Source organism: Lolium perenne, chromosome 5 (genome assembly GCF_019359855.2).
Source record: "Lolium perenne isolate Kyuss_39 chromosome 5, Kyuss_2.0, whole genome shotgun sequence".
In the NCBI taxonomy this organism is placed as follows: Eukaryota; Viridiplantae; Streptophyta; class Magnoliopsida; order Poales; family Poaceae; genus Lolium; species Lolium perenne.
Genome location: NC_067248.2, coordinates 17,499,461 through 17,571,549, shown reverse-complemented (window position 1 = coordinate 17,571,549; position 72,089 = coordinate 17,499,461). Strand labels below are relative to the sequence as shown.

The 72,089-nt window shown below is 43.2% G+C and overlaps 3 protein-coding genes across 3 annotated transcripts; all 3 read right to left on the bottom strand.

Annotated features, from left to right (window-relative positions):
• Positions 1-9,957: 9,957 nt before the first annotated feature.
• On the bottom strand, positions 9,958-10,530 carry LOC127304548 (pollen allergen Lol p 2-A-like). The gene has a single exon (XM_051335199.1). It carries the CDS (start codon positions 10,464-10,466, stop codon positions 10,098-10,100), a length of 369 nt encoding a protein of 122 aa, XP_051191159.1. The 5' UTR covers positions 10,467-10,530; the 3' UTR covers positions 9,958-10,097.
• Positions 10,531-32,380: 21,850 nt separating this feature from the next.
• Positions 32,381-37,885, bottom strand: LOC127298868 (uncharacterized). Its single transcript, XM_051328727.2, has 9 exons — positions 37,579-37,885; positions 34,678-37,242; positions 34,487-34,570; positions 34,197-34,349; positions 33,812-33,975; positions 33,584-33,731; positions 33,317-33,439; positions 33,148-33,235; positions 32,381-32,983 (listed from the first exon to the last, which is right to left on the bottom strand). The coding sequence occupies exons 2-9, from the start codon at positions 37,081-37,083 to the stop codon at positions 32,796-32,798; spliced, it is 3,354 nt and encodes a 1,117-aa protein (XP_051184687.1). The 5' UTR covers positions 37,084-37,242; positions 37,579-37,885; the 3' UTR covers positions 32,381-32,795.
• A 5,280-nt stretch (positions 37,886-43,165) lies between these two features.
• LOC127298869 (uncharacterized) lies at positions 43,166-61,484 on the bottom strand. The gene is made up of 36 exons (XM_051328728.2): positions 61,117-61,484; positions 60,798-60,885; positions 57,185-59,409; positions 56,699-56,813; positions 55,637-56,407; positions 55,140-55,440; positions 54,570-55,045; positions 54,347-54,473; positions 54,141-54,265; positions 53,355-54,025; positions 53,120-53,237; positions 52,917-53,033; positions 52,679-52,773; positions 52,078-52,229; positions 51,194-51,249; positions 50,899-51,112; positions 49,985-50,401; positions 49,615-49,892; positions 49,408-49,493; positions 49,241-49,327; positions 48,287-48,548; positions 47,778-48,200; positions 47,581-47,677; positions 46,547-46,863; positions 46,332-46,442; positions 46,052-46,219; positions 45,812-45,940; positions 45,621-45,710; positions 45,394-45,500; positions 45,127-45,275; positions 44,672-44,745; positions 44,505-44,600; positions 44,254-44,376; positions 44,045-44,128; positions 43,752-43,892; positions 43,166-43,648 (listed from the first exon to the last, which is right to left on the bottom strand). Exons 1-36 carry the CDS (start codon positions 61,398-61,400, stop codon positions 43,313-43,315), a joined length of 9,510 nt encoding a protein of 3,169 aa, XP_051184688.1. The 5' UTR covers positions 61,401-61,484; the 3' UTR covers positions 43,166-43,312.
• Positions 61,485-72,089: the final 10,605 nt, after the last annotated feature.

Genomic DNA, 72,089 nt, shown 5'->3' with positions numbered 1-72,089 from the left:
TGCAAGCTGGAGAGCATGTGATTTCATCAAGCGCAAGCACGTCTGCTCAGCTAGTCCCTCTGTCCCACCTCTAGTATCTTCACGAGTTCATTGTTTATCTATGGGGAAGAAAAGGAAGGCATACTATGTTATTTGTTGAGTTAATATTATTTTCATTGCTTATTGGAGAATACTAGTATACTACACACTGTGAAAAACGTACAGCTAAATCACAGACGTAGTCTGCTAGATGTTATTCTTAATTAAATGATTATTGTAACTGATTACATATCACTTGAATGATATGCACGAAATCTTTGTCGAGCTCAGTGCCACATCGAATGATCCAACCACGTAAGCTTAAGTCTGACCTCCACATACAAAAATACAGACGACCAAACAAGTTTTGTGGTACAATAAAATAGGACTCGTGAACAAAAGGGAAACAAATCTTCAAAAAAAATCCAAACGATCCAAGTGGGATCGGATTTCATTACTCAGGGATAATGAAACAACGAGTATCATGCCAGACGCTGGCAAGTTAAAGGCACAACAACAGGAAGGAAAAACTAAACTATTACCATTGTCGCCTAATGCTAGCGATCAAACCACCACAGGAGTTTTAACGGCTGAAACAACCAACAGAAACTACAGCAAAAGCTCAACAGTTTTTCTTGGCAAGATCTACCCCAACAACCACCATACTCAGGCGTTGTCATCTTGCTCTTCCACCTCCATATCATCTTCATCAGCAATGGAATTACTTGCATCTCTGATCTTCAGAGGCCTTTGCATTTTCCCAGGTCCATCTCGAGAACTCCTAGAAGTATTTGATGCAGTGGCTAGTTTCATCAAACCATTAGCGTCCGTCTGCAAGTCGTCAGCATCTTTATCATTATGTAACTCTGCCCAATATTTCATAAAGACAGTAGAGTAACTTATTAGTTCCACAAGATTTTTTATCAGTTTATGCTCAAAGCAAGAACGATTTTTGAGCTTCCAAATCGCCCAACATATAGCAGCCAACCCTTCAATTTGCGTGTTTCTGCTGGCAGGGATAAACTGAGGGAACCACCAAAATAACTGTGTGAAAGAACCTGGCCTCGAGTGTGCCCCAATCAATTTACCAACAGCACTCCATACATACTTTGCAGCTGGACAGGAAAAGAAGAGATAAGAAATGGATTCTGGGTTCTCACAGAACTGACAAGTAGCACTCCCCTGCCAGTTTCTTCTCAGCAAATTGTCTTTTGTAGCAATAGCATTGTGCCAAATCATCCACAGCCAGATCTTTATTTTCAGTGGAATTTTGCTCTTTCAGAGATGTTTAAAGGATCTATCTATGCCATTGCTACACAGGTGGTTGTACACTGATTTAACAGAAAATTTGTTACCCTTTGTCCACTTCCAGTAGGGTTTGTCCTGCACCTCAGTCAAGACAATTTGTGACATAATTCGACTTAAACCATGGATCTGCCAGGCAATATCAGGTGTCATCCACCTTCTAAAGGAGAAGTTCCAATTCATGTTTGTAGCCTCAGCCACTATCACAGCTTGTTCAATGCAGATATCAAAGATATCAGGGAATATATCCTTCAAAGGTATCTGATCACACCAGAAACTTGTGTTTGTGCCATTCCCCACCTGCATCCTCCTCCCACTCAAGTAAATATGTTTCACTTGTTGCATATCTGACCACAGAGGAGAGTCACCAGGTTTTTTCCTTGTGTAGAAGACACCACCATATCCCATATATTTCTGTTTCATCAGATTCTTCCAGGGACCTGACTCATTTTCTAGTTTCCACCACCACTTGCACATTAAACTGATATTGAACATGTGAAGATTTTTAATACACAAACCACCTTTTTTCTTGGGATTACAAATTCACTTCCATTTGACAAAGTGGTATTTCCTTTTATCAGCACTACCAACCCAAAAAAGGACCTGATAGGTTTATCCATCTGTTCAATGTTTGACTTATGCAACAACCTCATAGACATCTGATAGACGGCCACACTTGACAGACAGGCATCAATTTTCACCACTCTCCCACCAATGGACATAGCATTCCCCATCCAGCCACCCATTTTCTTCTTTGTTTTCTCCCCAAGGAAACTCATCTCAGCCACTGTAGGTCTCCTTGCACATACAGGGGTACCCAGATACTTTATAGGCCAACTCCCTTGCTGACAGTTAAAAAGGGAGGCAAAATTCTGTGCTTTCACATCATCATCCAGAATCATCATGACCTCACTCTTTTCAAAATTGATTTTCAAACCAGACATAGTTTCAAAAATATACAAGATGAGTTTCAAATTCACAACCTGTTCATCACTGTCTTGAATGAGGAGAATAGTGTCATCAGCATATTGGAGCACATCAACTCCTTTTTCTACAAAATTACTGACTAGACCTGTGATGAGTCCATTCTGTTGTGCTAGGGATATCATTTTGGACAAACTATTAGCAGCCATATTGAAGAGAAAGGGGCAAAGGGGTCTCCTTACCTGACTCCTTTGCAACTAGCAAAATATGGACCAATACTATCATTTACTTTCACACTCAGAGTGCCATTTGTCACCACATTTTTGATTCAGACAAGCCAGCTATCACTCAACAGTCAAACAAGAATTTCCAATTCACCTTGTCATAAGCTTTCTCAAAGTCAATCTTCGGTACAACACCCTGCTGTTTCCTAAATTTGCTTTCTCTCAAAACTTCATGGAGCAACATAACCCCATCTGTAATATATCTCCCTTTGACGAAAGCAGTTTGACATTGAGACAATAATTTCTCCATGACTGGTGTAGCTTAAGAGTTTTGGTGAAAATTTTAAGCATCACTTGCAGCAAACATATAGGTCTGTATGTTTTATTTCCGTCAGCATCATCTCCTTTTGGAATTAAGGTAATAATACCATAATTAATACTAGCAAGATCAATCTTGTGATCATACAGGTCATCAAACACAGCCATAATATCCTTCTTGATTATCTCCCAGCACACTTGATAGAATTTAATGGGAAACCCATCAGGGTCTGCTGCTTTGTTTTTCTCCATCTGATCCACAACATTCTTGACCTCATCTTCAGTGAATCTTCTGCCCAAGATATCCCTATCAGTGTCATTAAGTTTCTCTTCGTTGCTCCATACATCAGCACTCAATCTAACTCCTCTGTCCTCAGCAGGGCCAGAAAGATTTTTATAGAACTGTGTAGCATGACACAACAAAGCTTCATCTCCCTGAATCACAGAATCTCCATTTTTTAAAGAGAAAATATTAGATTTCCTCTTGCAGCCATTTGCCATTCTGTGAAAATAAGCTGTATTGCTATGTCCTTTCAACAACCAGTTGTCTCTTGCTCTTTGGCGCCAAAAACATTCCTCCCTATCAAGTATGTCAAGAATTTTTTGTTGAATCTTTGTTCTTTTTTGAATATCAGTAACAGACAAAGGAGAACATTCCTCTTTCATCTCCAGATCAGCAAGCATTTGTGAAATTTCACTTTTCCTTTTTTTATTACTTCCCCTTAAGTTATATCCCCAACCCTTCAAACTATGTTTGACAGCCTTGAGTTTCTTCTGCAATCTGTCCAAACTACTTTTTGCCCTGATATTTTGCTGCCAAGCTCTATCAACTTTGTCAATAAAATCTTCCCCCCTTATCCAGCTTTTCTCAAATCTGAATTCATATTTCTTCTTGGGTTTATTCTCCATGGTGTCAAGGATCAGGGATATGATCAGATATATCCATGTTTAGTTTATGAACTGTTGTCAAAGGAAGCAAATCCTCCCAATCACTGTTCATCAAAAGTCTATCCAACTTCTCAAGAGTGGGATCAGCTTGATTATTTGTCCAAGTGTATTGACCACCAGACAAATGGATTTCCCTCAAAGCATAAGTGTTAATGCTAGAGTTAAACATATATGTCCATCTATTGCATCTCATTTTCTTATTCTTCTCAGAAGAAAATCTGAGAATATTGAAATCAACTCCAATGAGCAAGGGAAGTCTCTGATCACTACACACCATACCAAGTTCTATCAGGAAATCCTCTTTGTCACACAGCTGTGCAGCACCATATACAATCACCAAGCACCATTTCAATCTGAGCTTTAGATCCATCAAAGTAACTTTGATGAAACATCTACCAACCATAGTATCAGTGATAGAAAATCTGGATAGCCTAAAACCACCCAGAATTCCACCACTTCTACCAATAGAACCAATCCATTTCCAAGCAAAAAGCCCCTGTGGGTCAATAGTCCTGAAAAAAGCAGGAGAGAAATCTTTCTTGATTGTTTCCTGTAACCCTAGGAAGTCAACATCTTGTTCTTTGATGAAATCGGACAAAAAACTACTCATGCCTTTCTTCCCCACACCCCTGCAATTAAGAGTTGCTCCTATCATAAATATATTGGGTTTTTTTCCTACATCTGGGTCCAGTAACAATGCCACACAAAGGGTGATCATTGTTTACTTTCCCCAAGGCAGCACTTGATTTTGATTGTGCCCCTTTAAGAGAATCACCTGATTTTGATGGTGACTCTCTCTTTCTCTCCCAGATTTGGCCAAACTTATTATCTTTTTCCTGTTCCTTCTAGACCACACAGGTGTGAAATCATCCTCATCTCCCAAATCTTGATCTCTCCCAAAGCCCAGGAGCAAAAAAAAAAATCTGAATCTGACTCAGTATCTGGATCTTGGGTAGTTTGAGCCATAGCAATAGCATGTCTGGCTTGTTCCATGTCTTATAAAAAATTGTTATTTTTCATAGTAAAAGTTTAAGGATTGCCCCCCATTTCAAGGGCCCTGTCATGAATAATATCATCATCAAGTAAAGCAAAAGAATTATGGGAAGTTCGATTTGTACCTTACACATCTCTTGCAGCAGCATTCCTACTTGCTCTGTCAGAGATTCTGGTGGAGTGCAAGTCTTGGGAGATGATCCTGGAACTCATTCTGATTGTTTGTTGGCCACCACCTGCTTGAGGTAAACAATCATTAATTCTAGTCTCAGTGGACTCCATATCAACAGGGTTATCAACTTGGGATAAGGGTTGTTCTTGAGTACAGTCAGCTTCAGGTTGTGTTCCATCAACAGGAATAACAATAGTAGTTCTCTCATGTTGAAGAGAGGGAACAGCCAAAGCCAACACCCCCTGATCAGGGTTGATGTACTGTTAAGATGTTGCATCACTCTCAGAGTCTGTGCTCTCATAGTCAACCTTCTCTTCAGATAGTTCCCCTTCATCAGTTGCCTCCAAGATAGGACCCAACTCTTTCTTGTATTTCTTCTGAATCATAAAAGTCTTGCCACTGCCAGATTTTGTCAAGGTGTGTAGGAATTGAGCAAAGGATGGAGAGGCAGATGCACTAGATGAAGCTTGCCCAGGAGACAAAGCACTTGGGGCAAAAGCATCTACCACAGACTTGTGAACATCATATAGAGAATCAACATCAGTATGTTTATCTGTTGGGAGGCTGGAACTAGATGCACCCGCAGTTGTATCTCTGCCATCACAATCCATCATATCAACTTCAAACAGTTTCCTCTTACATGTGTCCTTACCAGCAGCTACATATATGGCTGCAGCTGTTTGTCTGGTGGAACAGGTGTTCTTGTCAGCAGTACCAGCAATCTTTGGGGGAGCAGACTGGGATCCTGCATCTGAATCATTCCTACCAGTTCTCTATCTTTTTGGAGTTCCATTAACACCTTCATCTCCTTCGTTAGTATCAGCCATAGTAATTCTTGTACCAGGGGTAGGAGTTGGATCACACAACTCCCTAGTGTATTGGAACTCATAGAAGCCACTCTTGATCTCACCAATCCAGGTATTTGGAACCAACGACAGGTCCTGGCTTCCAATTTTCACTCTCACATAAGAGAAATTTCTGAGGAAATTCTTATCCATTGCTAGTGGTTTTCCCACCAGGCTGGTAGCACAGAACACAGTAGATCTATTTCTGAAATTCATAGGTATTCCCTTCACCCTGAACCAAGATTTTTCCATCATGGATATGGGTTGAATATCCCTAGCCCACTTCTCCAAGGAGATAATTGCTCCAGGAACAGTTCTCATGAACAATTTACTAAAATGTGCCACTTCTTCAATTGTTTTTTGCTGAAGGAAACCTTGTTCTAAACTCTGTGGGAGAAATTTCTTTTGCAAAGAACCTCCAATTTATTTTCATTGACTCTGCCCAGACATTGAATTCATGCTCAATATTCATGCAATTTACTTCACCTTTCTCTACTGTAATATGAGCATAGTTTAACTGTTCCACAGTTTGTGCTTCCACTTCTGGAATAGGGATTGAGTAAAACCCAGGCCCAAATTCCTCACTACCATAGAAAGGAGCCTTGTAATCCCAAGGTTCCCTAGTCTGATAGACATCAAGATGATGTTCCCCACAACAGTTCATACATGAGCCTTTGAATTTAGTGAATCTATTATCAGTAGTTTTAGCAGCAGGCATGTTTAAGCCGAGACCAGGTGGAGGCACTGGATCTGGCACAGCAGCAACAATCGGAGAAATGTTCAGGCTAGATACTGACTGCGGTTAATTCAAACTGACATCTACCCTATCAGATCTTGTAGCTGCCATAGGAGGTGGAATAGAGGAGGAGTTGTTCAAACTTACGTCAATGGATCTGTTCATATCCTCCAGATGAGAAGATGCACCAGGAAGCATCTCAGATCGATGCGCCCAGCGATCGCGTGAGCACGCTTCTTCCTCCTTGCGCCGCTTATCCGCCAGAGCCCTTTCACGGGCCACCCTCTCGGAGATGCGGGATGCCTCCCGATGGCGGTCTTCGTCCAGACAGCATCGCTCCTCGACACGGCGACACCTCCTCCTGACAAAGCCGCTCTTGATCTGCAGCTCCCCTATCCTCTTCTCTGCGACGTTCTTCATCAAACCTCCAATCGGCATCACGGCGCCTTTCTTCTTCCTAGCGACGTTGCTCTTCACGACGGTTGGCCTCAGATCCAGGCCAAGGTCAATTGCCGAAGTAGTTCCTCGGAGGCGATCTTCTCGGTAGAGAACGCCTCGGTCCTCCATAGCGTCGATCCATCGGTGAAGGAGATTGAAGCACTCGCGCGAATGATCTCCTGTCGCCGGTGATGTTTCCAGCCCAGATCGGCGGCGGATTTGAGGTGGGAGAGTGGGGGCGTGGCTTGGGTGGTTGGGGAATGAACACAACCGCTCCAGTAAGATGCGATCTAGGGTTGATCCGAGGCGGAGTGGAGAGGGATAAGGGCAACGCCAGGACAGTGTTGGGCTGCGGCCCATACCCAATTTGGACGCAGGCCGCCATGGATCGAGCCGCACCGAGTTTTTGACCCAGTCGAACCACCTCGCAAGCGCGCGCACAGGGCTGCTCGCGACGCAAATCGCGACGAAATCGAGCAGCATCCTTCGTCTCTGGGCCGATTTTCACCCAGACACCTGTTGGTGCAGCCCGAGGCTGCACCTATTCTTCCCTCTCACTCGCAGCTCACGGACAGAGGTAGAGGAAGAAAGACACACAGATTTTGCCGGCCGGCGCACGGAGCGCCGCCGCGGGCGCACCAACGCCCAACTCTCTTTTATTCAGCTGGCTCGTACCACTCTGTTTACATCAACGATTACAGGGTGACTTATAACAGCGCCCACGCACACCGACTGCCGAGGTCTACACGCGCACGTACGCACGCAGCTTGATCCGTGTGCTCCGGCCGGACGCACCACGCGCACGAACGCGTACGACGCGGCTGCCTCCAACAGCTAGCAACGACCCCTAGTGCATGCAACTCTCCACGCATGTAGCTAGCTAACAAACTAAACAAATCAAGATTAATGCTATCAATTTCCCTCCTAATCTTGACTTGAGGTTGCCGGTGTTGCTGCAGCTGCCGCCGCCTTCATCGTCACTGGCCGCCCCTACGGCCTCCGTCCTACGCGGCCACCTTTGCCGCTGCTCTCGACCAAGAACAACACTCAGTAATCGCCTCGCGCACGAACGCGTCCATCTTCTCCGGTGGTCCGCACACCCTCGACTCGCACCCATGCCACGCACGCACGCTGGCAACACGGCCGCCCGAGCTGCCTTCACCCGCCGCACGAACGGCTTCCCTCCGCCTTGATCAGCCTGCCCTCAGCTCACGCCCATGCCGCGCACTGACGCAGGCAACGCGGCCGCTCGAGCAGCTCGATCTTCTTCCTCCTTGGCGACTGTCGCCGCGCTCCACACGCCTCCAGCTCACGCCCATGCCGCGCACTGACGCAGGCAACGCGGCCAGCCCGGCGCGCCCAGGACGCGGTCCTCTTCCTCGGCGACACACGCCGAGTTTCTTCCATGGCCGTCGCATGGCCCCGCTACGGCCTCCGTGGCCGCGCAGCTCCTCCACGCCGCCGCCATGCCGCGCCACCGCGGCCTCTGCGCCACCACGCAGGTCCGCCGCGGTCACCGCGCTCGCCGCACATACGGCGTCCCCTCGCCGCCTCCGCGTCCGCCGTGCTCGTCGCGGACTGACCACGCGCCACGGCCGCGCCTCGGATCGACAAAGCTCTGATACCAAATGTTGGTGCAGCCCGAGGCTGCACCTATTCTTCCCTCTCACTCGCAGCTCACGGACAGAGGTAGAAGAAGAAAGACACACGGATTTTGCCGGCCGGCGCACGGAGCGCCGCCGCGGGCGCACCAACGCCCAACTCTCTTTTATTCAGCTGGCTCGTACCACTCTGTTTACATCAACGATTACAGGGTGACTTATAACAGCGCCCACGCACACCGACTGCCGAGGTCTACACGCGCACGTACGCACGCAGCTTGATCCGTGCGCTCCGGCCGGACGCACCACGCGCACGAACGCGTACGACGCGGCTGCCTCCAACAGCTAGCAACGACCCCTAGTGCATGCAACTCTCCACGCATGTAGCTAGCTAACAAACTAAACAAATCAAGATTAATGCTATCAACACCATTGATCCATATGCAAGCTCCACAGCTAATGGATTCTAGCACCACTTCAGGCCCAATCTGCTGTGAATCAGATTTGTTCACCGAAACCCTCGAATCTGCAATCCAAAGGAAACCTGGAACTCACAAAAGGATCCCATCGGTAATTGATATGAGCGTAGCCTGTTGCAACCTGGCTTCGATCGTAGATGGATGGGGTAGATGATCAGAGGTGGGGGCGGAGATGGTGGTGACGGCGGAGGAATCGCCGGGATCGGTATCGGAGGCTCTGTGTGTCGCCATCATCCCCTCCACCACTGCCCTCCTGTGTAGCTTGGAGTAATATTAATCGAATACTCAACAAATCTTCAAAATAGTTATTGGTACCAGACTATGTTCTGGACTAGGCGGCCATAAACTTTTCATGTTGGCCTGAGTTCAAGCCTAGTTAGGTAGCTTGGGGATGAAGATGAACCGTAAGGAAATTTAGTTAACGACCCGTCAGATGAAGAGTGAATAAGTATGAGGACTATGGAGTGGCGCGTCGTTTTGGGTCCAGGGCTCCATGGAGCAAAGAATATTCACAAAAATATAAAAATGATATTCCGAGATTTAAAAAATCCAATTTCTTGTACACGGATATACATACTGATATGATCTTTATTGGCAAAAAAAATTTAGGAAATACATTGCATTTTGAGCTCCACAAAAACCACTGAATTGTTTACTTGTGTACTTACTTTTCAGAACTGTTTGAGATTTGAAAGTGTGTTTTTCAGTGAAGTGTTCGAGATCAGGACTTAATTGCACTATTCAGAAGATTATTGTCTTAACTTCGAATGTGTAGTGGGGTTTTAATTCGTGTGGCATCAATAGCACAAAAGTGAAATTCTTTGATCATATATATGTATGCATGTAATGCAACTTCTGATGTTTCGTGCAATATAAATCAGGAGCTCACAGTGTCAGTGCTAGCAAACAACACATCCGCCGTTGCTTGTCTCAATCATACATGCCTATGCCTCTCAAAAAAGAAATCATACATGCGTATATATAATCACCTCAAAAATAAAGCATCAACAAATATTTATGATACGATCTGAAAGAGGAAGAAAAAAGCTCACGACGACGACCGATGATCCATGACGGATTGACCACTCTAACAAGTCTACTCCTTGGGGGCGTAGGTGGTGCCGACCTTGAAGTTGGCCGGAACCACGTCGTTGAAGACGTTCTTCATGCCCTTCTCTGTGACGAAGCGGAAGTTGAAGGGGCCCTTTAGCGGCTTGTCGCTCTTGACCTGCCACACGCCGCCGGCGCCCTTGTTGAGGAAGAGCCACTTGTTGTAGGTGTGCTCCTTGAGCTCCACCGCTTTCATGGCGTCCCCCTCCTTGCTGCACTTGATCTGCAGCGCCATGTTCTTCTCGTTGGACCCCTTGTCCACCGTGAACGTCACCGACGGTGGGGCGCACCACGCGCCGGCTAGCACCGCCGCCAGCACCGTCGCGACCAGCAGGCAGCCTGGTGAGAAAGCCATCGAGGTTGGTCCGTTGATTGGTCGTTGTTGTGTATGCTGCAAGATGCTGTGGCTTTTCAAATGGGGATGGATGATGGCTGGGGTACGTATTTAGGGACGGCGCTCCGGCCATGTCGCACTGTCGCAGATTGTGTGGCCCTGTCGGAAGGGAACAGCCACGGACAAAGCTCGGTCTCATGGCCACAGACAGAGACGTCGCGGGGCCGTCATCCGTTGGTCGCTTCTGCATGCCTTGTTTATGTAGTATATCCAGAATTAGCAGCGGACAAGGGAACTCACAGTGGCTGTCAGCCTTCTCATCAGATAGCCGCTGATGCATCATTCACGCAGCCAAAGTGAACGTTTCAGAGGGTATCCAAAACCCAGAAGTATTTCCTTCATTTCGAAATAATCTTAGAAACAAATGATTCAGCTTTTGTTAGATATAGATGTATTTACACTTTTTTTTGCGGGTAAAAAGGGATTTCATTAATCAGATAGGGTTACAAGACGCTCCAATTCCAGTTCCCGAAACATAATATCAGGACCCGAACCGAGCCATAAATCAGTTTGGCGTTCTACTCTTGCAAAGTTTGCAAGGCAGTGGCTAACCCTAACCTGTGAACGATTCACTCTTACAAATTTGCACATACGATCTAAACTAGAAAGCCTTTTAATTTCTGAAACTAAGTGCAGTAGGGGCATTCAAAAACATCTAGATACGTAACTAAACGAAGGATGAAGGATGTATCTAAACAAAGTGGAGTCACTTATTTTCAATCGAAGGCAGTAGAATATATAAGTACCCTAAAGTTCAGTTAATTGCTTTAGACGTGTAAATGGACTATCAAATTTTCAAGGAAGTATTTTCAGTTGAGCAACATGGATGGATTAAATTAAGAGTAGCCGTTTGTCGTGGGTGTGACAAATATGAGTTCCTTCTCAGTATCTACGGGCAAATGGAGCAGGGATGATATTGATATGTACCCATGTTGTTCTTCCTAACCTAACAGGCTTCAGCAAGATCAAACCATTAGAAATTAATAGATTTGATTCGATGAACTGCCAAACACATGACCTGGTCTTTCCTTCGATATATTTGGTCCTCGTGTGGTACTCACTACTAGTGGTATCTTTTTCTGTTTTGGAGAAAGTCTTATATTCATTGCATAAGTCAAGTGCATGCTTAATGGGTTAAGAAGGGAAACTTGTGCAGGTTATTATTCGTGCGGCGCATTGGATCCAACTTTGGACGTATCTTCTTCCGGAGGACCAGCGGGTTACTATGGCTATTGGATGCAACCGAATCTTGACGGTCGCACGGGATTGCTATTTCCAGGCTACTGGATGGCGGCACACTAGAAGGATTCAAGATTGAAGATGGATAGATTTTGTTTGCTATTCATCTTTGTGTGGTTGTTTATTGTTACAGCCTTAGCTTCCATATGATTGTAATAAGTACACTATTTTGAATTTCGTTCTTTTAATAAAAGACATGGCTGTGTGCATCTATTGATGCAGAGGCCGGAGCGATGCTCCCATATCGAAAAAAAAGAAGGGAAACTTGCCTATCTCTAATTAATCTATACTTATTTCCATATCATCTACAGAAAAAATAGGCATTGGTTTTACAATGCACTATCTCTTGAGGTCGTCATTACCGATTAATAAAAGGGATTTCTATTTCTGTATCCTCGGGTCCTTAGTTGTGCTCAGTTTTTCCCAGCTCCTTAGTTTTTCCTCAGTTTTTTCCAAGTCTTCGTTTGAAACCCGCAGAAGCAGCTCAGACGGCAGGATTCCCGTTTAGTTGACCGTTCCGTGCTGATGTGTGGGGCCACGTCGTGTGGGCCCGCGTCGCGTGGGGCTGGTAGAAAGGGACCGCGTGGGACAGGACGAGATAGCGTTTGGTTGCACGTGAGCAGGAGCTAGGTTTTGTCTCTCTCGGCCCAAATTGGCATTTTTCCTTTTAAGAGTACCTTTTCCGCCTCCTTCTCTATGTCTTTTTTCACCTAATTAGTATCAAATCTAGAGAAGCTTGCATTTCTGTCTTTCTTCAATTATTATTTGTGCCTTTTGGCCCTCGTTGTTTGCCCAATATGGCAGCAAATCTAGTAGGGAGCCCAATCTAGTACTCCATCTGGTCCATATGTATGTAGTTAAATCTAGAAGCAAATCTACAGGAAATGTACGATAAATTCACACAGTCATATAGTAGAATAGGGATAGATAATAGGGATCCCTCCCTAGGTAATAAGCTGCATACAGCAGCCAAACATAGTAACAGGTTCGAGGTTCTTTACAGCACCATCATACTAACAACATAACAACAAGGGATCCCTACCTAACAACAAAATAGGAGGCAGCAGCAGCACACGTCCAGGACTCCGCCTACCCCATCTGCCTCTGCCTCCACTTGTTGCTCCCCTTGGGACCTTGGGCTTGAGCGGAGGCATGCGCCCGCCGGAGATCTCCACCCGCGGGAAGCTGCGGAGGTGCATGTCGAGCGCCTTGTGCTTGGCGCGGAAGGAGTGGGGGTTCACCGACACGCCGACCTTGGGGAAGTTGTTGCCGTTGTTCTCGGCATGCGTGAGGAGGCAGTTGAAGTCAGTGCCGCCGAGCCTCCTAGTGCAGAAGGGGCACCTGTAGACACCCTTGGCGAAGTAGGAGACGTACTGGCCGACCTGCAGCCTCCGCAACACCTGGCGAGTCTTGATGTTATGGTGCTCGTCGTCGCTGCCGACGTCGCTGCCAGACAGCTGATCCATATCAAACGGGAACTATTAGTGAATGAGTTGCAACGATGACTAACGTGCATGATAACAAAGTTAGGAAAAACAGAGGCAGCCTCAGTTAGAGTGGACACGATTATATGTCTACAGGGATATAGTCAGCGAACCAAAGCTCATGCACAACAGATTTGTACACAGCAATGGTTCGCTGAACCCTCCCTGTAAAAATTCGTGCCCACCGATTCATCATAGGCAAAGAAACAGATTCCAGATCTGAACTTGAACACATTCCAGATTATTTGCAAAATTAAACGGTTGATATCTTTTTGATTCGTACATAAAATAATTGATTGAGATCCCATGATTACTTGCATAAATTAACTGATTGAGATCCCATTATTACTTGCATAAATTAACCGAACGGCCGAACCCCAAACCTTAAACGAAATCAAGAAGGGATCAAAGTAAAATGGAATAAAATTGGCGCAAATATTAGCCCAATACTCATCCATCTACAGATCCATCTACACCAGCAAAAATATGGTTCAAAAAGGAATGGGGAACAAAAAAGGAAGCAAACCGTAGTTACCTCGCCCATGCGTCCTTCATGGAGGTGTCGTAGGGGTTCGGGGGCGGGACGTACGGCACATCCTCGTAGGGGTCATATCCCGGCGGGATCTAACCGCGACCGGTGGCAGCAGCCTCCGATGCACCGGCGGAGGAGGCGGCGACGTCCGTTGAGGGGACGGCGGCGACATCCGTTGAGGGGACGACGTCGAAGAGGGAGGCGTCGCGCCTGGAGCCGACGGCGTCGTGGACGATGGGATTGGCATTCTCCTTGTCCATCTCGCCGACAGAGGAGAGGGAGAGGGAGAGGGTTTTTTGCTTTGGAGAAGATGATGGGACGTCAGAGAGGCGGCGTTGCGTGGGCGAGTGAGAGTGACAGAGATAGTGGGAGGAGGCGTCTATAAAGGCGAGGGGTGGTTAATGCGACCCGCGTCCTACGCGTCCACCGTTGCACGTCTGCACGTCTTGGACTTCTGCAACGCGACACGCGTCCACGCTTGCACGTCTTTGACTGTTCGACATCTGCACCGCGACCCGCGTCTATGCGTCAACAATTGCACGTCTTCCATTTCTGCACCGCAACACGCGTCCTCGAGTATAACCCTGGAAATTTAGATATACTCAGGTATAACCTCGAGTATTATACTAGCATTTTTTGTGTGCTCAGTTTTCCCCTTGAGTGCTAATACTGGCTAGTGCAATATGCTCAGTTTTACCCTCAAGTGGCTGGTCAACAGAGAGTAAACAAATGGAATTAACTAGTTAAATGAGTCATTTAATGTGCAAAAAATTCCGAAAAATAGTGGCACTTACTCATGGAGTCTTTACCACAAATTGCCACTTCTCAAAACATAGATAAGTCATAGATAAATCAAGTTTTACCATAAATTGCCACTTCTCAAATCACCTAGTAGCTATGAAGGTCCATGGTTTTACACAATAAGCCCTTCCCAAAACATCTTTCCCCAAAATATACTTTGTCTAAATAAGGCCACAATTGTCACACTCATGTATATTTGTATTGCAAATAGTTTGAGGTAGGCCAAGATGGGTTTCATTGGACAAAACACGCACTTTCCATTTTTTAAATCTCATATTTGAATCCCTTAGTCTGTTTATTACACAGGTGCCCTTGGTTTCTTGATACTACTCAGTTTTGCCCTCTCCCTCCACAAATTCTCGCAGACGTGCAACATTGCCCTGATTGGTCTAGCCCATGTCACGCGGATCGTGCCCCGCCGACCGTTGATCGTATGATCTAACGGGCAGGATAACCCCTCTCTCTCTCTGTCGGCGGTTACCTTCCACTCTCTAAGTATGCTAAAGGGAGGTTTTCTGTATTATTTTTCATGCGCTAAAAATTATAAACTCTTTTAGGCATTACTTTTCACGCAAAAAATGATAAACCATCACCGATTTGTTGTAGCCATTAATTTTCACGCAAAAAATGATAAACCATCACCGATTTGTTGTATCCATTACTTTTCACGCAAAAAATGATAAACCATCACCGATTTCTTGTAGCCATTACTATTCATGGTAAAAATGATAAACGAAACAATCTATCTATCTCTGTATTTGAAGTTTGGAAGGGTTCACCATCTACTTATGTTAACTTTCGAGGTTTTGGCCTGAAAATCAAATGGGTATTATAAAGGGAAATAAAAGTTCAAAAAAAATGTAAAAACGAAACAATCTACCTATCTTTGTATAGAAGATCGTCTATATGATTTTTGAGGTCATTTAGAGAAGGTAGAAAAAATCCCTTTTGAGAAGGTCGAAAAAACCTAACTTGTTACAAAAGCTGGTTTCAGTGAGACCTAACCAAATTTGACATACTTGATGCCATACCTATAACAACAAGGAATATCTAAAAGGGAAAGTTTCACAAAATTTGAAATTTAGGACCAAAATGATGCCATACATGATGCTGTTTTTCGAGGTTTTGACCTGAAAATCAATTGGGTATTATAAAGGGAAATGAAAAGTTCGAAAAATGTAAAAACGAAACAATCTATCTATCTATATATAGAAGATCAGCTGTATGAAATTTGAGGTCATTTAGAGAAGGTAGAAAAAATCACCTTGTTAGAAAAGCTGATTTCAGTGAGACGAAACGGCATGCGTTTAAGAAAAGTGATTTTTTCGAACATCTCCAAATGACCCCAAATTTGCCATACATGATGTCATACGTGTAATAACAAGGAACCCTATCTAAAAAATGTCAAAAAAGTTTGGCCAACCGTATAGCTCTATAAAAAACAACCTCACCATGGCGCTAGTATAATTTTGGGCTTAGTTACAAACTTTTGTTACCTAACCTTCAACACTAAACTTGTTTCAAATTCATTTTGGCGTACAAGAAACAAATCCCACCTTGATTCGAGAACCACAGCCTCCAAACGATGTCGATGCCGATATCGGCATGGTCAGAACGGCTATGCTCGCCGCCACTGCTAGGTCACCGTCGGGATGCACCCTCAATCCCGTCCCCTCATTCGATCACTGACACACCAGAGATACCGCCGAGGCCAATGCCGAACGTACATGATGATGCCAATGCCGAACATGCATGCACGCTGCTGTGGGCACGGCCACGCCGCCCCGCTATGCTGGACGCCACAGACCACCGCGAGATCTTTCCCTTCGCCACCACACTCTTCTAGCACCCATCTATACACGCCAGAAAGGAGAGACACTAGTTTTCTCTACATTGCTCGCGTTCGTGTCGGACACGGTCAGTCAAAGTTTTGAGGTAGTCGTCGATATCGTCGACCATTTCTTCTCTTCTTTGCATGGTTAAACGCATCTAGTTCATATCTATCTAATGCGTCTGGTCTCGCCTCATGCAGTTCTTTATGGACGTCGATCTCATCTCGGCACCCCGCAGGCCACCTCCTCCGTGCCATCGCTGTAGAGCTCCGTTTAAAAATTCTATTCCTACCCGTGTATTGCCCCTTGTATCAGCGTCATGGCCCCACTTGTCATTCGATATACCGAAGCCCCACTCATGCGCGTTTTGGTCAGGGATACAGCGATGCTTACGGTCAAACAAAGATGGATGGTCTGACGTGTCTTTGCGGGCTCTACGTGGCCCCACTAGTCAGAAGATAACGGTCAACCGTCGGGCAACCGGCCGTTACAGCACCTGTGATGGTTTCAGACAAGGTCTTGGGGAAAACTGAGGAAAAACTAAGGAGCTGGGGAAAACTGAGCACAACTAAGGAACCGAGGGCACGAAAATAGAAAACCCTTAATAAAAATAAAGTAATTTTAGTAAAAAAATATATTACTAAAGAAAGACAAGTGATACTGATATGGATATCCAGGCTTGGTATACTAGGACAACCATTGATATGATGATTAAGTCTAAGGTTATACCAGTATTTTATCATAGTCTTGTTATTAGGAAATAATAATGTAGCCAGGTCATGTGGTGGGCCAAATTAGGGTTATTAGTGTGTCCGTTGGGATTGGGCCTGTCCAACCCAACTAGGGCTAGGCCCATAGTGGGGCGCCCCAGCCCAACAGGGGCTGGCCGGCAACCCCCCCCCCCCCTCATATAAGGAGGTGGGGCGGCTAGGGTTAGGTTCAGATTAGATTGAAATCAGAATATGTAGAACCTTGAGTTCATACTATCACCGTTCCTATGGGATCGGCGTGCGTGACGGCGTCTTGGACGTTCGTCCGGTTATCCAATAAAGGTGTGAGAGTTCTTGAGTCTGTCAAGAGTAATCATATGTGCTTGAGTATCCTTGAATCTGTCAAGGGAGTTCAAGATCTATCGGTCCTATGGATCATCAAGGTGCATCGTGAAAGATCGAAAAAACGACTCCTCATCATGTGGTATCAGATTGCTAGGTTGATCACGGTGCAGATTGGTTTGTTGCTCAGTTGTTTCTACTTGATTGCTGTGGCTACCATTGGGTACGTCGCCGCCATGCTGTTGGTGAAGATCAAGGAGGAGGAAGTGGGCGGCAGAGTCAAGTTCCAGAGACCTTCGTTCATGCGGAGGTGGAGGCTACAAGGGAGAGGAAGGAATACTGCTGCTGAAGCTCTGCCACGACAGGTTTTCGCCGGAAATCCGTGCCGCGGCAGGAAAAATCGCGAGGAACGAATCGTTTCTGTCCGGCAGCCGGCACCAGATCCGGTTGACCGGCTCCACAGCCGGGCCGATCCGGTCACACGGCCGGCAGACCGGCCTCCAAACCGGCGGTCCCGGCGCTATGTCCGGTTGGACCGGCTCCCAGGCCGGGCTGGCCGGCACAAACGGGGTCCAGCACCGGTGCCAACCGGGGCAGGTCCTAGGGAGCAGCGGAGGTTCACCCAGCCCACAGGCCAGCAGAACGGGTCCCAGACCGGATGGACCGGCACCCAGGCCGGTCAGACCGGGCGTCAGGCCGGTTGGACCGGCGTCCAGGCCGGTCGTACCGGGCCCCAGGGCGACCGTTCTAGGCATGCATCCGGTAGTATCGGCGTCCCGACCTGCAGCGCCACTTGTGCTGCTGTTGTTTGTTCGTCACGGAGTGGAAGAAAGTTTGCTCTTCAAGGAGGAAGACAATGGTGTTTCAGAAGGGTGCATACTCAGGTGTTGTCAACTTATTTGGATCCAAGGCGGACAGGAATTTGTTCTGTTTTGTTTTGGGTGATATGTATGGTGCGCTTCAGTTGCATTTGGAAGGATACTTGTGTCTTCAATCAGGTTGATGGCGTCGAAGACCAAATGGCATCAAGGACAAATCAAGCTAGTCGAGAGGGAGGATGAGGTGTGGAAGACTGGTGAGGCTTGAGGATGAAGTTCGGCGATGTTCTTATTTGATGCTACCCTTTTTCTAGCAGACCCTCACGCGTTGGGGACAACGCTTCTTGAAGAAGGGGAGGATGATATGGATATCCAGGCTTGGTACACTAGGACATCCATTGATATGATGATTAAGTCTAAGGTTGTACCAGTATTTTATCATAGTCTTGTTATTAGAAAATAATAATGTAGCCAGGTCATGTGGTGGGCCAAATTAGGGTTATTAGTGTGTGAATGCCAACAAAATTTAGAACCAACAAAAACTTTTATTAACACATGTGCTATGCATAGTACTCATGTTTAATTTGTGTGTGAATTCCATGATGAATGTGTGTGTGCTTAGCAATGATGCTAAAAACCCTAAGATATGATCCATTGATCAAAAAAATCGAAAGAAAAAGAAATAGAAAAATAACAATTCAACACACACAAGTGCTTATGGACATTTTGCAAAACTTTGATCTAGGCCAAGTTAGCTTGTGCCATTGTTTGTAGAATGTTACTAAACACTTAATAACACTTTTTGAATCAAAGAAACTCAAATCAAAACAAATTTGAAATCAAATTATGCTCACATAAGATAATGGCCAAATCTGCCATTTATAACATGACACCTACTTTGAGCCTTTTTATTAAGAGATTTGTAAACTAAACAACCCCAACTCTTTGCACCTCATCCAAGACCACATCAAGGTGAACAACTTTGGTAAAACACACCACTGCAAATTCTTGCCCAAATTCAAATTATGATCAAGCCAAGTGGCAACATTGAAACAAAAACAAGATCATACACAATTTGAAATTTTGCAAACCAATTCAATTTTGCACACCACCACCACCATTGTGTTCCAAATATTATTCAAATCACCTCCACCAAATTTCATTCCAAATTTTGAAAGTTTCTCTCTTGCGGCCATTGTGTCGAACACTTGGTGAGCAGAAATCACACAAGATACAAACCACTATTTAGAACAGTGTTCTGGCCCAAATTTGGATTGCATTTGATCCTACCTTGTCTCCTTGTCCCCTCCAACACTTTGCCCCTACTGTGCAACCCTAAACCTGGCCCAACATGGCAATGCCATGCCCATGCCGGCCATGCCATGCACACACCATGCTATCCCTAGCTCCTCTCTTTTCTAGCTGTGCCAACCTTGTCCATCTGCTTCTCCTAGCTCTACTGGACATGCCCATGCTCGACTTGGTCGGAGAGGAACACCGCAGCGCCGGGAACGTGTCGTGCCCACGACGCCCAGTAACGCCAGAGCGTGCACGGCTACGTCGACGCGTGCACGACGGAGCGCGCCAGGACGCCGTGATGCGCCATTGCCCTAGACCTCGCCTGGACCCCCGCATCTGCCCTGAGCATTGCCATCGTACCAGGGACCCGCCAGACAACCCCTTGTCCCTGACCGTGGCCCGTCGTTGCCGGAGACGAAACCAAATCCCGCCACGGCCGCGCAGTACATCGCACGCCCCAGACCGCGTTAGGCACCGTCCAGCCGCGCCAAGAGCACCAGGAGGACCGCCAGGACACGCTAAACAGCGCCGCGCCCTCGCCTACCCCTCTCAGCTGCTGTAGTCGCGTTGCCATGGTCGACCCTCCCGCAGCACACGGCCTCGCTCCGCCGCTATAAAAAGGGGACTCCCCTCGCTCAACTCACCACACCAGCACCTTCCCCTCTCCTCTCCGACCCTCCTCGTTCTCTCGCCGCTCCGCATTAGCCACCAACGCCGCCCAATTGCCTCATCAGAGCCGTAGCACCGCCGCAGACGCCGCCGTCGATTGGAGCCGCCCCAGGAGACGCCGCCGGTGCCAGGAGCTTCGCCGCCATTGACAACGACACTGCGCACATCGCCGACCATCGCCGGAGCACCGGTGAGCTCGCTGGACCCCGACCCTCGCCGCGCCAGTACCCCTCTCTCGCCGGAGATGACGACGCGCGTGAGCCGTCCGATCCTAATCTAATCGTGCGTCCCAGAGCAACCTGTACCCCTTCGACGTTTAAGTGAGGCTGACCAGTGGAGCCCACTGTCAGGCGGCCCGCTCGCGCGAGACGCATAGCTGGGCCGGCCCGTTTTCTTTTTCTCCCGCTGGCCCGTTATTTTTTCCGCGCTGGCCCAGCTTTTCAAATTCATTTAATTCAATTTAGTTCAAATTGCTTACAGGTGCTTTATTCAAATTTAAATAGAATCAAATTGGCTAAACCAAATTTGCAGAATTTCATATATTTGGAAAGCTTATGAAATTCCCTAACTAACTACACTAGCCTCAGTACTAGATTCGTTGTAGAATTAATGTGACAAAAATAACAAGGCAGGGCCTTTTGCAACTTCAAACAATTATTAAAAATCAACCAAAAATGCTTTTGAGTTGATTCCAACTCTCAAAAATCACAATTCATATTGTCTATCTGAATATGTAAAAATATCACATAGTTACTTCATATGATCATGGGCTAGAATAAGTAATGGCTTTATGGCTATTTCTAGTCCATTTAAATTTTCCACAACTATTTGTTAAATCATATGAGAGGTTCTCTCTCATTTAAATCTTGTCTCAAGTAACTCAATATGAGGTAGTAACCATGGTCTACATAATCTCATATTGAATTATGGGATGACATTAAATCACTACTATGTTAGTATTAAATTGCATGAGGTGTATCACCTCATTTATATCATTTTCCCAAATGATGATTATGAAGTGTTGACCTTGGTCAACATGGGTTCATATATTATTATTTGAGGATATTAAATATTAACAAGATTCAATGAGAGGAAATTATTTTCTCAAAGAACTAAATAGAAACCCTAAGCAATATTTGTAATGAGAGGAAATTATTTTTCTTAAGAAGAAAACAAAGACAACCAACCTAATAATATAGTTGTGATGCTAGAATAGCTTGTGTGCATCAATGGTGTGTTTAGTCTAGCTATTAAGAATTGTTTGGTGATTGTATACTTCGTATCCGTTTTTAGACGCTAGTACCGAGGAGTACCAGTAGGAGGAGGAGGTCTACTTCCAGGGAGAAGAAGACCATTTTGATCAGTACACCAACCAAGGCAAGCTAATATTCTTGAAAAGTGCAAAGCTCTATTAGAGCAAGGCACACTCACCTATTACTTTATGCTTCATGATCCAATCCCAAGTTTTATTCTTACAAGTTTTTACTTTGATTATTAAAGCTTCCTTTTATAGTTAACTTTGGTCTAAATATAGAGTACTACAAGAGTATCAAATTTAGCCTAGAGCAATCAAAGCTAGTTAGCACCCCTTATGACTAGTTACTAGTGCTAACAAATAAAAGTGACTACTCTAGATGGGAACATGTGAAATGAAATGACTTTGAAAGATTTTGAAGGTGAATATGACTTGAATGACATGATGAATTTGATCAAAACTGATGGTTGGGTTCGGATGCGATACCATTCCAATTATTTAGTACCCCACAATACCTGATTATGGGTAGGGCTTAACTAGAAGTTTATGTGTCTTGGTATGGGTTCCCTCTAAACAAGCGTCATAGGGGTTATGTCGAGGCTGCCTCCGTTGAAAGTGAACTGATGTGAAATGACGTGAAATGACGTGAATGTCCGGCCCAAGCCCTGTGCAGTTCCCAGGCTGACGGTTTGTCTTCACTGGGAGGCCAAGCTCATGGGGAGAGGTGCCTATACTAGGGTATGTAAGTGAAAGGTTATGGTTGATGATCCGCGTACTGAGTTACGATTATTCAGGGTTATCCCTGACGGATGTAATCAAATGTTGTGGCACAAGTGTGCAACCTCTGCAGAGTGTAAATCTATTCGAATAGCCGTGTCCACGGTTACAGACGATTGGAAAGGCCATATTGTTCCGTTGTCAGATGTTTTTCGTAAGAAGGAATGATGAATTGAAATGGTGACTTGACTTGAATCACAACTGAGTTGTGGGAATGACACTAATGTTCCCACTTGAGTTAGTTAGCATTTGAAGAGTCCTTTACTAAATGCTTATGAACTAAAATTGACTTTATGCAAATAAACCTAGAGCTTAGCACCCCATTACTAAAATTGAGAGTACTTACACTAGTATTAGTTTGCGAGTACTTTAAAGTACTCACGGCTGTGTCCCTGGCTATTCAAATGGCCAGACTATGAAGAGGAGCAGCAGTATCAGGATGACGGACAGCAGGACGTCTACGACAACTAGGAGTATCTTCTGACGTCAAACGTTGGCATGTGGATTAGATAGTCCACTACTTCTACGCTTCCGCTATGTATTGTGTTCGTTGATCATTAGATCAACTATTTGTGTAATATTGGATCATGTGATCTACTTTTGTAAGACGACTATGGTTTGTAATGAATGATGACTTTATGATATCAACTGTTATGTCTCGCAACAACAATCTTCCTGGGATTGCGATGTATGGCATAATAGGCATCTGGACTTAAAAATCCGGGTGTTGACATAGGGTTAGGTTCAGATTAGATTGAAATCAGAATATGTAGAACCTTGAGTTCATACTATCACCGTTCCTATGGGATCGGCGTGCGTGACAGCGTCTTGGACGTCGTCCGGTTATCCAATAAAGGTGTGAGAGTTCTTGAGTCTGTCAAGAGTAATCATATGTGCTTGAGTATCCTTGAATCTGTCAAAGGAGTTCAAGATCTATCGGTCCTATGGATCATCAAGGTGCATCGTGAAAGATCAGAGAAACGACTCCTCATCAGATACAATAGAGAAATAGACTTCTCTTATTTTCTAAAAGGTCACCACATTTTTTCGATAAAGGGAATATATTAATATCTTGAAGATACCAATTATACCCAGTCTATGCATCAACAAGATGTTTAAAGTCATCACGAATGCACACAACCAAGAAAAAAAACAAAGACCGATGAACCACTAGCAATAGTAGCACTCTAACCACCACCGAAGAGAACACCTGAACTACAAACGAGATTCTCTAAAATCAACGCCTCTAAGAAGGAAACAATACACAAGCATTGTCGTCTCCCGATAGTAGATCTTGGGTTTTCACCCTAGAGAAAGTCCACTTTTCCAAAAAAAAAAAAGCCTTCAGCAAAGGACATTTCCATGTACAGCCAATGAAAGCTAAACATTGAGTTTTCACCCTAGAAATCGTGGCTTGGTACCGAGGAGGACCATCAAGAATGCGGTCCACTTGTGTTGCCATTCCCGCTTGCCAAGGCTGTTGTTGAAAGTCACCAAACACACCTAACACACACGCAGGGGAGAACCTGTGCCGCATTATCACCATCGCTAATGGAAGACAATCTTCTCTTTTTTCATTATCTTTCCTCCATCTAAATGAAATCCAACATAGCAACTCTGTCTAAAAAACATGACAACTTTAAGAAAAAGCTGATGTCACCACAGTTTATGATATGTATGTTCTATGAATATAAACATTTTGAAAATCATAAATATATATTTGCAATGAATCCATGGTAGAGATAGGCAAGTTGCATCGTGATTGATCTCAAGCTTATTGCGAGTGTCAAGTTGAACCTAAAAGGCTCAACCCCTGCTGTATCCATCAAACCGATTTCTATGCATCTCGTGGTGCAGAGTTCAACATAGGGTATCCTTCCATCGTCACGAAAACTGTCCAGCAAACTGTTTCTTGTATAAGAATGCTGCTAATTTACTCTCCCTTGATCTAGTCCACCCACTTTATGTCCTATCAGATTCTTGAATCTATCGTATTTAGTAAGTCATAATAGATCGATATATATGTGAATACTAAATTCACCCATATAAAATTATACATATATACAATGTGCATCCTCCCACAACACAAATCCAAGCTTCTACCCTTTTCTCCATAATACTTTTCCTAAACTTATGTATCCATTGCATTCCGCTTCGATGGTGTTTACTTACATCGTAGGCATGAAAGGTATAGGGAAGTTCATGTACACGCTTAGGACAGTTCCTACGCCCATGACTTCCTCACGAGCGACCATATCTTTGATGAAATTGAGAGATATTGGCTGCTGAAGGGTGCAACGGTGTAGTATGCATAGCACAAAAGCACAAAACCACGAGGCCACAATGGTAGCCTCTCTTGCAAGGCGGTTAACATGGAAGTAACTAACTAATTTTGTGGCAAGTACATGTAGTAAGCTTTCAAGGAATTAATAATGTAATTAGTTAGTTACTTCCATAATTTGTAGGGTGCTTAACACTAATTCATCAATCTGTACTAACTAATAGGGATTAACACTAAGGTGTCGCACTGATGCACCTTCACTTATATGTATATTTCTCAATTTAATAATTAGTAGCTAAGTAATAAAAAAGATAATATGGATTGATTTAAGAGCAAGCGCTTAGGCCACTCTGGCCCTTGGACAAATTGTTGACATGGCACTGTAAATAATCATGGAACAGATTGATGTTGAATATTAATATACATCTCTTGCAGTCTCTCACAGGAAAAAAAAATTAGTACCAAAATCACATGCAAGTATGACCCCTAAATCAACTAAATGTATCTCACTTAGATGTAAAACTTAATGGCTTGTGCTATCATAGACACCCAAGGCTGAAACATTTTTTTTTTTTGAGTGAAACACAAAGACTGCTGAGATTAAATGGTACCTGTTCAGGATTAGAGGTACGATGGTTGAGATTATGATACCACGAATACCCTTTTCATGTTTTTTACAATGTTTTAAGTCTTGGTGGCCTATGGAAGCACAAGCCAGACTTAATAGAGAAAGTTCGAGGAAGTATTACCCGGTACCCCCAAACCATATGCAGCACCCATCGAATCAATCTCTATGAACATTCTGATGCAGAGTTCAACAAAGTGTTTCCTTCTAGGGTCAAGAAATCTTCCGCAATGAACTCTTTCTTGTATATAAGAAATCTTCTGCAAATCTAATGTTCTACTCTCCCTTGATCTAGTCCACCCACTTTATGTCCTATTGAATTTTTGACATCTGCAGTGTATTTGGTACCTAATAATGGATCAATACATATGTAAATACTTGTTTTCCCTATATAATGCAAGTATGAGCTTCTACATTTTGAAGTATTCTTCCTGGATCTGATCTCTTCAATTGCACCTCAATGTTGTTTAGGAACATCGTAGGCATGAAAGGCACAGGGAAGTTCACGGCAGCAATTCCTACAGTTCCTTCGGCTTCCATTGCATGTTCCACGACAGTATCTTTGATGAAAGGGAGACACATAAACCGTTGCAGGGTGCTGGGGTCTAGTATGCAAAACGTAGAAGCATCAAGCTGCCAGAACATGGTGTAAACGTCTGCAGGGCGGTTAAGGTGGAAGTAACAAGCTAGCTAATACATATAGTAACCTTTTTTTGTTGTCAGCCTGTATATTTAATTGAATGCAAATAAGTTATCGGTAAATATAGATTATGCACCAATGTAACATGTATAATGAACTGAATGCCAAATAAATTATCAATAAGTTTCTCGGGAACCTTTTTCTCTCTACTTGTCGCATTTTCTCACAGGGAGTTCAAACAAAAAAGCACAAATTGAATACCTTTTTCGAATGGAACATTTTAATTTGTGACCACACATACAGGGGTGGACCTAGAAAATAGTTACGTCCACAGATGGCATGTGTTATTTTTCTAGCTGACTATTTTGCTTACTTTTTTCTACTATTAAGTTGTATTTTGTGGAACTTTAGGCCTAAGTATCGTGCAGACCCCCGGCTGCCCTGGGCAGGTCGGCAGAGTTCAAACCCCAGTTTTAATACTTTGGTGTCTCATCAAGAAGAATTTTTTTTCAGTGAGAGACGACGTTCCCGTTGACAGCGAGACGTTTGTGATGACTTCATTAATTTTAAGACACTTCGGATCATTAGTTCTTGAACTCAGTCTCTCGAAGATGCTCATAAGGATATGGTGTGTGTGCGTTCATAAAGGTGAGTATATGACGTATTTGTGAGCGGCTATGTTTACACCCTGTTTCAAAAAAAAAAAGTACATTCACGTGGTGGAAGGTCGATCAATTGGTGGAAGACAAATGATTGATGAACTATAGATATAAAACTAGCTGAGTTTCTATACACCAATATACCTTTGTTTTACATGAATTCATCATCTTACTCAAAAGTGGGCCATAATTTTTTAGCAGGGAGTCCAAACCCAAGTGTGCCTTCCCCTCTATATTCATTCTAAGTTGGTCCTGCACGATACTGGCTGGTCTCATGCATTGCCACATTTAATTTTTTTCTCACCTACTGAATACTGATTCTTAGTTCTTACACATGGAATTAATGCCTTTTTCTGGAAACAAGATCGTCTGTCGACGATCACCGCTGCAGCAGGCACACGGGTGACTCCGCCTTGACTTCCTCTCAAACGATCCAATTCACCAGGGGAGGGTGGGGTAACTGGTAATTGCGTTAATACCGCCACATTCTGGTCTTTTTGCAGAGAAACTCTCGCGTTGGTGTTGTGTCTCATGAAAGTCTAGTCAAGCCAGTCAAATGTATACCACATCAGCGTCAGACATAGTCTAATGCGCACGGTGACCACAGTGAGCCAGGGAAGAGTATTGAGTGATCCTAATTTTCACTTTTCTAACTACAGTGACCATTCCGAGAAATACGCATCAGCACCTAGGTGCAATGGAGCCCGTTTTACAGTGTGGGCAAGAAAAACGTATTTCTAGACCTCTAAAAATTTCAAATATAAATTATACATGTAAAAGATGCACGTATGTATGTGTGTGCTATTTTTTAAAGTCAAATTTGTAAGTATGTAGCTTAGATAAAAATGACAAGTTTCAAATAAACGGTCTTCCCCCTCCTAAATTTTTTGTAACTTAGTGGTCGAAAAACTATGTAATTTAGTGGCAGAGTAAGTTTAATTGGATTCCGCATTACCTAAAGGCATGTGCAATGATTGATAAGACTATTTTATCTTAATCCCGTCACGTAATCTAGATATAACAATAAAACATGATGTACATGGGTTATTTTTTAGTCTTATCTTTAGTAACGCGACATCCTAAATATGTGGTGAGAGATTATGTTAAGAGATGATCTCTTAGCTAAGAGAAGGCAAAGTCTTTTTTCATCTTTCTCTTTCCTCCATCTCAGTGTTTATCCTATGTGGCATTGCTAAGATATCACCATTGTACATGCCCTAAGTTCTGAAAATGGGCGCAATTTAAGATTTAGATCTTATAGTGGCAACTCGCTAACTTATTAGGGGTCGCCTTCCCACCAGTGATAACATTTTGCACATTCATGGGCCTTCTAGTGGCCATTGTACTCTTTGTGGAGAGTCTTAAATACCAATCATATCTATTTCCACCATCATAAAACCAAATTTATGTGGGCATGTGTTAGGTAATTTCTTATGTTCTCATGAAATCAGGGGCTGGGGATTTCATTATCGTAGCACAAACTCTATTGGGTCGTACACTCCGTGTAATTTGGATTGATTTTGCGGCCTTGCTTGTGGAATGATAGGAACAAAATGACTTTTGAGCTTAGCTTCATTAATCAACCTAATGATTCTAAATGTCCATCTTCATCGAGGAATGGAGACCGCTGGCATGGCAGGGAAACATATCGGCGCTTGACGGGGATGGGTAGTGATCTTTAAAGCCTCAGATCCTGATTGATCTAGCTTAGCTCTTTTTTCGAGAACCTATAGGAGATCTGAGGGTCTTTGTATGAAGTTTAAAATAGAAAAAAAACTTGATCCAGTTTATAAGGTAAATTAGACAAAAAAAAACCAAGCACATGATGCCATTCGGCTTACAACACACGACAGCAAACGCCTTGCCCAACCACCGGCCAACAATGGCATTAGGTAAGGGCACAAGCTCTCAAACAGCGCCACATCCATAGCAGGACTACCTAGCACGACCCTAACCCTAGGAAGGTACACGTCGACGTACGGCCCACCCATAAGAAGGCGAGAGGGCGGCAGGACCTGACCGAACCTATAGGAAGCAATGACGAGCAGACGTCGGCAAAGTGTACATGGCGCTCCGAAGACCCAAGCTCTAAGAAGTGGCCACCTCCTGACTCTAGCTGCCGTCATGGCACTCCCAGAACAACCTCGACATAGCCTCCAACGAGGGGACAACATCGAAATGCTGCCACTGCCCGATCCAACAACTGGATCTAGGGTTTCCCCTAGTTCCCGGGGCGGGATGGAAAGAATAGAGGATCGGTGACGCCTTCAAGAAGGTGAACGCGCCCGCGACCATTGCCATCATCCGCAACCGTGCAGGATTTGTACCAGCTCTATCTTTAACCCCAATGATCATCCACATGAAGCACACAAGAGCCATCACCTGGGGCGGTGGGGTGGTGCGAGCTAGGGTATTAGGTTTGGCCATCCCCTATCCCTTCGCTTTATATAGGGGTGTGATGGCCCCCCTTTAACCAAACTGAATTTGGTGGAGCCAGAGTCCATATGGACTCCTCTCCAAACCGACCTAGGGAGTATTCCTAATTGGACTAGGATTCGCCCCACCCCATGGTGCGGCTGGCCTAGGAGGGCCCATGCAGCCCTAGTCCATGGTGCCCTTCCAGGACTTCCACTTCGGAACCATCCTAAATCTTCTACATAATATTTTGGACCTTCCATATGCTTCTATAACCTTTTGATGTTTTCCATCTATGCCCAGAAACATTTTGAACACTCCTGATTACATTTCGGACAACTCCGCTCAGAACCACTTGCGGAACCACTTCATTCGTATCTTCTATCGCACTTACATTCTAAATATCGTTTATCTTTTATGTGTGTGATCCTGTGAGTTCGGATATATGTGGCCATGTCCCGAATTCAGCAATAATCAACATCGAGCGCTGGATAACCGCAATGATTCCCACATATAACACGAAAATCTTTATCATGTGAACTGTTTGTATTACTTTTCTGAGCATGTCATATTTCTTCTCGATATTTGACATAACTCGAGGTGAAACTATTATGCTATGATCGTTAACCGGCATGTACTCTTTTACTCATTCTGTATTATCCATGTTCCTGAGACTAACGACTAAATCACGTGTTTGAGCAGACGATGACAAACATCATAATGCTTGAGTGAGTCCGGAGTGCATCTCCCCATCTTCGAAGTAGAGATTCCCAATCTCGTAATAATGTAGAAGTATGATATACCACAACAAACAACAACGAAAACCTACCTTGCACAGTCACCCACCAAGACTGCTCATGCCCAAAGATGGAAACCTCGGTTGAGCAGCCCCGACTCCCATAACAAGTCTCTGTAGGATGGCACAGACCAAGGTACTGCACACTTATAAGCGCCTACAGGAGTTGGGGAGTGAATGGCAGGGACCGACCAGATCGGAGGAAGGTGTCGACCGAGAAATGTCAACCACGGTGCACATTGCCCCGTGGAGGCCCATGCTCTGAGCGGCTTCCAACACCGACTCCATACGCGATTATGGGGACTCCACGAGCCGGCAACTTCTTCAAGAAGGAAACAACACCATGGTGCTAATGCCGGCACCTAATCCGACCGGCCAGATCTGGATTTCCCCATGTGCTCTAGGCAGGGAAGAACAAACAGGGCCATGACAAAAAAAATTGAAATGGAGGCAAAGGCTTTACCTCATCTATTAATTAAAAAGAAGTTGTTTAGTTTTTAGGAGAAAACTAGGCGAAAACCTATAACAATAGGGCCAAGCTCATAGCAACACCACACCTACGAGAGAAGAACACCAAAAAAGCAACCTCTAAACCAACTAGAATCGATAACCCAAGAGCACAACGCTCTCAAAGAAAACCCATTAAAAGGACATAACAACCTAAAATAGTCCAACAACTAATCAGCTGGCTTTCTTCCTTCTTTTGCTCCTGATAGATACTTTCTTGAGAGACTTCACCACTCTCCTGAGCATATCCTCTAAGGCCTTTCCTGCCAAGACGCAGTCATTGTCCTTACCATATCCAGGGCTAGCCGCCTCCAAACTAGTGAGCAAGCCGCAAAGCTCTTTTGCGAAAAGAGCCTCAGCACTAGGTGCCAACAATGCTCCACAGTCCAAAGAGGCGAGGGACTGGCAAGGCTTCGACTGCAGTGGCGGGGGTGTCATGGCCACCTCCAAGGTCTCAAAAGAGCATAACACCAACGGAAGCACCACAGGAGAATCACCACGCAACTCATGTCGCTCTGGCGTGATCTGCAACACCGGAGCCAAGAGAGAAACAACTGTAGTTTTATAGAGATATTCTTCCTCAACCACAAATGAATTCTCCTCAGCGGAGCCAAGCCGAAGTGAAACCTGCACGGTGGCAAGATCATGTTCACCATAAGAACATGCATCTGTCGGCTCCAAAGAATCACCAACATGTGCCAACACCAACAATTTGAAACTTGCCACCTCTTCACGGAGGAGGCGAGTCGCCTCCTCGATGCGCGTAGCAACCAACTGAGTGAATTCCATGCGCAGCAAGGCAAGCTGGCACGGAAAGCAGGAGTCTGAACTGGCATTGACATTGAACTACTCACAACACCATGGATAGGTCCTTGGTGGTGATGTTGCAGGAGACGACGAGTGGCCCATGACCTCGACCCCACTCCAGCGCAGCGAGGAACGACAAGGCTGAGAAGGCGGAGAGTGGCTCCACTGGAAGGGAACGCGTGCATCCGGAGAACAAGCACGAGTGTCCGGAGAGTGAGAATGAGCAGTGGGAAAGTGCGCACGGAAGAAATGCTCCCGATGACCAGGACGACGACACCGGATGCATCTGAAGGGTGCCGTGCAAGTGTTGACTTGGTGATCACGCTCGAGGCACCGAAAACATCTTCCACGAGCCCAACGTTTGAAGGCGATACTACGCTTGAGGCCTTCATTGAAGCGAAGCTGATGGCTCGTGGCCGAAGCGGCTGCCCCGACCCACCTGCACCCAGCCATCCTCGTCACCAAGAGCGTCAACAGCAATGAGGCCGCCGCAGGGCTGCAGTGGCGCCTGCACATCATGGCGCACAACATCGGTGTCGCGATCATCAGCAAAAGTAAGGATTTCTTCCCAAACCGACCATCAATTTCAAGGACTAGCTGAACAGAGCGTACCAAAACAACAATTTTCTTTTTGAGAGTACCCAAACCAACAAATGGTCACACTGCGGCCGAGAGGCAAGCCTCAACGTCGCTGAAGCCTGCCGCCGCCTAGACTACCATGGTCCCATGTAGCCAAAGCCACCACCTAACTTAAACAAAAAATACTAGACCCGTTAGACTAGTCACAATGCATAGTATCATATAGAAGTATCATGCGTATGATACTACTAGATGTTCCTATCTCCACAATGCATGGTATCATATACTAGTATCATAGTCTCCATATATTAATTGTTTTGTAGAATCTCAATGCAAATATATGTACAAGATTTACTTGACATTATTTTTTCTAGTACTATGTGCTATGATACAGTATCTACCTATGATACTAGTACACTCTCTCTCATCCTTAATTGCACTGCCACATCAGCATTTTGCATGCATGGAATGCATGATACTACCTATGATACTCCCATTGTGACTAGGTCTTAGCAATTTTTATAAAAAAAAAACTCCTAAGCAGCCCCTGTCGAGCTCAAGGTTCGAACCCAGGTGGGCAGCACGCTTCCACATGCCTTGCCACCAGACCGATGGCCTGTTCTCACTGCGCTGCCTACTGGTCGCGCATCCTCCATCTGCCCAGATGCAGGAGATTTGGTAGAAGCTGATGGGGCTTCAAGAGTTCAGGTACCCATTTCGCCTAGTGCAGTTTAACAGTAAACAGTTACCAACTCCCATAATCTCACAAATCACAAAGAACACAGCAGCAAAATCACTTATTTCTCAATTTCACTTTCAAAAAATGGCAAGCCAACATACTTTTGCCGGTTCATCTTCTATACACTTATAGTGTCATATATTTTTACAAGCAAAGTCCCTAAAGAGAAAAGCTTGAGTGGTTTGGTAGACCATCACAAGTTCACGATCTACAAAAGAAGATGCCAAAAAAAAACTTGACCAAGGCCAGAAGATGCCTTCAGTACAAGTTAACTCGGATAGATACACGTCATTACTTCAGAAACCCTACAAAATTGGTAAGGAAAAAAGGAAGCATAGATACATCGGAATAGAATACACACCGTGACCCGTAAATACATGTATGTATAGAATATACTCTATCTATGCACATAAAGGCGCCAGTGGGGAGTGATCTGATCCATCTCCTTGCTGACAAATATGTTGCTAGTTGATTGTGTGTAGCTTCATCTGTTTTCTGGAGCCTGTCCCTTTGACTGAAGCATCGCTGACATGGCTCGCAACCTGTCTGTGACCTCGGTGAAGGATGGGCGGACATCAGGATTGGCTGACCAACATTGCTCCATCAGTTTTCGCCATTCAGGGTCGCAGGTTTCAGGTATTTGAGGCCGGAGAGAGTTATTGACGATACCGCCTTCTCACAGAAAGCATGCAAAAGTTACTTAAGAGGATCTGGCCACACTATTGTTAACAAGCTTCTAGATGATGAGATAGTGTGAATTGATGAGGGATGCTGTCTTTTGACAATTGATCAATATTGAAAGGTACTCGAAAAAGGAGGTGTATAGTTTAAGTTACCTATGATAGCACCGCAATGCATGTTCGCATATGGTTCCTCACCAGTCAAGATCTCCCATAAGACTATCCCGAAAGAGAACACGTCCACCTACATGTATGCAGTAGTTAATGTCAAGCGTACACTGCTGTACATGTAAACATTGATTTGGAGTTTGATGGAAGACTTTACCTTCTCAGACACTCGGCTGCTACTGCCATTCAACAGCTCCGGTGCCATCCATGGTAGGGTGCCCCGTACACCACCAGAAACCAAAGTGTTGCGCTTAATTCTAGATAATCCAAAGTCTCCAACCTGACGATGGTTACAGATTAGTAATGAAACAGTCCACATACATTAGAATTGAAGGAAAAAAACTAAGGTGGCAATTTGCTGTTTATTGGCAAAAACAGAACTTTCTAATAACCAGCCCGGCGTCTCAGGTGGATTTAAAGTTACCTTGCAGATGGGCCTCTGAGGATCCCTCATGTTAACAAGCAAGTTGTCGCATTTCAAATCAAAATGGACTATGCTTTTCGAGTGCAAATATTCCATCCCAAATGCCGCATCCATAGCAATGATGAGCTTTTTCCGACGATCAAACATTCTGCAGAGAACTAGTAAAAGTGACATAACAGTGGCACTGAGCTGAATGGAAGGCACTGAACAGAAATATACACAGCTCACCTGTCCTTCCTTACAAGAACATTCCTTAGTGATCCATTCACCATGAATTCTGCCACGGTTGCTAATGTTCCCCCTGTTCCATCAGGAACCACACCATAGAAAGCAACAACATTTGGATGATGTAGCTTGGAAAGAATTTGCGCCTCCCTCCAAAAGTCTTTGGTCTGTAAATAAAGGGTTGGCATTATGCTCGTGAAACAGAATAAAATATGCATGTACTCTATCAAGAAGGCAGTTCCAGATATTTTTATCAGTGGACAGGAATCTTAAACATGAACTAATATGCAAAAGCACATCACATGCAGAGAACTAATTGTTAAAACTCACAAATTTCTGTCAAGGTCTTTAGTTGTTACTAAAAAAGACTAATGTATATGTTACTCACAAGTTTCTCTTGCTCAGATGATCTCCCAGCGAAACAGCTTTTTTTGATACGTTTGATAGCAACATCCGTCCCTCGCCACTTTCCATGGTACACTGTTCCAAACGTGCCAGATCCCAATTCGCGTAACTCCTCAAGGTCAGCATTTCTTATGATCTGGTCATAAAAATCAAAACAACAACATGCTGCTATGACTTGCCTGTTACGGATACATATGCAATTCTGAAGCAAGTAGCCATCTTCCTTGGAAGATTACTGCAAATTGCTAAACAAATGTAGAGTGAGAGGTGCACCTGTAAGCCATACACGCTGGCTTCAAGTTCAGCTATCTGAGCATCACTCATGGACCCATCTACAGCACCTTTATCATCATAATCCTAATATTTCGAATGACAAATATGATATGCTTCAGGTCAAAAAACAAGATATGCTCAAACACTTGAATGGCATGAATAGAATGCTCAATATATAAGATCGAACATACCTCATTAGCTAACTCTGGCCCATTGCTCCTAGCATCATCATCCTTGTTTGATGAAATAATCACTTGATGCCATTCTTCAGCTGTCACTTCGGCCTGAAGAATTGGTCTGGATGATGGAATGCCTGAATGCATATTATCCATCACGTTCTCAACAATAAAAGGTGCCTCCGTTTGAATGTTATTTTGCATTCTGTCCTTCAGATTCATGTTCTCACTATTGATGGCATGATTAAATCCAGTTACTCCTATATCACCGAAGGTGATATTGCGCTGATCAAGAAGAGGAACCCCATCCTTGAAAGTTTCATTGCCATGCATGTTTACATTAAGATCAGCATTACTTAGCCCAATAGGTGGAGAGGTGGCCAAACCAGAGCTATGCACCAATGACTGGTCAAAAATTCCGTTCCCATATGCACCGGATGGCCCATTTTCCACTGATCGCTGTGGTGCAAAAGCTTCAAAAGGGTCTATAGGAAGCAGAATGTGTGGTCCAGGAGTAACTTTACCATTGCCATGCACACAACCAGCAGTTCCATAACTTGTAACAACACGCCCTGAATTCAGTTTCTCCATGTGAGATCCACGATCTGCATTCTCTGTTAGAGATCCATTAGGGCATCCATCAAGAAGATGCGAGTGGCAATTATCAGTAGCAAGCATCGATGTCAGACCTGAGCTTTCTAGAGCATCCAACTCATTTGAGGACAGCCGTGCATCCCGTGCGCGGTTCAGATTTAACCCTATATCAACACACTGGGGAGCCACACTGGGACCTGCGCTGTTCTCCTGATGATAAAACTTCTCCTGCTGTTTAACAACAGGACCACCATTGTGGCCTGTTTGTAACATGTTACTAGACAGACTATCTTGTTGGTAATATACTGCTGCCGCTGAAGTGGCTGGACCAGTAACTCCTTGATTGTACCACTGATCGATATGATTAGAAACGATGTACTTTGGTTCGTCAGTTTGAGCAATCTCAGGTGGATTAACACATACAAGATCTGGCCTAGTCCCGCTTATTGTTCTCTGCAGCTCATTAGCTTGACATACTTTCTGGGAAAATGATGGTGGTATGTATGAATCAAAGGTTAATGACAAATTGGATGCAGGTACTTCAGTGCGATCGTTCAGCAAAGGATCAGAAAAGGCATGAGGCATGCCATGAATTTGACCAGAGTATTCGTGCAGTCCAGATACCCAACTAGCACTCTCTAGATGCATGGGCACCTTTTCAGAATAAAAGGGCCTCTCCATTGGAGTAAACATATCATAGTTGGTATGTGAACTCAAGTCACTCTCATTTCGAGGAATACCCGAATCTTTCGCCTGCCTTTGAATTTGAAGATGGGGGGCAGAAGATCCAATTCCAGCAGCTGTGTCTGCATAATTTTGTTTCTTATCTTGATGGTCCGGGAGTATGGATTTCAGATTTGATTCATTGAAAACTTCATTTCTGTTCTCATGCTCTTGGTTCATTGTTGATTTGTCTCCAGACATCCACAGCCTAGACTGTTTTGTGGTCCTCTGCCGATTTAAGCTTGGGGAGGAAGTGGCTGCTGACTCAGCCACCATCTGTTGTGAGTATGGAGCAAGGAAAAACTGAGAGGAAGACTCGTTTAAGGCTGTTCCAGCCAACGCTGTACCTCCACTCTCTCTATCCGTCTGACAGACAGTTGAGTCTCGGCAAGGGAGTAGGGAATCATCTAACTGCTGGCTCAACTGGCCAACCAAATTGTTGCCACTGGTGCTCTGTTTCAGATTGTTCACAGCCACGACAAAATTATATTCCGGTTCACTCTCCAAGCTTCTCGCACTCAACGACGAATCCTCACACTCAGTCAGGGAGACAAGAAATATGCGAAGCCTCGTCGAGCCATTGGCCTTCTCAAGGCTGTAGTACTCCTCCATCATATTCTGAAGATCCTCATCACACGAGAGAGAAATCAGAGCATCAAGGTCCTCGTCAGGGAGCTGGTACTTGATGATATGAGGCTGGCTGTAGATCGAGAGGGTTTTATGCACAAGTTCCTTCCACGAGAAGTTTCTGGATATCGATACGAGACGTGTTTCCCCACCTACGTATCTGAGCACCCCATCGCTAGGCCTCGGCAGGATCTTCCCACCAAAGCTGCACATGAATTTGACTTTCCCCGCTTGCGGGCTCTCGCTAGTAGAAGACACGTCTTGCAGACTATCACCCGAACTCTCAGCCGGTTTAAGTCCATTCTCGAAGGACAAGTTCCTGATACGGACCAAATTTATGGGATCCATATCACATTTGAGGGGCAAGCCAGGAGCGAGGTTCCCGGAGTCAAACCTGCCAAGACCAAGAATCGTAGTGAGATCCTGGTAGACCACATCCAAGTTCTTCTGGTTGTTGGACCCAACTTGGCTGTTCATCTGAAGCAAAGCAAAGGGTTGAAGGCGATCTACGAACAATGTCTGTCCTCCTCCCACCTGGCTCTGAGACTGCCTTAGAAAGCTGAACTATTCATCTCTTCAGGACAAGAGCAGCGGTTTCGCTCGTCTAATGATGCAGACCATGGCCGTTGCGGGTTGCTGCGATATACAAATCAAGAACACACAGTTAACATCTTTCTTTCTTGACGATCTGATCCCCACAGTAAAATAAACAGGACGGGTCAGATTGGACTGCAAGAAAATTATCAGTGTGTGCAATGTTTGTTTTACATACGGTACTACCGATTTTAGGGGCCAATGAAGAAGGATCAAATTAGCTCAGCTGGATTCGATTGCTCGCAGCCACGGGAAATCAAGAAAAGATCCTCCGTCGCATGAACAGGACAGGACGTAACGTACCACTGCTACAGCAATCGGAATCAAGCTAGGGATGGTTCGGAAGGAAAAAAAGAATCAAGCTTTAGGGTTCCTTACAGGCAAGGGATCAATCAACCAGCGCAGGACCGCCTCTATCCGACCGCGGCGGCGCCTCGCCGGCGGTGAGGTCGCCGCAGCGAATGGGGCCACACCGAGCGCCGATCTCGCCGACGAGGCGGGGCCCGGGCGCATTAGCGGATTGCCGCGGCAGGGGCGGGGGGCGGAGGGCGGAATCGGGTCGGAAATTTTTGGTGGTGGAGGGAGGAGGGCAGAGAGGAACGCGGCAGCAGGTGCCAGCGAGAACGAAACGGAACGCCAAATAGGAAAGGACACGGGAAGGAGACGGCACGGAAAGGAGCTCCCAGGCTTCTGGTTTGGTTGGATTTGCCGGCAAAACCAGGTAATATCTTGGGTCGGCTCCACGGTCGCTGTTCTTCCTCGCCTGGCCGGCCGACCTTTTCTTTTTTTGCAAACATGGATTCTTTTGTGTTTTGGAAATAAATATGGATGTGTTGTCGAATTCAAATGCAGAGCGGATGTAACTAGATTATGAGTGTAGGTTTGATCATGGATGTGTACTCAATTCAAAACGGATACAAACATTATACATCTGGTTAAAATAAATGAGCAATAGAGTTAACATTCATACATTAAGCCAACCAAAGATTGGTAGCCATATAAATATACTGCTCCATAATAGTTGGCCAGAACATAACCACATTTAATGTTATCCAGTGAAATATTTTCATTGAAGAACATTAAATGTGGTTATGTTTTGGTTTATAAGTTGAGTCATGTTTTATTAAAATAAAGTTCCGACGCTGGATTTTAGAAGATCAACTCACAAGGATAAGCACAAATATGATCAAGTATTGAATTTTTTTGATTGTAGTACATCAAAACGCTAGGTGGCTGGTTGATTCCCCCACCCCCTCCGGGGTAGAGGCGTTCGCGACCAGCGAGGCTTCTGCATCGCCTAGTCCACTCGTCCCACCGCGTATACCAAACACTGAACTGCAACCTCCACCGCACCTACCGGATGCTGCCCACCAACCCTAGCAGCCACGCGCCAGACCCTAACTCGCCGCCAAATAGCCATGGGCCTCGCCAACGATGGATCTAGGTGGGATCCCAAATCCACAACATGTGCATCCACCCTCCACCAGAATGCATCAGGGTAACCTCCACTCACGTCATCAACCCTAGAGGAGATTACCGTTGTTGCATGACATGGGGTCACTTCTTTGGCCATTGTGAAGGCCAACCCGAGATAGGCCGCCCAGCTGCACCAGGGGAGCGTAGTGGCGCACATCACATGTTGGAAATATTCCCTATAGTCAATAATGTATGTTACACATTTTGTTGTATTCATAAAGTTAACGTTGTCCTTTAGTGAACATGGAATATACTAGCTCGGCTAAAGTGTCTAGTGAGACAAACTGGCCCATATTGAGACGCAACAAGAAAATTGTCCTTTGTGTGTCTCAAACAATGGAATCCTTAGATATGATACAATCGCATGATCCGAGTTGTGGATCGACCAACTTAGAATCTATCAAATATGGTTCCATAACTAAAAGTGCATGGAGCCCCTATGTGTGATTTTGGTAATTGATGACAATCTCTATGGACTAATGTTTGCATTGAGTTATATTTGTAGGAGTTGTCCATAGGCAATGCTTGAACCATATGTTGGCTTTATGGTTGCAATAAGAAGAAATTGATGAAGAATATCAAGTGTCAAGTATGTCTTGAATATGAAGATGAAGTGAGGCCTCAAAATTAACTTCAAGACATCAACATGATGAAGAATGAAGAAATGAAGTACAAGTTCAAGATGAGCCAACTCGAAGAGATCATATGCTTGAAGCTTTCCATCCATATGGTGATCATGGATATGTGAAGATGACCGAAGAAGTAGATCTCCCATGGTGGATTATGGGGGAGCAATCCACAAGACTTCGTCAAGAAAGCACAATCAGGAAACGTGTTCCATCTTGTTGCGGTCAAGATCGTCATCATCAAGCTCAAGAGGAACGCGCTCTTGATAGGGTTCATTCTTACCGGTCTCATGGTGTAGTTGAAGATCGGTTTATAGTTTAGTTGCCATACTATCAAGAGGGCTCTAGAGTGAGTAACTCGATCATATCATTCGGAGATCTTAAACCTTTACATGCTTGCATCATATTTCTTTGTTGTTATTTGGATCTTATCCATGAGAGGATTTAGAGCTTGTGTTAATCTTCATGACAAACTCTATTTCATCGAAAACGGATTTCATATGCATTCTCTATTGCATTTTCAAAATTGGTGATTTTACCGGTTTGTCTTTTATAGATAGTTAAAACCTTTACTCATTTGTTTCTACCCTACCCTGATGGACTATATTGTTTCTATACATATTGTTGTAAACCTTGTTGTTGTGATTTCAACGATCCCAAGATCATCGAAATCGGAGTCCGGATGCAAAAGTTATTAAGATTTTCGTATCGAAATATTTTAGGTATTTCCAGGGGCGGAAGTGCCGCCCAGAAATAGCAGTACTGCCACCGAGACGCGATTTTGGCCATAATGGTCAGTTTTTTGGGAACCTATTTAAGGGGTCTTCTTCTCCAAAGGTTCCCTAACTTCTGAGCTCGTTTTTGTCCCCATTATTGACCTTCTTTGAGCTTGTTATCTCCCTCTCCCTTCAATGAATCTTGCATCCATTTGAGAGAAAAGATAGAGAAGATCTACATCTACATGTTCACCAATCAAATACCTCTCTTTGTGAGAGGAACCACCTAGATCTAGATCTTGGAGAAACTTGGAGTTCTTTGTGGATTTCATTTGTTCTTCCTCTCTTATTTCCCCAATAGTTTCAGTAGCTTTGTTGGAATTTGAGAGTGAAGGATTGGAGCATCTTTGTGGTGTTCTTGCCATTGCATTTTGTGCATCGGTTTGTGTTCTCCACGGTGATTCGTGGAAGTGAAAGCAAGAAAGTTGTTACTATTGGGTTCTTGAAACCCTAGACAGATTTGGGGCCTTTGTGGCGATTTGTTGGGAGCCTCCAATTAAGTTGTGGACACGTGTGCCCCAACCGTGACCTAGGCCTTTGTGGCAAGGGTCACCGGAGAATAACTTGAGGCCTTCGTGGAGGGTGAGGCCTTTGTGGTGTTGATGTGCATCGAGCAACCACACCTCAAGGTGAGGCCTCTTGTGTCGTTCGGGAGCACTAAGCCACCGCACCTCTCCAACGGAGATTAGCTCGCAAGAGTGTGAAATTTGGGATAAATCATCATCTCTCGCGTGCCTCGGTTATCTCTTTACCCAAGCTGTTGGTGCACATAGGTGAATCATAGTATATAGGTTTTCCGCATTTGTTAAGCTCATCTAGGAAAAGTTTTTAAACGCCTATTCACCCTCCCTCTAGATGACATCCGTGTCCTTTCAATAATAGGCAGTTATAAATGTACATAGCAGGTCGGCTGTGAAAACAAGTTCTATGACATGGATAGCCAAGATAGGATTTGCCCCGCTCTGACTTAGAGATATATTCTCTAGGCCCTTACGAGTGATATGATTCGGAAGCATGGCCATACACAACTCGGTTCAGAGTTAACCGAGGATTCCGATAAAGTTTTTTTGTGGAATGAATCACGTATCACAGATCAAAGAGAGTTGATCTATAAAGGGGTGGCAATTAGTGGCCTATAGCTTGGCAATGTATATAGTGAGGAAAGGGGATTTGGACGAAAGTTGCATTGAAAAAGGTTTGTCTTATGCTTGAGAGGTGGCATGTAATGTTAGGAGCCGTTGTTGACTCAAACTTTGTATGTATTACACTGAACTTGCAGGATCATGCACTTAAGAGAATGGAGCCAACCATGTGTGATCCGACTGAAAGTGAGTCGGATGTTGGACCTAAGCCTGGGAAGGACTTGGTCAACAAGTTGGACTCATGCGACTAGAATTAGGGTTTCAGTAATTGGGCAACAAGTGTTGCGGGCCAACACTTACTCCCATATATATATTGGAGGTAGTGGCATGCATTGCACACGGTTAGACTATTTCCATGTGTTGGAAACCTATCCAATTACCTCAGCAAGTCCTGGAGCCGGATAAGCAGATCTAGCAGCCCATCATCGATGCTCCTCCTCGCATGTGTGGGTGCCATCAGAGACACCATACATTAGGTGTAAGAACGAAGGAGTATGTGGAAAACATATTTGTTCGTGGAATCGAGCAGAACAAGGACTACACATCCTTGACACGGTACATCGAGTTTCACAATTGCATGTCTAGTGGTAATTCTAGTGTCCTCTTACCTCTACTGGATATTGGGTGTTCGCATAGAAACATATTTGTTTTCAAGCATTGTATCTCTCTCTGGTCCAAGATGCTAACCCAAGATACGCTGCCCCATTTGCACCAGGGGGCGTCACCTTGATCTCCAGTCTAGGCACCTTCTGTGTCGGGGTTGACGCTACCATGGTCCAAGCCAGCAGCAGGGGAGCCGTTGACATCATGGCCTGTTTGGCGATGCTTGGTTTTTTTGCCAAGGTGTCGACATGGAGGGCGATGCGAGCGTGGCTAGGAGGGGGGTTGAAGAACACAAGTTTCCTTTTTCTTGTAGAACTTATAATTTCAGCTCTAGTAGGAGTGAACTACCCAGATCTCAACATGATTCATGCAAGGGAGGTTAAGTTCCAGCTTATTTTCATGCGGTGTTTGGAGTTACCTTGTCGAAAGCATGGGCAAGGGTAATGATATTCGTAACAATGTCACATGTGAAATGGAAGATACAGAAACGAAACAATGACTTCTCTTTACAATGGTCGATAAGACAGTCTTATCGATTAGAGAAGATAAAAGAATGTTATACAATGGATTATCTCTTAGACTTAACTTCAACAATTATTGTTTACATTCTCTTTAAATTATGGCATGATTGAAAATAAGCTGGAAAATACATAACCTAGATAAGCCATCTCGTACAATGGAGAAATACACCTCTTAGCTAAGAGAAGATAAAACCCATTTTAACATTTCTCAACTCAACAATTCTCCTACATGTCATTGCTAAATAAGACCATGCACGCCCTAACTATCTATCTAGAATCATAACATATTTTATGTTTACAAAAGATAAGAGAAGACCATCTATCGCAAATGCCTAAACTGATTCAATTTTGGACAATGCGCTAATCCCCTCATCTTTGCAGCTTCAAATAGAGGCCACAGAAAAATTCGAATTCGATCATCTACCTGTCAAACTAATGTCGTGGGTCCCATGAGATCCACTGTGGCATGTGTGGCCTCTGTCCTCTTGCTTCTTGAGCTGGCATTGGCAATTCGCTTGCTGAAAGATGCGGATCTCTTCCAGATCTCCTGCCGACCAAAAGGCGGAGACAGGTGACACTGAAGTCTGAAGCCATCCTTCCATCTCGCCCGCTGCATGTGCCGTCCGTCCAGCTCTATTTGTTGTGTTGGTGAATTTATCCCCGTCAATTCTAGTAGCGTGTTAATAACGAGAGCACTCGTGTGGGAGTGCACATGTGGCAGCAGATGCTGAGTCATAGTGTGTATGTTTCTGTAAATTTGTAATCGAAAAAAGAGAGAAAATCCAGATTTCCCAACAAACCACAAACCGACCAGCGTTCCGTGCACAAAGATGTGGATATAACACGCGGGGGCGAAAATTGCTGTACAAAGCTTTCTCTTGTGTCAGGAAAATTGCTGTACAGAGCTGGCTCGCATGGCGGCCACGTATCATCTATCTGCACAAGGTGGTGATCACCAGCCTGCCTGCCTACTCGTCGTCTCTCCTCTCGATGAAGCTCAGGAGGAACCCGCTCACGATCCTCCTGGCGATGGGGTTGGGTATGTGGCGGCACAGCCGGCCGTCGACATAGGCGACCACGCCTGAAGCCGCGAACCTTCCCACGGTCCACAGCCTGCCCCGCTTCACCAGGGCTCCTTCGCTGGACGAGGATTCAGCTTCGCCTTCGCTACCTGTGGATGACTGCTTTACTTTGGACGTGATCTCGGCGATGGCCTTGGTGGCTTCCCGGTGCAGCACGCGCACGGCGAAGCCCACAAACAGGTGCTCGCACAGGGTGATCACCGTCGGGGCAATCTTCCATTCCTGCAGTCAGTAACAAGTCCAAAATTATCTCCACGCCATCTTTGCCAACTAATAGCCGACTCTATGCCTCAAGATAGCGGACGCGTGCCAAGAGGAAACTTACAGGCTCATTTCGCAAACGGCGCCAAGAGCGAACTGTAGAAGCATCTCCTTTCAACAATCCCTTGCTCACAAGAAAGCTCTTCACATTTTCCACAATCTCATTTATGAGAGCACTATTTGGTGGTAGATTTTTCAGGAAAACCTGGAAAGGAGGTGTCCCATGCTAGAGCGTAAAGATTACGCAGAATAACATTTGTTTTGCACATGTGCCCTCTTCGAACAACAAAAAGTACAAGACGGTGATGATAGCGTGCAGTCCATAGCAAAAGCAAACATATAGTACAAGGAAATTACCTGGTCATCAACCACCCTGACACGAAGGTATTCTTGTTTATACATGACTTCCAGCATAGCTTGTAGGTACCCTTCGATGTATAGCTGAGCAGCGACACAGGGCATGTGAGAAATCAGCGTTAAACAAAAATACAGTGTCATTTCACAGTAAGTTGTGAACAGAAGCCCTAAGCTTCGAAAGTACAATATACTAGCAGAATAGGCAGAACCTCATCAAGTCCAGCGCTGCGATCAAGTTTGATCTTTCTGTCTGGACCACCCTCCATTATAGCCTGCCCTAACACAGATGGCTCCATTGCTAACCTCAAGATACCTCTGTGGAAGCCAGTAACCTACGAAAGAGGAATAGAGTACTTTTTTTATGACTGAAGGGCAGAAGCCCATTGTACTGTCATATACAATGATCCCTTTCAGAAAAAAGGGGGAAATTGGCAAGAAGGGGAGGGATGTATGTCTGTACCATGCCATTTAAACCATTTGTTTCTGCTCCTTTTACAACGTTATCTGAAACTTCCGTGATAGCAGCAAAGAGAGCATTTGAACTTGCAGTTTTGACCTACATAAGATCAAACATTTACATTAATCCACAGGAGATCATTGTTGATCCAGAAAGTTTCAGATGCTCACAGTTTTCCCAAGATCACCAAGGTACCGCTTTGTTCCACCTGATTTCATATTTTTGCTTATAAACTTAAACATGCCTGCACAGATGAGGAAAGTCATACAGCATTCTAGAAGAAGCCAAAATAAAAAAAATGTTAATTTAAGTCTATATCAAGGTACAAAATAGTCTAATTTTTAGATGAGAAAGAAATATATTATGATAGTGCTTGCCTAAGTTAAGAAAGGCTATATCATAGGTCATGCCTCAGAAGAACATGCACCATAATAAGTGAAAGAAACTCGAATGAACATCACAGTTAAAGCTTTGGTAGCAACAAACTTTCAAAATAGGACAGTGACTCTTTTGATCAGTAAAAGTATCTTCTCAAAAAAAAAAACTTAGCCTAGTTTGAAGAAACAACCACATGATAATAGAATAACCATGAATCATTTGCCAAAGACAAAATGACACATCTTACCTATAGTAAGACCAGGAAGGTTGAGTGAACCATCAGAAGGGTCAAAGAAAACATCAAGAACAGATGAAGCAGAGTCATCAAAGATCGAGGCGAAAGATGGAGGAAGCAGCAAGCTTCCCTTTGTTACATAGATTGCCCTCAGGGCATACCTATCATCAATTGCTCAAGATTAGTATCTATTTGGATGATCAAAACTGAACAGATAACACCATACGAAATGGAAAAAAGTTATAGCCATAGTTTGTAGACAAACAATGTTTTGTGTACCATGAATAGTGCTGGGCACATTTTAGAAATAGCTCACGGAATGTAACCAAAGCATGATTTAGGAGAACACCATTGAGCTCCACTGATGAATTACTTATCTCAGGCACCTAGGAAAAGGTAAAACGAGAGGATTTTATATAACTATAAATATGGATTACCACCGAGATTCGTACCAAAATCAGGAAAGGTGTCATTTGAACGTAACTTGAGAGCTGTTTTAGAAGTACCTTTATAACGCTGTGCAACAATGCACTCAGAGCCTCTTGAGCAGAGCTGTAAGATGTGTGTGGACTTCCAGGACGAAAGCTTGCAATGATCTTCAGACATCAGATTTATAAGAAAAACTTGACCAGTAAGTAAACATTGAGAATGTAATGCGATAAATCAAAGAAGCAAAACGAAAGGAAGAGCAAGGCACCTTAATTGGATGTACTTCGAATTTTCTAAAATAAAATTGTGTGCTCGGTGTACCAGTAGGAGCAAGGGATGTTCTCCAGAATGGTACAAGCTTCATTAATGTTCTCTCATCAACTTTCAAATCAATAGGCTGTCACATCCTTTTGTTAGTTAGAAGGTTTATTATGGCAGTGATAGTAGTGAATAACAAATGAACCAACCAACTAAGTTAAACAAGATGTAAGCACACCCGTTATATTACCTGTAGAATTATGGCACAGTAGTGGACTTGTTTGACACTGGAATTGGTTGAATTGAGTACAAAAACTATACGAAGAATACTTTCACTGAGAGCATCACCCTGAAGTTTGTTCATCCTGAGAACTGACCCAAAGGAAGCTCCATCCCACTTTTCATCCACATTTAATGACTGCAAGGTTTTCATGTTTCAGAAACTAGAGCAAATTTTGGTTCCACCAATAAATAATCAAGTTCAAATGCGTGGTTAGCATCAATTTAAAGGCACAAGGATCACTACTTACATAAATTGCAACAGAGATATGCTTGTATCTATCTGTGATAACTGAATCAGCAGATAAATGCTGAAGTCTTGCCGTTAATATTGTAGAAGGTGATTGGAGCCTTTCGTCGCTCTTCAACAAGGAGACATGAAGAGATAAAACAGATCAAGATTGATTCAAACATTGAAAATGGTATCTGTCATGCTCAGGGTGGGTAAACCTAGAATCGAACAAACCTGGCTCTTATCAAGAAGATGAATACACATATAAGAAATTCTGAACTGTGCACGTGCTATAGGCCGTTGGACTTTCTCAGCTTTGGGATTCTCTACATGTTCACATATCCGTAGAACTCTTGTTAAACCATCGGCATACACTTCATATCCTATCTTAAACACCCTCAGTCCAAATGAATCATCATATCCTTGTTTTCCTGAACTGAGTCCATTACTGAACGAGAAATCCAGATTGAGCCTGCTAGTTTGACGCATCTTCAGGAATGGCTTCCATGGACTGATTTTGTCAATTTTAATTTCACGCAGTGCCGGTGTATCTGAAGAAAACCAATCAGTATGTTAGACATATAATTAAAAAAAATAGTCAGCACTGAAAACAGTGTATGTCAATTGATGGGGCCTCCGACGGAGGGGGCAACCTCACTGAATCACAAGTGTATAGGGTATTCACCCATGCTCTGGTACCATGATGAACACACCATGGAAATTCTGTTACATGCATAATAGGCCGCATGGTTAAACTAAAGCTCCCTTCTGTTCTCTAGGCTAGATAGCTGACCCAAGCATGCAAGAAAGCGTAAACACAAATATCTACTAGAATTGACTGATAAGATTTTATCAAACAGTGAAAAATTCCCAAGACAAGAATTCATGTGAATAACTAGATCCATATCACATATATTGCTCTGTATCATCAATATTGTAAGTTGCGACATTCCTTAACAGTTGCAAAAAACGTAATATGATAGATCGCTGAAAATTTCCATTGCAGATATAAAACTCACTTCATAAAAGTAAGGTCCGCAAATTTCTGTTTACCATTCAAGAACTAAGTGGTAGAATAACTGTTAGCTTTGTGCTTTGTAGAACATTGATATTTCAAATTTGTGCTCAGATGCATGTGATATTTCAGTAGTGGAGCTTAGTGCAGCACAGTATGGACAGTAACCAATTTTGTAGTTACTGATAACTAGCCACATAATACATTTTTCAATAGAGCAATAACTCTTGAGAATTAGGAGATAAGAACTTGCCAACAATGCGCACAACCAACTTGCGGGGTAAACTCAAGTCATCCCATGCATACTGTTCCGAGTCTTGAGGGTGTAACATATCCGATTCATCTGAATCCTAGAAATTCCAGAGAAATTCAAGATTTATCAATAATATTACAATACATTATAATTCTGTTGGTATGATATATAGATAGAATTTAGAAATGCACTCATACCTTCTGGAAATACATGATAGATGCTTCATTCAAGCAATTCTCTACCCGATATGGTAGTGCAACCTTTGGTGGCTTAGTGAAGTGTAGAACAAAAGACGTATTCTCTTGAACAATATCAACAGAAGCAAACTTTTTCAGCTTCCCATCTTGTAAAGTGTCTCCTTTAATAACATCTGTTTCCATGCCTTCTGATCTTCTAAATTTCATGAAAAAACGGCCAATTGATGAAACACAAATTGGTCCGGACCAACTATATCCTGTTTCTTTTGGAGAAAACTGGATAAATATGTGTGAATCCTCGGATATATTTTTGTGCTTCTTTAGAAACAAATCGAAGTAGTTTCCTTCTCGCTTTTTTCCAGGTTTCCATGTCTGTAAGGTAGCCCTCTGTTTAGCTTCAATTGTCAATCCATCCATGTCATCCTAGTCAAATGATAACCAAAAACATAAGTACCAGATGAGACTGTAATCATGAAACAGTAATATTTGCCAGAGCAAAAGTGAAGCACCTGAACAAGACATTGGCGAACAGCAACTGCAGTAGCGGACTCATTTGAGATAACATATCTTGGCACGATTAATACGACTTGTGATGACACAGGCAAGCCATAAATAACAGGTTGTAAAGACATGCCAAAAGCTGCCACACGATGGGGCAATACACTATCATGGATCTCCAGAAAAAATTCAGTGAAGCCAGATAATGCTTCTAAATCAATAAAAGCTTCTGACCCTTTCTCTTCATGCAGGCTTATTCGCAGTTTGTTTGACCTGCCATGTATCAGATCGTCATTTTACATAAACATGTTTGCATACCTGGTGCCAGAAGGTACATTCAAACACATACTGCTCTATATTGGCACTACGAAATGAACACTTTCCTGGCTTTCATGTACTCGCATTTACATGACTAAAATAATCATAGGGGCATAGCACAATGTGGCAATCTAAAAAAAGATGTGGTAATCTTTCTCAATCAATTAAAACACATCCATTCATTCACACTTTGAATAACATAGAAGAAAAGGAAATTATTCATGGGACACATGCATATCATCCACTGAACCTGTTATGGAGAAAATATTCACTGATTCACGATTCTGGTTTTCTGTAAGTTGCAGGAACTACATGTTAGAACTAAAGACAGAGGGGACTTAAGACGTTGATAGTCAACTGACTGTGGTCAGTATGTGCATTTTGGCCATGTATCATAATAGCGAATGACTCTTGAAATATATTTTTTCCTGGTGTTTATTGCAAAATATTATTGCTTGAGTTACACTATGACAGCACTGAAATTATTTCAAGTACTGAAATTATTGGTGATCTACAGAAAAACTGTGACATAAAACTAGAACTGAATGAATGTTGTGTGAGCTCTAATAGATTGCCTGCTGTGACAGAACTACTGGATTGCATCAAGGACTACCAAACAATGAACAAAACTCAGGGTGATTGCTTACTTTGTAAACCAGGAGCTCATTGACATCGAGGACAAAATACAACCATTCTGTGGAGGAAGATTAATATTGTCTTTTCCAGTTACAGACCTGCAATAAATAAGCACTGTATGATTAATTCTGTAAGAATGCTTTACCAATTACTGAGCATTACATTCAGCACCACGTACGCAGGTAGTGATTTTTGATCGGAAGCTGTGCACAGCAAGGAGTAGTCACTGGCATTTTGTAATGTATATCTTGTGAAAAGAGCAACCTGAACAATCAAGAGAACGATTATCGGGTACATCATTTTGAATCTTCCGACTTCGTAAAATATGCAGTTTCACCAGATATCACTGGAATAAGAGGAAAAACAAACCATAGACTCATTCTACCTCAAGCAAGCCTTTCTCTTGACGCAATAATCTTAAAGAAGAATGAAACTTCCCAGGACCAAATTCTAACTCCAGATCAAGGAATTGAGCCTGAGCTGTCTGCTTTTGCATTCTCTTCACCCAATCACCACTATTAGCTACCTTGGACTTTGAACCATATGAAATTAGTGTGACTGAAAAATTGAACATGGCAGGATTCACATAGAAGTAAGCACTTGAACCACTTGTAATCGTTGCCTGCTTTCCGACGAGACCATAATTATCTTCTCTGATATTCTCTGCATTATCATAATATGTAAGACTCGGTAAACCTAGCATTTTTTTTGTTTGCTTTCCTCAATGGTTAGATGCTCATAAAATAAGAGTTTACCTGGTTGGGAGTCAGTCAGAAGCACATGTATGTCTGTCTGCAAGAAATTGTACACTTGGACAGTCGGGTATATAAAAATTTCTCTCTGCAACTGTAATGCCACCGATGCGCTTCTGCCAGATACACGTGAACCATTTGTAGGCTGCAAAGGCACATCTCTACCCAGAGTATGGATTAAGAAATGAAGATCCGTTACGTGTTGACCATCAATAGAAACAGGGCAACTCAAAGAGCTGAAAGAAGACTTCATGGAATCAATACTGAAGGCTTTCCTTAGGTTATAATTAAGTTTATCTATGACACCAGATATGCGGATTGCTTTTTCGCCGGTTATGTCTTCGGACCACTGCACTATAGTTTCACGGCTAAGATCAGAGTGCTCGGAAATCTCAGGTCTAATTGACAGCATAAAATTTCCTGAAATTCAAGAAGCATGGATTACACAACTGTTAGAGAAGTGCCCTCTAAACTATAGAAAGGGAAAAAGGAATATATTTCAATAAAAGGTGGCAATCTCAAGGAATTGGACTACATATAACAGAAGACATATATGAATAGATCTAAATTTCGTGGGGGTGGGACTAACCAGTTAAGTATCAAATTCAGTAAGAATGGCATGCATGATCCATATATCACACTAATCTGTAAATCATAAAAATGAAAGCTAATACCACTGTCCAGGCATGCTACTGTTAACATGCACAACTGATATCATTGCACAAGTATCTAAGAAAAGCAGATGGAAGTTGATGTTTATAATGTGGACAAAGATAATTTAGTAAATTATATAGATGTTAAGAACTTTTTTTATCCTTTGATTCCTATAATTTTTTCTTACATATCAGTTATGTCAGGAGATATCACATCATGCATAACACATGATAATCATGCCAAGAAAGGGTGCAGTTACTTGCCGAGAGCTAGAGCCATCAACGCTTTTTTGGGTCCTCCAGATAGATCCATCGCGTCAAATACTCCAGTAGATTCATCAACCATGTCACCACATCTAACTGTGACAAACGCTGCTTCTTCATTAGTTTTTTGTGGCCTCTGAAACCGAAGTTCAAGAGGAAAGTCACTCTTATTATATATCCTCAACAAAGGTTCGACTGAAAGGGATAAACCTTCCTGCAGTGAGTCAACATTAGCTCTGAGAGAACAGAATCAAATGCAATATTCACTAGCTAACATAAGCATTTGCTTTCCTACCACAGAATTCTGGGACACCTTGACCACAACAAATGGTCCAGAGAAGCGCCTTGAATCTACAGTGCTCAGAGGAACAAAAACATTACAATAAAAATACCATCACCACTGCACAAATAAAAACGAAAGCAACAGATTCTAACAAGACAAAAATACATGAAATGTTTTTGCCTTAGTGGTCTAATTAAGTGAAAATTGAAAGAGGACCATGCAATACAGTCCCAGCTCCCAAATCCAGAACTCATTGCCCTCAAAATGGATTGGTTGTCACGTACTCCCTCTGTCACACAAAGAATGTACTTTCAGCTTTCTTAGAAACTCAAAATTTTCTTAAGTTTGACTGTGTTTATACAAAAAAAAACAAGTACCAACATTTATGCCACCAAATTAGTATCATTAGATTCAGGATGAAATATATTTTCACAGTACCTATCTGGTTTAATAAATATTTTTATACTTCTGTGTAAACTTGGTCAAACTTTGAGATAGTTTGACTTTCCAAGAAAGCTGGAAGTACACTCTTTGTGGGATAGAGGGAGAAAATCAAAATTTGTCAAATAGAATGCGTATGTAAGAGTGCTTTTGGTGTATAAGTCCATGAGTAAATTTCTCAGAAATACATGTATTAACCCATTTAAGCTGAGGTGCGCCACAAGAACATGTCAAGAATGTAACGGTATGTGTAAAGAAGATATACTTAATTTTAACAATGCTCATCTGAAATAAATAAATTTCAAATAGCAACAATTCTCTAAAGAAGACAATATTTCAAAGAGCCTTTGGATCAAGCAACCAAGCCTAGGACCTAGACCACTTGCAGAACACAAATCCAAAAGCCAATGCTGTTGCATTGAATTGTTGATGAATATAGTTGTTGAAAGAAGTACCTTTGAGAGATGATACTAGGGTTCTCCATGCGAAGATGCCAGGCTCATGGAGAGAAATATTGATTGGAGCAGTTGAAAATGCCCCTTCCTTGAATAAAGAAAAAGAAACCGCGCTCCGATCATGTGGGCGATTATCATCAACTATTAAGTGTCTGTAGGACACGTAAACATAAGAAGAAAGTTACGAAATAGCAAAACAAAGAAACCACAGTAGCATGCAAGACAAAAAAAAATACAAAGAGTGGCATAGAAACTTGAGGAGCAATGCAATAAGATGAAGCGAGTCCACTGACACTTAAGTTATAGCGCTAGTGAAAAAATGGGGCGAAAGCCAGATTCGTCGTTGCAGAAACAATGATGGATAATTTAGAGGCACCAAACACTTGGTCAAGAACTGAATGCCTATTTTGAGAATTTGCACAAAAGAGGTTCCAAAAATCAAAAGACTAAAATCACAAGCATGCTCCATAAATTTTATGATCAAAAAACCTGGAGGACTATTATAGTCATACACCATTTGTTGGTCACAATGTACAAAACGTACACCTTGATAAGATGCTGAGAATACAAATTATTTAGATAACCAACAAAATGAACAAACCTCAAGAAAACTGAAGTTGACTGTTGCCCAGGAACTATTGCATCCCCATTATTTTGAAAATGACATACAAGTGCCAGCCTTGAGTTGTTCTCTATCTGCAACAGTAATGAGTAATGCTCATGCATCAGTAAACTAGAATAATACTATTGACAAGACAGGAAAAAATATCTGGAACAAAACCTAAAATATGGTAAGCCCCAAAAGTAAAATATTCATATAGGAAAGTTCAAGTTCAAACCTTGCAGCAGTTAGGAAAAATAGCTGAGTTTCTCACAGCATATGGACCCATCAAGTCTAACTTCCCAACCAAATAAAGCAGCACGTCAATTGAAAGCTCATTTATAAAAATATCCACCTGCAAGAATGAAGGAGATCCTAAAGCATGCTACAGAAAAAGAGGTCTGTCTAGTTCAAAATAAGCATATTAATAGAGCATTGCACCTGTTTTAAATGAAAGTAAAAACGGAGTGGTGTCCTGCTACGTCCAGTAACTGGATCTTCGTTGGAAAATCTAAATCGGAAGAACACATAGGAGGTGATAGGTGATATTAGGTTCTCCCTGTACGTTAGATAGAAATAAGTCAATTTCCAATCTCCAAGCCAACATCGAATGAACAACTAAAAAATCCATTAGTCAACAAAACAATGACTATTAAGAAAGTAGCACATCACATACCACATATCTTTGCGTGCATCATAGTACTGCCCTGAAACTTTGAATGAACTTAGAATCCTGGTCTTGGATGGGTATATTTGTGTAACAACACGGATATCACTTATGCAGTTTTGGACAAGTGGAAAAACATCACCAGTATCAAACACTTCATGGGTAATGGTAAAACTTATCTTATCAATACTCATGGTTATATGCTGTGAACTTGCACCAGCTTCCAACCTATCCATTAGAGCAGAAGGCAACTCATCTTCCAGATCTAGATAAGAGTTACCATCCAAGTTCGTATTGGGAACAATGAGCCTTGCAACATCCGAGAATAGGGATTCATCTAAAACCTTCACCTTAAATGGATTTCCTGGCTTTTTAACAAATTCCAGTAGCCCATCCACAAATGCAATGCCATAGTTGTTTTTCTTGTTCACAAGGTGGTAAGAACTACTTGAGATAACCTTGCAAGATTTGACATCATCGTCGTCATCCTCAAAACTATCAAACCCGAGAGGAGATGTGTTCCACAGTGAACAAGGTTTGTCAACAAATGAAGAAACTTCAACCAAATCTGATCCTTGAGAGAAACTAAGGGCCAGTTCTTTGCCTTCATCAACTTTTGCATGTAAAGATAAAAGAGAAATATATGGTGTGTCTGATCTCCATGTCTTATGGTGTTTCACCTGAAAATAATATCATATCATTTTTTGTTTACACCCGTGCTATTTCCTACAGCACCCGGTTAGCTGAATATTACAAGTGAGAAATTCATCACGGTACATAGGTACAAAGGATTACCCTAAATAATGCGTGTTCACCAGCAAGGGAATAATGGTATGCACCGACCACTTCATATTCTATTCCAGTTTTTTTGACTGATACATACATCTGTTGATCAAGATCTCGTATAGCCACAATTGCTCCTATTATGGCAGAAATACATGGGTTAGTAGAGTGAATTTAAGTGATATAAGAATTTGGTTGATGTCATTAAGCATAATTACCATCAGGTATAGTATAATCAATATTATCCAGCTGCTCTTGTTGAACAGTGTCACCAATCTCTATTTCCTTCTGAGATGAGGTAGAACTCAGCATTCCTTGAAAAGGAGCAAGTAATGAAGAGATCATCTGCATAGTTCCAGATATAGTTCACTGGTAGAAGGAAAAAAAGTAACAAAATCCCAACCACTGTCCAAAAGATGGCAGGTAAGATTAGGAAATCACCTCAATGCTTGATAATGAGATTGCCACCTCCAAACCAGAAACAAAACCCTTTCCAAACCAATCACCACTTAAACACATCAAATTAGAATCTCCATCCAATTCTTTCTTCTCGATCTTAAGAGAAGTAGAGAAATGGCTGAGGATAAAACTCTTATGTGAAGAAAATTCAATTGATGTGTTGCCCGTTGAACCTTCCACGGAAGAAGTTGAACTTGGAGGAGCATCACGATCACGGGTAGCATTATCCACTCCGTTGGATGGAAGATATTCTTGAATTTCAGACTGAGATGTAAGAGCAATAGACTTGCTGGACCGAAAACGGGGTGCTGGCACATCTCTATATTGCTCACGGGTAGTCTTGGGCATACTACTAATAGTGGAGACTGAAAGATGCTTCACTTCAAAAAACATCTTCATGCCAAAATTCAGTAGTTGAAGGCTTGCATCAACCTCAAGAGTTAATCCCTGATATATACCTAAGTGCATAGAAAGAAGATTAAATTATCAGGAAAAAAGATTGCAACTCTCCTTGGCTGTGCATTAAAGAATGAAGTTTATGAACTCAGTTACCAGATTCATCCACCACAGCAAATGTAAGAGAAATCCGAGATAAATCAATATCTAGACATTTGACAGCACTCAACTGGGATTCCTCACTTTGTGAATGAAAAACTACAGACACAGGTGATACTTCCCCTTCTGTATAGGTGTTCCTCACATTAGGGTCACTTCTTGTAGAGACTGCAGTTACTGAATCTTCGGCTATATTTGAAGTTGCACACAATGGGAGATCCATAAGCAACCAGAAGTAAAATTTGCAGCAGGAAACTAACTTAGCTAAGAGCATTGTTTCAAGAAATATCAAGCCACCCTGTAGTTAACAGGAATGTCTTAGTATCACAACAATAAGAAAATATGCTATATGGAACAATTGAGAGAGAAAATCGAACACTTTATCTCACAAATGACACAATTATTAGAAGCTTGTACAAACAACATCTGATATTGCACAGAAAAAATAATGTTTATCTAAAAGTAGCAAAAAAAATTCAAAAAGGGTGCTGCACCTGGATTTTGCATTTGAAAATCTTTAGATTATCATGGATCACCAGAGAGATCTTCTGTTTGCTGGGCTGATTTACTTCAGTTAAATACTTATGAATTCTGCGGTCTCCAATATAAATCTCAGTAAATTCAATTTCAATAGAATAGCAAATTCCCCAAGAATCAGAAATGCGACCACTTCTAGATTCATTTTCTATTTCCTCATTGGTCAACCTGTCTTTAGTGGGATCAATACACACATGAAAGATGCATTCTGTTATAATCAACTGGTTCTTGTTATATGGTAAACCATCAAGTGCCGTTGTGCATTCAAGTTCGTTCTCAATTATCAAAGACTGAATTCCAGAGATACTAACATGGATGTCTGCACTTTGTCCGCCAAGCAGAAGTTTCAGAGAAGAACTTCTGATGCAGAACCCAACACCCAAAGCTAACATTTCAAGCAATTCCTGTGTTGATATGCCCTCAAATATGGGTGAGCCACTGATGTAGGTTATGATATTGTTGACAAAGGCCGCAGGATTTGGGAAAAGTCCACCACGGGAAGCACTAAAGATGATGCATGTTGATTCCAATTCAAGTTCCACTTCGACCACGAGTTCTGTATGAGAGTCGAATGGTGCTTCCTGGGAAATAATATCAACACCAAGATCTCTTGTGCTCCCCGTAGTATTTTTATTGCAAAACGATACTAGCCTTCCAATAAAATCTTCAGAATACTTAACATTAACCAAGTCAGAATTCAATGCCACCAACTGCATGCTTTCAACAAGCTGTAATGATGACATACTGTTAATAACCACAACAACAGGCATGGGATAGGATACCAAGCACATAAAAAATTAACAGTGATGGAAATAGGAAGATCTTTCATTTGTTGTTCATAATTTGGAGTCTGACATGATTGTTCATCCAAGTCGTGCACAATTTAGTTCTTGTATGACTACTCATCTAATAATCCTGTAACATAATATCATATGTTACTATGTTTACTGAAAAGATTATATAAAATGTCTTAGATTCAATACTGTTGAAAAATTGAAAACTTATGCACACACACTTACCTGGCAAACTGTAAACAGTTCGTCCATGTAGAACAAAGCTATACAGCCAGCAATTCCTCCACCTAAGTTCATTGACAGAACATTTCTAGCCACAAAGAAGGAATAAACATACTTCCTGTAAGGTGTACATATAAAAGGATTGTCAACAAAAAGGATTTTCAACAAAAAAAAAAGACTGAAACACACTCACTCGTGCAAATTGAGGTCATGACAGCTAATTTTGGATTTAAGAATTAATTGTAAAATTGCTGACTTTCAAGAGTTGAGGAATAATTTTAAAATATATACAAGATATTGAAAGTATGAATTCTCATATTAGTTGTAACTTATTGGAGTTAACGCTATTTCACACAACTCCTAGAAAACCTTTTGAACTCAATGCCTCATAGAAGACCCCCAAATATAAAACGAAAAGTTTAGATAACATACTGAACCAAAATACTTTTAGATTCATAAGTTCATGCAAATGCAAGGTTGAAATGTTACCTGTCTGTTGATAGCTGGAAATTGGCCGACATCGGTCCAAAAACATGACACTGCTGATTGGCTTCTATATTATCTATCAGAAGAGAGAAGCCAGCCAATTTGAAGTAAGCATCCAACACAATATTCCCTGAATAAAAATGCCTTGCACTACTTTCCGCTGCAAGATAGGCAGGTTCTTGCACTGCCTTCTCACAAAATGTATTATGTGTTTCTTTGACATATGAATTAGATCTCAGGGGAGTAGACAGAGATGCTGGCCACATAGCACATTCCACATATGCCAGACTGAGAACTATGCAGGACTTGTCATTCATCTGAGAAAACAGGGGCACAAACTTACTTTTGCAATTTTGTAACAAATTATTTTTGTCAAAGGATATCCGGATACTGGGACCGGCGAGCAGTGCTGCAATATGAAGGGTATTTTCCGGAATAGCATCCGACATCACAATTTTCATTCTCTGAGTCAATGATCTCAATGTATCACCTAATCCACTTGTAGGAGTTACACCAGCACCAGTACTGTTCGAAAGGTCTGGTAACTTTCCGTTTAGCTCTTTCAGCTGTTTGTAGTGTATGAACTGTCTATGCAGCATATAAGTTGATGAAGCACACTCATAATCCAAATCTAGGTTTAGTTTCCCGACTGTGAATCTACATTGCTGAAACCCACTCGCACTTTTGTAAGGATCGATGACATATGATTTAAGTTCAAAAATAACAGAAGGCTTTTCATGATGCATCACACCAGATTTATTGTATACAGTGCTAATTACCATCCATTCCCTCCATAGTTCCTCCATACCACTCCCTAGAACAGCAGTGGTAGAATCATCACTGTGGGAAAATTCATCAGCTTGGTTTTTGGAAAATGGGTGCATACTGGCAGGATCACTCCAGAGGATCATCTTAGAATCAGTGTCTTCAGCAAACTCTGATGTTTTAAAAGATGAATTCCTACTAGGTTTGTTGCTATTATCCGCTCGTACCAACTTTGGGACACCAGCGAGGAAAGTCTTCAGTTCCCCAACAACAAAAAACAACGACTGTGTGGTGCAACCAGCTGAGTAAAGTAAGCATGATGATTTCATTACAAGATGCATCGAAGGTAAATTGACGCGATAACTCCTCCTTCCATTGGTCAACCTTTTTATACTGGTGAAGTGATCAGCAATAGGTAACAAGATCACGGAGAGTTCCCCAAGGTGGACACTGAACTGAAACTCCATGTCTGAATCATAAGAAACGCTAGGAAAATTATTTCCGCTGGATCTAGGTGCTTTATTTCCAGAATCCCTAGTTCTCCACACTGACCAGAATATGAATACAAGAAACCTCCATAAACATAAAATAGGAGATAGAATTTTCATCATAGAACAAACCAGAAATGTTTTTGATGATTCTTGCTTGTTCTGCTGCTGTGACATGATAAGTTTTGAACGTGCAACACGACGTGCTCTAGCGATAGCTTCAACAGGAATTTTCTCCTCCAACTCAAGCACATTTACCCAGTGATCTCTGATAGCTTCCAACACTTTCCTGTTTCTTGATACCCTACTGCAGTTCTCCTTTATTACCTTGTCAGAGGGATATCCGACTAATGATAGCAACAACACATAAGCATGAACATAGGACTGCCAGAAAGTAGCACATCTTAAGGCCTTGCTTAAAGAAAATCTTTGGCCCACTATTGAGCTGTCAAGCTTTTGCGCAGCAATTTTCCAGAGCTCTCGACCACTCCTAATCCCGTAGTCTTCCTTTTGGCTCGTAATATCCAATACTACCATCAGTGAAGTAATAGCTTTTGGTGAAATTTTGCAGCATGCATTAGGAACATGGATGCTAAAATCAGCAGGTTGGAGATTATTCAAATTAACACAAGCAGACAAGCCGGTGAAAGATGCAGTGCCATCTGTACGATCATTCTCCTTCAGCATAAACTCAAAATCATCACATTTAACAAGAAGGTGATTCTTCTTTCTAGATGATATAGAAGACCCAACTAATCCTCTGAACAGAGAACTGCGAGAAACAAGCTCAGGGCCAAACTGTAAGTCGGTTGCCCTCAATACCAAAACATGGGAGTCATCAAGATATCGTACTTGTATTGTGATATCATCAATCCGCACCTGACTACAGTTCAGAAGTGCACTGGAAAATACCGATGTAACCTTATCTTCCAGGGATCTAACTATGCCTTCAATCATCTCATGCAACATTTCACCCTAAGAAAAAGTACAAGCCACAATTTTTAATCAAAAAAAAAAAATAGCAAACGTAAAAACATGAGTGTCAGTGATGATTAACACAGACGGAACTTTGCATACAGAAGATAAGCACGCAGCAGTCTAACTGAATGACTGATTTTCCTAACCTAAGTTGTTGGCAATGTACAAGTACACAAAGCAGTGGTATCACATTTGACAGTTCATGCGTTAGTGGAGTGTGAGCATGCGATTTTTTTTTTGGATTGCTGCTTAGGATTTCTTTGGAGTCAAATTGCCCAGACTGAATCCTGCTAAGGGACATACTTGATGCGTCTCTGATCAAGAAACAAGATGCGGCAGTAGCAGTGTCAGTGATGTGGGCGATATGGGGCAGTCGAAATAAATTCAACCACGGGGAGGCTAAGTATCAGCCGATGAGATCTATGGAGTTAGTTGATGAATTTATCAAAACATTAGATTTCCCAGGGACGAATGAAGGGACTTCTGAATGCATAGCTCCTAAGTGGAAACGACCGTCTAGTGGATGGATGAAGATTAACACTGATGGTGCCATCTGTGTGTTAAATTCAAGAGCTGGGGCAGGTTTAATTGCCAGAGACTCGAATGGCTGCTTTATTAGTGCAGAGGGTAGACAATACAAACATGTTACTGATCCTTTCATAGCAGAAGTGTTGGCTTGCAGGGATGCGGTGCCGTTGGCCTGTTCGAAAGGATGGTCTCAGGTAGAGATCGAGACAGATTGCCTAAACATTGTTTCGGCATGGAGTGGAGAGAAGGAGCAGAGATCATCGTGCTCCCAGATGTTTAAAGAGATGAAAGTTTTAGTCTCAAACTTCCAGGGTTTTTCGTTTCCTTTTGTAAAAAGAGAAGCTAACAGGGTGGCACACTAATGTGCCAGTGTTGCGCTATCTCAAGATAGTTTGGTAGTCTCATATGACTGTATCCCTGGTTTTCTAGCTGAGGTTGTTCAGCTAGAATATATGTTGCCGATTGAATAAATGCCAGTAGGCGAATTCTCAAAAAAAAAAAAACATTTGACAGTTCAGCAAGCTGACCGCAACCTATTTGTCATTTAGTAGCAACGCAGATACATGGAGCAGGGGTAACAGAACCACAAAGCACAAATGTCAACTTCTTGCTTCAGCGGTTACATTTTTGTTCCACCATAATGCTAGTGCATGTACATGTCGTTATCACTAAGGCATGTAGAATTCTCACCGCCATCGCAGAGAATTGGCAGGAAATACTCATCCTAGAAGAAGAAAAGGCTAAAAGACTTGACCATGGGTGCTTTGTGATCAACAATTGCTTCTCGTTCTACTGAGCTTAGAAACAGAAAAAAAAAACACTTGCAGCTGGGGATAGCGTGAGCACGAACTTCGCACCTGAGGGTCCATTGATGCAATCACCCGCTTCTTCTCCTTGGAGATCCATTCCTTGATGTCCGGCCGCTGCCTCCGTGGCGCGGGCTCCCTTCAAAACACACAAAACTGCTTCATCACTGACCCATTTAAGCCATCCGTTTCGTGATAAGATAATATCATACGAACACCATGCTATATGGAGTGAAAACAATTCTAGCAAACATCCAGCCAGCGTGAGGATAAGGCATAGGGAGTACTTCCTAGTTCCTCCCCAACAGAACAAGCAGTATTGCAGTAATGCATATGCATTGCCACGACCGCACGGGGTAATAGAAATTACCTGAGGGTGAGGGAGACGTGGACGCCGCGTAGGACGGCGTTGAGCGCGGGGGCGGCCCAGGGCGAGGCGGCGAGCTCGACCTCGGCGACGGCCGCCCGGTCGACGGTGGCGGGGAAGGAGGAGGGGCCCGGCGCGGAGAGCGCGGCGGCGCCGAGGTCGAGCCCGCGCGCGACGGCGCGGCAGCGGAGCGGGCCCAGGTCCACCCGCAGCTCCCCCGGGTCCGCCGCCAGCCACGGCCGCAGCGCGCCCAGCAGCCGCGCGCGCGCCGCGTCCGCGAGGCCCATCGCCGCCGGGGGCGGGTGTTCTAGGGCTTCATGGACGAGGAACGCTGAGGTGTGGTGATCGTGGTTTCGAGAGGCGGATGGAGGGTGTCCGGATTGGAGCGGTTGGGGTTTCGAGAGGTTTGCGCTAGCTAGCTGCTGGGCTTGTCTCTGTCGCGGAGGTCGGCAGGAAGGGGATAGGTGACACGTATGGTGCTCCCTCCCTATGTTATTTGACACAACTTTTTGATTGTGATTTTTTTGGTTCAAATATGCAAGTTGCAAGGCACTACACAATGTGATATTTTCTTGGGTGTCTTGTGTTTCTTTGTAAATTTACTGTAATTGCTTTTCGACACATTGCTACAGCCTACACCCTACACAATTATAGAAAGGTGTCTCCCACTGCATAATAATATTTACAAAATAAATGATGCACATCTTAAGGTTTGTATGAAGCACATCATCTAATGGTCCTCACCTGCGAAACTTAGAGACATAGAAATCAGATGAATCGAAGAGACAACGGCATTGTTTTGGCCCTCATGAAACACATCGAAAAGAGCCTACTCCTATTTGGGGCGCTTTCTATTTGACATGTTCTGCATTGATCGATTTCGGTGTATGTATTAAGTTCTAATATCTCTCTTCGTTGCTAGGAGTGGATCTTGTTGTATCGCATCGGAGGCCAAACCGGTTATGTTATGCAAAGCAATGTACCAGTTTTTCTTGCTACCAATCCCAATGTAACCTACTCAAAATTATTATCACTTGAAAGATATAATTTCTTATCGTAGCCCATAACAATAATTAATCCCTTGGGTGAAATTTCTATATCCATTTTTTTCTAGTAGGTTCATTAAACAACATCACATTTCCTCTGCAAGAAAGTTATGTAAGCATAATATGAGTCAGTTATCTCCCTTCTCTTTACTGATTAATGACCAAGAAATATCATAAGCCTAAAATTACATTGTGATTGATAATAAGTAGGAAAGACAGGGGAGGACTGACATGTTTTAACTTAGCTTTAGTGGGTCCCTAGTTTATATGGTGTGCTTTAGCGCTTCTTTGATTAACATGAACCGCAAAACATACGAGTAGGAAAGACAGGGGAGGATTGACACGCCTCCAGAATTCTAACAAGAATTTGGATCAAAAAGTGTTTGACACCACAAGAAAAAACAAAGGAGTTCCAGTAGTAGGTTGGAGTCAATGAAAAGTTTTCTTCCCAAGAGAGTGTAAGTGAATATTTAGAAAAAAAATTGTAATTTTTCAAGAACCCTCAAAAGATCTGCGCGACATTTTATTAAGCTTAATGAGAAAGAAGGATCGCTTACATGTTCCACAAGACTGGAACCCCACCACCACGCTACCACTCGGTAGCCAACACTCTAGCAAACACCTCTCACAAACCCAGGCCTACAAGATAGCCAAAGTCTCCATTCCTGAACAATACCATCCAGCAATACACCGTCCGGGGTCGCAACGTCCTCGAACACCCTAGCATTCCGCTCAATCCAAAGCAATATGTGGTGACCCTGCATACCACTGCATGTTGTAGTATGCCAGTCGTTGATATAACATTCACGAAGTACCATTCCGCAAATGTTACATCCCTCAGAGTAGTACAACAGAACATAGCAGGTCCATAACTCATTCACATATTATTACAATGAACATACACACGTCGTCTTGGAGCTCCTCTTGGGTCCTAAGAGGATAACTCCTGGGTTCGAGGCGAACCCAACTTAACTTACAATACCAGAGTCTCATTAAACTAAATATTTATTTTATCGAGCAGCTAAATAGTAAGAGTTCGTGCTGCTCGGCTACTACTACTCCTCAGATATCTCTAGGCTTGTTCTCCTCCGGAAGCCTCCCCAGATCCGTAGACGATGATGTAGTCTACGCCTTCAACTCCTCCTGAGAGGTCAGGTTCATCATAGCCGATAATCTCGGCTCCTTCAGTGTTGTCGTAGTCCTCCTCCAGACGGTTCAGACAATCTAAGCATGGGATTTAAGAGTGGTATGAGTACGAGCGTACTCAACAAGTTCATTATAGATAAGAGGTGTTTAATGCACTAGCTACGATATTAGACCAGAAAGTCTAATACCAATGCAAGTTTTGACAAACATTTCTTCAAGAGATTGCTTTTATTTCAAAGAGCTATGTCCGTCAGCCTTCACCGGTTTACTAGAACTTCATGGAGCTCCTTTCCGGCAGCGTTCGCAGTTCCTCATCCCGGAACAGGGAGTGACAGGTCACAGTTCTTTACACTCTGAGAGGTGTGTTGCTTTACCCATAAGAGATCTTAACCTTGGTGCCAACCGGGCAGCTTTCCGTCCACACTTCCTTCGGTGTGAGGCCCGGTATAAGGTCTAGCCAATCATGTTCCTCCGCTTACCTCGAACACCCACCCTTTGTTGCATGCCCCGACCCTGGGTCCTCGCCGGTCCCATTATTCCCACTCACGGGTGGACCCCGACCACGACGACAGTTTGGGATCGAACCAAACTCCTTCGCCGGTAGCTGCAACCCATCATAGACCGCAATACCGTGGGGACTTAAGGCTTCCCCAGCCAACCGCTTGCACTTCGAGCGACAAGTGTCTACGGACTATGCCGTGGGGACTTAAGGCTTCCCCAGCCAATCGCTTGCCCTGACAGATACAAGTGTCTACGGTAAAGCGCATCCGTTGATGAACGAGAGGTGGAAACACTTTTGACTACTCCGTCCCACTCCGGATCTTATGGTTAACATGGGTATTACGGCACAAGAATCACTGGCGACATTTGTTGTTTAATCCTAGATGGATATAAACCCGTGCAATGGAACCTCCACCATATCAACACAATCCATGGTTCCATTGCCCACCACATAGTCATATTCATAGTTATGAAAGTAGTGGTTTTGATTTTTGTGCAATAGTGATAACCATAATACTTTGCAAGTAATTTGATAAAAATACTCAAATGACATGAGCAAGTGATGAACTTGCCTGAACACTGCAAAGTTCTGCAGTTGGAAGGTGTGGACTGACCCTTGTCCTCTTGTTCTGAAAAATAGCATCATTGTCCGATAAGGGCAATGGTTAAAGAAGCAATTATGCATGATTCCATTTTTAGGGTTTGTTCCCCCCTTCCGATATCGTTATTATTTCATGTAAGAGGTTAATACTAAGAATAATTTGGGGATACTTGATTTAAAGTAAAATACAACCTTGAAATGTTGTCAAGGTGTTTTTGAAGTCCCAATTCATTAATGGACTTATTTTTATTATTGAAAATTTTATGTGTGATTTAAATGATTATTTAAATCATCAAATGAAGACTTATTTTTAATTGTCTTCAAAAACTCTCTTTTGTATTTTATTATGATAGAGAATTTTATGCTGATCTATTTTCATATTTTTAATTATTTTTTTTAGAGCTATCAATCATTTTTTATAAAATTCCAAAGTTTCTGTATTTAATGTAATTATGAAAAGACATATTTGCCCCTGGGCCCACCTGTCAGGGTGGCCCAGCGGGTTAACCCTAACCCGAGCCACTTGTGGCTCGGTCGGTCGCACCGACCCCTTCTCCCCCACTCGCGCACGAACCCTAGCCCTCACGGGCTCTGACGATCCCCGCGTCGCCGCCGTCTTCTCCGAATTGTTCCGGCCATCACCGGCCGTCGCCGCCGGCGAGACATGGCGCATCTGAACCGCCGTGCAACGGCGCTCCAGATCCACCGCGGCGATTTGTGAAGCGCCGCCTGCTCGTCTTGCCTCCCTTCGTCTCTGGTCGCCTGGCGTGGAGTGCCGTGGCGATCTCGTCGCCACCGACGTTCCAGATGCTGTGGCGCCGCCGTGCCTGACCGTGGTGGTGCTGGTGCCGTGACGCCGCCATGGATTGGCCTGGCTTTGGCGCTCGCGCCCTCGGCGTGTGCCGCCGTGGCCGCCATGGTCGTGCCCCGCACTTCGCTTCACCGGTGAGTAAACATAGCCTCCTTCTATCCCTCTCTGCTCTGCTCACTTCTCTCCTCATCCTCTTCGTCTTGCTCGCCATCGGCTCGCATCTCCATGTTGAGATGCTTGCCGTGACTATGTCTTCTTCTTGTGTTTGTGTTGCTATGCTACTGTGCCTATATGGCTGTGCTGCTGCTGTTCTTTCTCCATTACTAGCTGTTGCAACTCATGAGCTCTTGCTTAAGATCATGCTGTGGTGCTCTGTGTAATTAAGTGGCTCCTGCTGTTGCTTGGTGTACTATGCCTCTCCTGTATATGCCATTGCTTGCCCCTGACTTGATCATGCTGTGATGATCCTTGCCTTTGGCAAGTGCCAGTGCTCCTGATGAGATTTTATCTGTGCTACAATTCATGGACATGCTCATTTGAGCCTAGTTGTTGATTTAACTGCCCCTTTCTTTGATGGAGTGCTTCTGGATACAATTGTGCTGCCTGATGCCCTTATCTGTGATGCAATTGTTCAGTTATCTGTTCATGTGTTAATTGCTTAGAATGAGTTCTAGCATGCAGTAGCATGCTCTAGCAAGCTTCTGGTGTTCATATGATCACCAGTTGCTTGTAAAAGCTGCTCTTTGGTGTATGTGCCTCACTGTTGCTCACTCTATGCTGTGTGTGTATCACACAGGCTTGGCCTGATGTGATTGTACTTGCTCAAGCACCTGTTGATACTTGCAGTGATCCACTAGATCATTAGCAGGTGTCTATTTTATGATTTACTTGTTAATCTCAATTATCTAGATTGCTTTAATTGATGAAGTGGAGAATTGATGTGAACTATACAGTGATGATCATCATAATTGGTTGGATTAGGCTAGATGGATGCCCACAGTGGTTGGGAACCCTAGCCCATCTTTGAACCCAATCAGGGTGATGATATATGTATTTGGCTTGTTGGTGTGGTTGCTCTAGGGTTTGAGGTGACCCTGGCAGTAATCTTGTGCTGCCCTAGGGTAGCTCCCCTATTTGTTGGCTAGCTGTGATTTGGTGGATATCTCACTGGAAGTAACCATGTTGGTTTTCCAGTACCTTTACTGTTGACAACAAAATAGACAGGATCTGTCTAATATCTGATGGCTTGCTTGGCTTTAGGTGCTGGATGATTTTGGAATGGCTAGTTAGGGATTAATCCAGGTTGGATTTCTCTGGGATGTCATCTTGTTGACATGCCAATGTTCCCCTTGGAAATCTCTCACTGTCTGTTCTCTAGTTTGCTTGCACCAAAAGGCTTAGTAGCCAGATGATGATGCAAACAGGGTTTCATACCCACTTTGCTTCTGTGATGCAAGTGTATGCTTATTTATGAGCAAAACAGAGTTTTGCTCAGGTTGATCTTGTTTATACCTCACTCCAGCTCCTAGGTGATTTGTTGATGTAGAGGTTTTGCTTCTGTGATGAACTTGTGGTTGGTTTACTTGCCCTGCTCCTCCTGGTGATCTTGTTTTGATTCAGTGGTGAGATTGAACAGATTGAACAGCACTGGCTGTTCTTCTTGTTCTAGCTGTTCTTGGTGTTCTTGGTAACTTACCACTGCTGCCTGTCGATGGATGAAGCAAATGGCTAGGGTTTGGCTCTGAAAAGGTTATATATGGTGCTCTCTGGCTCTCCCTGGTCGACACCTCTTGCTTGTCACTTTGGTGACTCACTGTGTGTGTGTGCTGCATGCACACAGCCCTGTGAGCAGGCTGTGTGTGTGTGTTGGCAGGTGCTGTGCACCTGAACCTGGAACTTGGCTGTGGCATGGATCAGCTCGGCCACTTTGGTCCTATCTACTCATTTCACATTTCTATTTGATTTCTAACCTGCCAAGTGGCAAAGCCACTTGGCTTAATTCTGTTTTTGCTTTGATTTGTGCAGGGAATCAACAATTGATCCAAGAATGGATCTGGAGCTCATCCAATCCAAGATCAAGTGAAGATGATCTTGTAGTATTTAGACTAGGGTTATTACTTGTACTTTTCTTTTTATTCTCTTTTATTTATTTCATTTTCACCAATTCTTGTAATGTGTTGTAATTCATTTATTTTCTCTTATGAATATTGTAATGACAATGTATATTGTGTGATGATCAATAAAGCTCAAAGTTTTCTCTAATGAGCTTTACTTTATTATAATTATTCATCTTGTTTAATATTGTTTGTTTACTTAATGAATTTCCTCAATTGAATTATTTAGGTAATTATTTAATGTTTGAATTTGAAATTCAAATTCAACATTGGTTTGTATTTAACCATGTCACTTCATTTAGAATTCAATCATGCAACTCTCCCCTCTCTTCTTAAAACCCTAAACTAATGAAGTGAGATACAAGTTTGTCGCACTCTCGAAACCCTAATCCTGTAAGGTGTCGAGAGAGAAACTTGTCCCCCTTCGATGCAATTTTTGTTTAAAAGCGCGAAATTTCCCCAGAATTTACTGTGCAATGCACATCCCTTTCTAAAATCTACCCCTCGATTGTCTCTAAACCTGGGACATTACAGCCTTTCCCCCTTAAAGAAAACTTCGTCCCGAAGTTGTGGTTGTAATACCTGAACAGCTCGGGGTATGTTTTCCTTAGGTCTTCCTCTTTCTCCCAGGTGGCTTCCCTCTCGGGATGATGCTTCCATTGTATCTTGCAATACTTGATCGCCTTATTTCTGAGTTGTTTCCAGCTCTCCTCGAGAATCTTGGCTGGCTTCTCGATATATGTTAAGTCTGGTTGTAACTCGAGCTCATCATGTGATATTGGTTCGTCTGGGGTCTTCAAACATTTCCGAAGTTGTGACACATGGAATACATTATGAACTTGAGCTAACCTTCCCGGTAGATCCAATTCAAAGGCTAAACCTCTGTTCTGACTTAGTATCTTGAAAGGTCCTATATATCTAGGACTGAGTTTCCCTTTTACTCCAAACCTCTGGAGTCCTTTCATCGGGCTTACCCTAAGATAAACCATGTCTCCAACTTGTGGCTCCCATGTCCTTCTCTTCTGATCGGCGTAACTCTTTTGCCGACTTTCAGCTATCTTGAGCCTGTCTCTGATAATGTCAATGATTTGTTGTTTTTCCTTGACATAATCAGGGTTGAACTCTTTGCTTGCTCCGGCTTCATACCAACATATTGGTGATCTACACTTCCTTCCATACAGAGCTTCAAATGGTGCCATCTTGATGCTGCTTTGATAACTATTGTTGTATGAAAACTCTGCTAGTGGTAAGTGTTCTTCCCATGATCCTCCGAAGTCTAGGGCACAAGCCCTAAGCATATCTTCTAGAATCTGGTTGGTTCTCTCGGTTTGTCCACCGGTCTGAGGATGATAAGCGGTACTATAATCCAATTTGGATCCTAAAGCTTCGTGAAGTTGCTTCCAGAATGCTGATGTGAACACGGATCCTCGATCCGATACTATCTTCTTTGGCACTCCATGCTTACTCATGATCTCTTTAATGTAAAGATCGATGAGTTTCTCTCCTTTATCCTGCTGGTTTACCGCTAAGAAGTGTGCACTTTTCGTCAACCGGTCCACGATTACCCATATCATGTCCTTCTTTTTATTAGTCATGGGTAGTCCGGTGATGAAATCCATCCCTATTTCCTCCCATTTCCACTCTGGAATAGGCAAAGGTTGTAACTTCCCTGCCGGACTCTGGTGTTCAGCCTTCACTCGCTGGCAGGTATGGCATTCTGCCACATATTGTGCTATCTCCCTCTTCATGTTATTCCACCAGAATAGTTCCTTTAAGTCCATGTACATCTTTGTACTTCCCGGGTGTATGGAATATGGTGTTTGATGAGCTTCCCGGAGTATTACTTCCTTAATTTCAGCAATATTCGGAACGCAAATTCTTTTCTGGAACCATAAGGATCCAGATTCTCCTCGGTGAAATTCTGATGGTCTTCCCTCATCTATTCTTCTCATCTCCTCCATGATGAATGGATCGTCCAGCTGACCCATCATTATCTCATTCTTCAGGTTGACATTCAACTCATCGGCTACTTGCAACGCCGATAATCCTTCATGGGCTTCCTTCTCCCAAAGTTGTATTTGGGCTTGACTTATTTCCTTCCTCAACTCCGGTGATATTTCTTGTTCCACTCCTCCGGTGCTTTTCCTACTCAGGGCGTCTGCTACTACATTAGCCTTCCCTGGTGTGTAATTGATTGTCAGATCATAATCCTTGATCAATTCTAGCCATCTTTTCTGCCTCATGTTGAGTTCCTTCTGAGTGAAGAAATATTTGAGGCTTTTATGATCGGTATAGAGCTCACACTTAGCTCCATAGAGAAAATGTCTCCAAGTTTTGAGTGCAAATACGACAGCTGCTAATTCCAAATCATGTGTTGGATAATTCACTTCATGAGGTCTGAGTTGCCTCGATCCATAGGATATAACTTTCCGATCTTGCATGAGTACGCAACCCAATCCATGCTTGGATGCGTCACAGTACACGGTGTAATCCTTGCCAACTTCCGGAACTGCTAACACCGGTGCCGTGGTGAGTCTCTCCTTCAGAGTTTGAAAACTCTTCTCACACTCCTCTGACCACACGAATGGTGTGTTCTTCCTTAGCAACTTTGTCATTGGTCCTGCTATCTTAGAGAATCCTTCAATGAATCTCCGATAGTATCCTACCATTCCTAGGAATCCTCGGATTTCCTTGACAGTCTTGGGTGCTTCCCATTCTAGAACTGCTGCTACCTTACTCGGGTTGAATGATTCCATCTTTGCTAATGACATGACCAAGAAATTCCACTTGATCTAGCCAAAATTCACACTTGCTGAATTTGGCATAAAGTTGGTGTTCCCTTAGTGTTTGCAACACTAACCTCAAATGTTCGGCATGTTCTGCCTTGTTCTTGGAGTATATCAGAATATCATCGATAAATACGATGACAAACTTGTCTAGATATGGCATGAAGATCTTATTCATGAGATTCATGAATATTGCTGGGGCATTGGTCAATCCAAAAGGTACTACAAGGTATTCATGGTGTCCATACCTTGAGACAAAGGCAGTTTTTGGAACGTCTTCCTTCTTGATCTTTATCTGGTGATAACCGGATCTTAGATCAATCTTGGAAAAGACTCCCGCGCCTCTCACTTGATCAAATAGATCTTGTATTCTTGGAAGTGGATACTTGTTCTTGATTGTGACGTTGTTCAGATTCCTGTAGTCTCCGCACATCCTTCTTCCTCCATCTCTTTTATCCACGAAGATCACAGGTGACCCCCATGGTGAAACACTCTCTTGAATGAATCCCTTTTGTTCCAAGTCATCCAATTGCTCCTTAAGTTCTTTCAATTCCTTGGGCCCCATCTTATATGGTGCTTTGGCAATCGGAGCTGTTCCTGGAATTAGGTCGATAGTGAATTCTATCTCCCTATCTGGTGGCATACCAGGTAATTCCGCAGGAAACACATCCTGGAATTCATTTACTACAGGTATATCTTCTAACTTCACCTCCTTCATGCTGTTAAGCTGTAACTCAACTTCAATCTGTGTATGTTTGTCACCTTGGTAGATCATTCTACTTCCATCGGGACTTTTCAATGACACCGTCTTGTTTACACAGTCGATCAATGCTCCATTAGCTTCTAACCAGTTCATACCAAGAATGACATCAATGTCCTTCATCGGTAAAATGAACAGGTCCGCGTCAAACGCGCACTTATTGATCATAATGACTTGTTTTTGTTTGGCATGGGTTACTACTATCGTTCCCCCTTGAAAGTATGGTTATGGGTGTATCTAACTTAGTGCAACTAATCCCATGTTTGATGATGAATTGTTGAGAAATGAACGATGTAGTTGCACCAGTATCAAAAAGTACTTTGCCAGGATGAGTGAGTATCTGGAGCGTACCTATCACCGCCTGGTCAGAGTTGACCACCTCCTCCAGACTGGTACAGTTCAGCTTGCCGAAGGGCTTCTTATTCTTCCAGTTGCCTCCGGTGTTTCCTCCTCGGTTTCCTCCTCCTCCTGACTGACCTCCTCCACTATTCTTCTTGGGGCAGTCCTTCAGTATGTGCCCCTCCTGGCGACAACCAAAGCATATTACCCTTGGCTTTCTACAGTCCTTGGCAAAATGCCCTGGAAGTCCACAGATTCGACAGACCATTGGATTGGTGGTCTGAAAGGCTTGATTCTTCCGACTACCGTAGTAGTTACTGTTGTTGTTGTTGTTGTTGTTGTTGTTGTTGTTGTTGTTGTTGTATCTGGGCTTGAAACTCAAGCTGGTGTTAGGCTTGTTACTAACAAACCTCTTAGGCTCAAACTTGGCCTTTTTCCTCTTCTCTTCTTGCAGTTGTTTGAAATCATCTTCAAGAGTGATGGCTGCATCCACCAACTCTTGGAATTCCGTTGCTCTCATCATCCGTAGCTGTACCTTGAACTGGGGACTTAACCCCCTCAGAAATCTCTTTTTCTTCTTGTCCTCGGTGTTGACTTCCTCAACAGCGTACCGGGACAGCTTTGAGAACTCCCTGACATAGGTCAGGATTGCCTTGTCCTTCTGCTCGAGACTCTCGAACTCTCGACGCTTCAGTTCCACAATACTTTCAGGGACATTGGATTCCGTGAACTTCCTTGCGAATTCCTCCCAGGTAAATACCTTTCCAGCCGGGTAAACGGCTACAATATTGTCCCACCATGATGCGGCAGGTCCACATAGCAGATGGGTAGCATATCGAACCTTCTCTTGGTCGTTGCATCCAACAGTGTTG

Bases quoted from the DNA above. Each gene is read 5' to 3' on its own strand.
- LOC127304548 (XM_051335199.1), bottom strand. From the start codon at position 10,466: ATGGCTTTCTCACCAGGCTGCCTGCTGGTCGCGACGGTGCTGGCGGCG.
- LOC127298868 (XM_051328727.2), bottom strand. From the start codon at position 37,083: ATGAACAGCCAAGTTGGGTCCAACAACCAGAAGAACTTGGATGTGGTC. The intron at 33,976-34,196 runs GTGAGTAACATA...CTTTATTTACAG, and splicing joins CATCTGAGCAAGAGAAACTT to ACCAAAGACTTTTGGAGGGA. The intron at 32,984-33,147 runs GTAACTTAAACT...TTCTGTGAGAAG, and splicing joins GCATTGCGGTGCTATCATAG to GCGGTATCGTCAATAACTCT.
- LOC127298869 (XM_051328728.2), bottom strand. From the start codon at position 61,400: ATGGGCCTCGCGGACGCGGCGCGCGCGCGGCTGCTGGGCGCGCTGCGG. The intron at 54,026-54,140 runs GTAATCCTTTGT...TATTATTTTCAG, and splicing joins GTGAACACGCATTATTTAGG to GTGAAACACCATAAGACATG. The intron at 49,893-49,984 runs GTAAACTCTTAT...ATGATAATGCAG, and splicing joins TCTGACTGACTCCCAACCAG to AGAATATCAGAGAAGATAAT.